This window comes from Homarus americanus, unplaced genomic scaffold (genome assembly GCF_018991925.1).
Source record: "Homarus americanus isolate GMGI-L3 unplaced genomic scaffold, GMGI_Hamer_2.0 scaffold42643, whole genome shotgun sequence".
NCBI classification, from domain to species: Eukaryota; Metazoa; Arthropoda; class Malacostraca; order Decapoda; family Nephropidae; genus Homarus; species Homarus americanus.
Window position 1 is genome coordinate 3003479 of NW_024747582.1, and position 61053 is coordinate 3064531.

Sequence of the window (61053 nt, forward strand, 5' to 3'; positions counted from 1 at the left end):
ACATAGAAACATTCAACATTCATCCATAGACGAATCATTCCATCGACTCATTAACGAATTGTGAGAAGAGCTCGATGGACTCAAGTGACTCATATTTGTACTTAGCGACTAAACTATTGTATTGACTCACCCATTGTTCTTAGTGACTCATATATTGTACTTAATGACTCATATTGTACTCAGTGACTCACCCATTGTACGTAGTGACTCATCTGTTGTACCTAGTGACTCTTCTACTATACGTAATGACTCAACTATTGTACTCAATGACTCATCTACCATACTTAACTGACTCATCTACCGTACTTAAATGACTCACCTATTGTACTCACTGACTCATCTATCGTACTTAACTGACTCACCTATTGTACTCAACTGACTCACCTATCGTACTTAACCGACTCATCTATCGTACTCAACCGACTTACCTATTGTACTCACTGACTCATCTATCGTACTCAAGTGACTCACCTGGTCTCGCCGGCGTTGACTGCGACAACAGCGGCGGCCTCGGGGTGAAGGCCGGGGTATGGTGCGGCGGTAATACCTGTGGACCAACTGGCCGTACACCCATGGCCCCCTGTGGTCCGGCCTGGGGAGTCGCCGATGAGCTCACCACCCGTCTCCGAACATCTTGAAGGAGTTAAGTGTTTACCGTCATCAACAGGGTAAGGGATTGTCACCTCGTAGTTTACCGACACACACACACACGCACGCACACACACAAACACAACAATTGTGAAACCTCCATCTTACGAACTATATAGAGAGGAAAGTTCGTTATATCGAGGGTCCGTCAGATGTGAAACCTCAATTTAACGGACTACATGGAGATGAAAGTCCATTATATCGAGGGTCCGTCAGATGTGAAACCCCAATTTAACGGACTACATGGAGATGAAAGTCCATTATATCGAGGGTCCGTCAGATGTGAAACCTCAATTTAACGGACTACATGGAGATGAAAGTCCATTATATCGAGGGTCCGTTAGATGCTAAACCCCCCATCTAACAGATTATATGGAGAGAGAAGTTCACTATACGGGGGCTTCACAATCACACACCTGTAACAGTACATACAAAGTCACCACAACATTGGGAATAAAATCATTTCAATCAAGAATAACTTCCCGTAGTTAAACAACAGTTGACCAGGTGACAAGAAACGTAAGTGTATGTTGCAGTCTCCAGCCAGGAAGCAAGGGGATATAAATCAGCTCAACATTCCCCAAACAATTGATTCTCACTCACGATTCCTCTCCACCTCAGTCTGTCTATCTCATGTAAAGTATTTCTCTGCTATATACAGGTAGTAGGTAGTAAGCAGCTATCAAACAGGGAGGTACTACCGCCTGGGAAGATACTGGAAGCATAATGTATTGTCTAATGGTAGACCCTGCTGCCATATGTGACCAAGTCCCAGGTTGATGATCTGACTTTCTGCCTCATTTACACACAATTGCAGGGTCTCAATTGTTTCTCTTACTATTGACAACACAACATACATATATTGTTTCTCACTGTTTTTTTTTTCATTTTTGTATTTCTTTATGGTTCTTTTTTATTATTATTATTATTATTATTATTATTATTATTATTACATTTTCGCCCCCCAGGCCCCGATGTGGGTCAGTGAACTGTGTCCGGGTGAGCTAATACCTGTGTAAAAAACTCATTTCCTCTCTCATAACCCAGTCTGTCTATCTCATATATCTCTCTGCTATATACACAACTCTCACTCTCATTTCATCTATCTCATAACCCAGTCTGTCTATCTCATGTATCTCTCTGCTATATACACAACTCTCACTCTCATTTCCTCTATCTCATTATTCATCCTCGTCTCACATCTTATCTCTAGTTATGTCATCTATTGTTCAAGGTGAGGCACATTGTCTCCTCCATGACCTCTCCCTCCTCACTGTCTTCTCTCTCTCTTTCCTCTAACTAATACACTTTTATCATCACCATCCCTTCACCATCTTATAACATTGTTAGTTAAAACATGGAAGGATCTATAGACCATTTTTATTTCACTTGAACTTTCCTTCCTATCAAGAGCATCTGGATTCTGAACACTCCTTGACCTTTACCTCCCACACACACACATAACTAGGCAAGGTTATAGCTAGAACTGCTGTCAGAGGAGTTCCTATACATGTGTTGAAGGTCCACAGCTCAGAACCTCCTTGGGTGAATGTGTGGCCAATAGCAATCATGTTAAGCCAAATTACGGACATTAGAAGGAAAACGCCATGGGGTATTTACAGGAAAGACATATAATTAGGGGGAAATTTTCAGCATGATGAAGTGGAATGGCACATGGCTACACTAATGGCACATGGCTACACTACGAGTACAAGTCCTTCTATCTATCTGTTCTTTTACTGTAATAGTGATAATGCATTTTATTTTTCCCAAGACAGTCACTCTCTAGGGCCTAGGCTGACACCTTCATACTCTCACATTAACTTCCTAAATATAGTTTAATATTTACCTCCCTGTTCTTACTATCTAAATGTTTTTCTACAATAGTTAATAAATCTGGTAACTGCAACCCCCAAATCAAATCAAAACCTTCCACAAACACACTAAACGAGAAATATATTATGGTATACAGTATTCACACAACCACCACCACCAGTCTCACACACACATGCAAACCCGAATAAAATAATAGTCCTGAATCACATCTCATTAGCTCACCTGAGTGCTGGTTGTTGGGAGCTGGAATTCTCTGGGCTACGGAGGGTAAGGGTACTGGCGCTTTGTGCATCTGGAAATAATGTGTCGTTAGGGAGCGTTTGACGTGTATTTATTTGTCATTAGGAAACTGCATTGTGCATTTTGTAAATAATTGGAATATAATCATGACAAAAAAGATTTACAGAAGACACACACATGCCCCCACACACCTGAGTTCTCCGCAGCTGGTCTGGTGCATATACCTCCAGGATCTCTTTGGCCACTTTGTATGTCTCCGTCTCCATCACCTGCTCCAAGATCTTCTCCTTTTCCTCCCGGAGATTCTTCAACTTTTCCTCATTTTTGGAGATCTTTCGGTGATAGTACCATGTGAGAAGTCTCTTGAGAAGGTAAATCCTGGAAGAAAAACTACAAATAAATTTTCTATCTGGATAATTTTGAAACATGAGTCTAAGTAAGATAAAAGTCCTGGAATGTTTAAGAAATTCCTAAAAGAATCTTAATATTAAATACAATCAATATAAAACAAGACATATTTTGGATCACCTGAAGCTGTGACACCCCAGCTTATTACCACTAAAAGATGAGACACCCCAGATTACACACCCAAGCTTATTCCACCAGAAGATTAAACACCAAAGCTTATTTCCCCCAAGGATCAACCACCTTCAAACTAACCAAACCTAACCCTCCCAGGTAGCACGAAGGCAGTTAACCTTCAGGTGAAATAAGCTGGGGTGTCCAAACTTCAGATGATACGTACCAAACACTGTACAAATGTAAATAATGAGGGCCCACTGTACAAACATAAACAAAGACCCACTGTACAAACATAAGGACCCACTGTACAAACATAAGGACCCACTGTACAAACATAAGGACCCACTGTACACGAGGCAGACGATACGTACAGGAAAGGGAAAACGATGAAGGGTGTAGCGTATAACAACTGGTCCTGTAGGGTGAGGGGGAAGTAGTGGAAGTAGAAGATGAGAGCGGCAGCCAGGTAGATAACGATAGAGTATAGCACGAGGCTCCCCACCAGCCTCTTCTGCTTCTGCTCCGTAGTCTCCCGGTACTCCTCGATGGCCTCCACATCCTGCAACGATGCGAATGTTAACGACTATGAACGTGTGATCTCTTTCATGCGCTTGAGTGACCTGATTAACTGCTGCTGTCAGGGTAGTTTGTATCCTAACCTAACCTGACCTTATATACTGTAAACACCTGAGATTTACAAATAATCTTTCAAAATTGCCTAAACTTTACAAAGAAGCTTTAAAAACTACCTAAACTTTACAAATAAGCTTTGAAAATCTCACACACACAGTTGCCTCATTGTCCAAGTTTCCATCATTTACTCTCCTGTAATATATGTGAATAATTAAATCAAAGTAAAATAAGACGGTCCCAAGGTTATGATCAAGTTCCATTCCCGGGGACGTTCCTAAGGCGGAAATGTACACATCCATACCGTATTTACAGAACAATTCTTAAAATCCCACTATATCATAACTTAAGTCCTTATATACATCTAAAATCATCTAATTTAAGACAAAAGATGAAATAAAATAATAAAATACAGTTAATTAAAGTAAAATAGAAGTCATCAGGTAAATTAAATACTGGAAATTTAAAGTTTTCCTCGTTCGTTATCTGTGAATGTTCGTAAGTCAGACGTTCGTAACCCGGGGAATACCTGCGACTCTATCTCCCTAATATAGTATTTAGAATATTCAAATCTTTCATTAAATAGATTATATATTTCCTAGGGTACATTTGGCATTGACGAATAATTTAGTGTAATACGATAATTTATTTATTTGATATAAAGTAATAGCTAATATAAATTTATCTATATATAATCCAAGGTTGTAGACAATACTAATAAATCCAATCCATTTTAAGACTCTCAGCACAGGTTTTAGGGTATTATGTATCTTTACCAGTTTAATAATATCATTTGGCTGTTAACAATTATAAAAATACAAATAAAAAACTGTACTATAAGATGAGAGTTCATTAATAGTTTTTTAGGGTGTCTTTTTCACACTTTGTATTAATTTTTTACTCCTTTTTACAATTTAATTTACTTTTTACCAATTTTTAACACTGGGATATTTTTTTTTTTACAATTTTAACCCTCTTATTACACTTTGTTTCACTTTTTTACAATATTTTACCTCTTTTTTTTACACTCTACACCACACAATCAACAACAGATAACAGCCATTCCACAAACCCCTGATGACAGACGGACACAAATGCTAGCCACTATATTCCTTCATCGCACACGGGGATAATAATATAGTAAAAAACAAATGACAGTCAGTTCTTACCTCCTGAATCTGTTCAAGTAACTCCTTTGTTGATTTTTTTCTCTGCAAAGTGGAAAAATAAAGGAGTTAAGATATTATGGTATAGTATGGTAGACATGATGTAATATAACTAATGGTTGAAAAGTGATAGGAGGGGGGAAGGAGGGGAAGGGGAAAGGAAAGGGAGAGGTGGGAAGGGGGGAGGAAGGAGGAAGGAAGGGGGAGGGAGGAGAAGATGGAAGGGGAACAAGGGGGGAGGGATTAAAACAAAATCTTAACCTAACCATACAATCCTAGTGCAAGTTTCCTGGATCACCTGAAGATTAGGCACCCCAACTCATTTTACCTGTTGATTAAATATCCTATTGCTACCTGGGGGTTAGGTTAGGTTATTTAACATATCATCACCTATCAACTTCCTAGGCACTTGTTCTCAGTTGGGTCATAGGTTAGGTTAGGTTAGGGTTATGTTAAGTTAGGATTAAGTTAAGAGTAGGTTAGGATAAGGTTAGGTTACTTTAAGGTTAGGTTAGGATTAGGTTAGGATAAGGTTAGGTTACGTTAAGGTTAGATTAGGATTAGATTAGGTTACGTTAAGGTTAGGTTAGGATTAGGTTAGGTTACGTTAAGGTTAGGTTAGGATTAGGTTAGGATTAAGTTAGGATTAGGTTAGGATAAGGTTAGGTTACGTTAAGGTTAGGTTAGGATTAGGTTAGGATAAGGTTAGGTTACGTTGAGGTTAGGATTAAATCAGGATTAAGTTTGGGTATTTAATCAGCATATGAAATAAGCTGGGGTGTGTCTAAGCTTCAGCACAGTTCAAACAAAAAAACTGTCATCTTGTGTTTGGTTTGACATTCAGAAAATAAATTAACTGGATGTTATTCTTGGGTGACAGGAACAGTCTCACAAGTAACAGTAAATAACAGAAAATAAATTAACTGGATGTTATTCTTGGGTGACAGGAACAGTCTCACAAGTAACAGTAAATAACAGTAAGTCAACAGGAAATGAGTTAACTGAAGGTTGAAGTCACACAGGTAGCACTAACAGTAACAATGCAACAGTTTTTACAGGTTTTAGTCAGTGAACATCAGGTAAAAGTAACGGTAAACCCCAAATGTAACAAAAATTATCATTAAGTCACAGGTAACTGAATGTAACAGTCACACAGTTAACAGCAAGTAACAATAAGTCCACATAGGTAACACAATAACAGTCTCACTGGTAACACAAAAGACACCAGGTAACACTCGTAACCACAGCAACACCAGGTAACACACGTAACCACAATAACACCCTCAGGCAACCACAGGCAACATAGCAACAAATAAAACATGGTAACAGTGTATTATGTAACATTCTAATAACGCCGGGAGGTATGCCACACCTTGACTAACAACAGGAGACACGGTAACGAGCAGTTAATTAGTAATCGTTAAGAAATTCGATAAATAAACGACTAAATACAATTAGATGTGGTTAACAGATGGGGGCTCCTCCCGGGGATCTTGTCAGCCTATATGGGCCTTTCCACAGCCATAATTACCCTCTTATAGGTGTTTATTCCCTAATGACGTTATTAATTACGGTTAATTATGTTCTACTCACACGAAATCTGGAAATAATAAGCCCCATGGCGTCTTATAAACGTCACTAAACGAGACTCATCCTCATATGTGATGTTCCTCCATGGCTCAGGCTCAACACTCTACCCAAAACAAATTCTCTGATTGGTCTACGTCATCGCTCTATCAATGAGACGGGTGTTGTGATTGGGTAAAGTCTCCATGGAAATTGTAAACTTATTTCTGATTGGTTAATATCATCCGGGACTTACCTGCATGTTTGGGCGGTTACTCTTAAAATAATTTAGGATTTTTTTTTTTAATAAACCATCTGTCACTGATAGTAAGAAAAGTATTGATAAGACAAGAGTAATTAACAGATAACTCCAGTTTATGAATACATATCATTTACTCTAATAGATAATATTAAAGTAACTAAGGTAATACGCATATACTCATTAACACAGGTGCTATTATATAACACTTAAATCCTCCTGCATAAGTCATTAACAAAAATGATTAACAAGTTGATTTAACGAGGATAATAATAGATACTCACCCAATTTACCTATTTATAACGCTTCCTAGCTCATGGATCTATAAACAGAACTTCCGTCATATATTAAGTAAAGGAATATTTTACCATTGGAAGAGGATCAGTATAAACATGTGTAACGATTTCATTGACTATCTATCTATATATCTGGGTATCTCTCTCTCAGTAACACGAATAGCCAGATAATTACTTGAAAGAAAAAAACACAGATAGATCAGTCACAAAAGAGAGAGAGAGAGAGAACGCAAGACAAGGTCAGTGGAATTCTACACCGCTGGGCGATACAGGTTTAGTGTAGCTTTACATAAGGGCCCCACTCCGCCACCTTCCTTGCTATTTATACATTACAAGTGGCTCAGTAACTCAATGGGTCACCTTCACTAACTCCCTAACATACCTATGGCGATTTTAATCTACTAAGAGTAAAGATTATATTAATTATTTACGCCATTGATGGGTTATAGGTCGATTTTTTAATGATAGCCTCTTGCTGTTACCCGGACACAGGTCACTGACGCACATTAGGGCCTGGGTGGTGAAAATATAATAATAATAATAATAATAATAATAATAACAATAATAATAAAAAGATAAATATAATAATAATAATACAAATAATAATAATCACAAATGAAAAAGAATAAATCATGGGTGAGAAACAATATACAGTATGATGTTGTGTTGTCCAAGGAAGAGAAACAATTGAGACCCTGCAATTGTGTGTAAATGAGGCAGAAAGTCACATCAGCAACCTAGGACTTGGTCACAATTTTTGTAGTGTCATATGGCAGCAGGGTCCACCATTAGACAATACATTATGCTTCCAATAGCTTCCCAGGCGGTAGTACCTCCGGGTTTGATTGCCTACCACATATTATTATTGTAATCATTATTATTAATTCTTATTATTATTAAGGTTAAGGTTATGTTAGGTTACCATTACTTTTGGTCACTATTAGGGGAAGGGGACACTTAACCCCCCCTCCTTCTGGATCAAGATTGCGTCAAGGTAAAGCAGTGTTAAGTTGGGTCAGGGGATTAACGCGATCATTTTTCTGAGATCAGAGAAGCAGGTGCGGTTTGTGAAGTCTCTGGGTAGGTTAGGTCACTGGTAGAGTATACAATAAGTCTACAGGCACTGTGTTCCCCAAATGTGCAGTGCTCCGTGTGCCGTGATCCTGATCATCAAGCGCAGTTAAACATTATATTTAAACAATGATAATTAACCTGTACATGAAAATGATTATGCCAGCACTTGCTCAAGACCAGCCACCTAGTACAGTAGTGGCTGTCGTGCACACTAGAAACAACGTCAAGTGCAGTGACAGAAACGTAAGTGGACAGTGTCTCCTTCATGAATCATCACGCGCATGCGTTCCCATACACGTCATGGCCAACCAAGAGCGGTATTTTTGGCTCAATCAAATTCTGTTTTTATTTTGTGTCTCATATTTCGAAATGCAAATTCATTTCCGACCATGGAAGTCTGTGATGGGCGTCACTTCAGTTATATGGAGCTGATTGAGAGTTTGGGGAAAAAACGAAGAAACTATAGCATTTTTTAGATCTCATGGTGTTCTCCCGACCTCAGTAAAGTGTACTAGTGTAAGACTGAAGGTAAATATTGTCAAGACCAACATATGTGGCATTGTGGTAACTCGTCCCTTATACCAAAGACAAGGAAGAGACGGCCAATAAGGTGAGAAATAAGTGATTCCATCATATGGTGAGAGTCAGTCAGGTTAGGTTAGGTTTTTGTTTTTCTAGTGTTTTTGGTGTATTTTTTATTCGCTTAGCCATTTTTTTTTCGGTAAACGTTCCACGAAAAAATTCGATAAAAAAACCCCGCCAATTTCCGACGGAAATGAAGGTCATTCGGTTTAAACATACACACATACACTAGAAAAACACATTTTTTACTTTTTAACAGTGGTGCGCTTATGCAAATTTACCAATATTTCTGCACAGTGCAGAGGTAAATTACACTTAAGCTTCCTCTCACCGGATGGCACTATATAAAGTGTAGATAATGGTACTGTACGTGTGTGCTGGTCCTGCCATGTCCGACTATTCATTGCAGGTGGCCTAAACATGTCCCCCCTGCTGAATGGGATCACTGTGCTCACCCCTTCTGACACCACTGAATGGAAATAAAATAATGGCCCTACCTTCAAGTCTTGGGGGGGCCTCTCCTTTCCAGATACGCCAATGCCTGTAGTTACCTCAAGTAACTGATTTAAAGTTGTTAAGGTTATGTTAGGCCAAGGTTAATATTGTCTAGGGTTAATATTATTTCAGGTTATGTTATTTCTGGTTAATATTATGTTAGGCTAAGGTTGTTTGTTTAAAGTTATCGGTTTATAATTCACGTAGTTCCTCACAACTGTAAACTTTGGACGCTAACTACTTAATGGTAGTTTGGCCATTCAGAAAGAAATCGTTGATCTGTTTTACCATTACCGCTGCTTCAGTATAATTGACATGGTGAATTAAACCTTTTTGATGTGGGAAGTATCAACATGTCACGTCTCAACACTGCTGATTAATGTAAAACTCATGCAGAATTTGGGCCTCAGATTGTAGCGTGTAGCAAAATTTTGTGTTTTTCTCTCTTGGTATGACAGAAGTGATTGTAACTGCTATGAATGAAATGTTACTTTATCTTCACGTCTTGGGAAAGAATATTGGCTCGTTTGGATAAGACGATAAGAGGGAATTCCATCACTCAGACGTGTTTCTAATATTGCCATCAGATGGGCGTTGGAGCTCATGGGAAAATTCATCTGCATTTCTCATTTCTGGATAATGCGAGACTGAGAGAACGATACACTCACCTCGGGAGATAAAGCAGCTGTATTCCACCATGTCTTGCATACTGATGAATCTAGTAAGTGCATAGTTTGGGAGATAATTTGTATTTTTTTTGTGTCAGTTCGTGGCGCATGACCCAGCCATCTCTGTTCCCTCGAGGCGGCCCTGCGGCTCTGCAACCACGGTGCCAGATGGACGATCAAATGTCACCATCCTCGGATTACACAGTGAATTATCCCATAAAGTATTGATAGGTGTTTCAAAATCTTATACATATCTGAATTTATGGTAATAATATATATCTAAGCTTTGGTGCCACAGAAATGTGAATTTTAAGGAGAAATGTACAGGATCTGTGATGATGGTGGTGCCGTAGATCAATGGAGGTGCGCCAAAACACGTGTACGACAATTAGTTTTGTTTGATCAAATATTCCGGTCAGTGTCTCTATTACCACAACAATTACAAAGCATAAACACACAATGCATAATACTAGTAAGTGATAAGTACCAACCAACAAATGAAAAGTCTGAATATAATTACTTTTAGGTGTTATTGTTGCGGTATGATAACTTTTCCATATTCCCAGGCCAAAACACTAGCTAGGACTCAGTTGTACACTAACCATGAGACGTGGTGGATGTTACTCTTCAACCTCATCATTTCGTGACAAAAATTACGTATTCATATAGAAATAGCTACCGAATAAGCGCCCATCTAACAGTTAGTGTTAAAAGAGACCATGTGAAGGGAAAGGAAAGATGATTAATAGAATAACAAACCCATAAGATGAGGAAGAAATAACGTGTTGAGGAAAGATGAATTAACAGTAGTGAGGTGAGTTTTAGGTTTAGTCTCCGTGTGTGTGTGTGTCTTGTCTGTATGTGTGTCAATCATGCAGTAGATTGAGAGTGAGAGTGAAGTAGAGAAAGATAGAGCTGTCTCTCACTCGTGTATATCACTGAGGTGTGTTGACAGGGCGTAGGTAGTGGGCGGCTCCCCCCTCACCTCTCCCCCCGCCCCTCCCTAAAGCTCATGTGTGTTGCTGCTCTCTCTCACACTCTTTATATTTATCTCGATCTTTCTTTTTTACCCTCAAAAAATGTAAAAGATTGAGGTATATATACAGTATATATATATATATTATATTATATTTAAACGAGGAATAGTGTATATTATATCAGCCTACTACTACTTGTGGGGGATGTTATGTTAGGTTAATAAGGATGGTTAATCTTCAGGTGAAATAAGCTGAGGTTAATCTTCAGGTGAAATAAGCTGAGGTTAGTCTTCAGGTGAAATAAGCTGAGGCTAATCTTCAGGTAAAATAAGCTGGGGCTAATCTTCAGGTGAAATAAGCTGGGGCTAATCTTCAGGTGCAATAAGCTGAGGCTAATCTTCAGGTGAAATAAGCTGAGGCTAACCTTTTGTTTTTGCTAGTTATATCAGGTATCAGTTAGCATGTCTCACCAGAAGATTAAGCTCCCTACTGATGATACTTTGAGCAGTTAGTGGAAGGTCAGCTTAGATAAGGTTAAGGTTAGCTTTGGTTAAGTTAGGTTAAGTAAGGGTTAGGTTAGCATTAACAAATTACTAGTATCTATGTACAGTACATTTGAAACAGTGTCTGTACAGTATATAGATAGGGATAATTTATAGTAACGACCAACTGCAGAATTTGTTGATGAAAAATACTCCATCTTATGGTATAGACAATTTTAAGACACCTCTTCTACGACGTTTCTCTCTCAAAGGACTTAAATATACCGGGGGATCCATGGGCGCAGAGCCCCCAGTTAAGAGGTTAGGTTAGGTAATTTTAGGTCGTTTGGGAAGGAAACGTCAAAGAAGAAAAGTGTCTTAAAATTGTCTAAAAAATCGGATGCCATTTTTTTTATAAAATAATAATGTGGTTGGTCGAAACTACAAATTGACCTTAGTTAATGCAGGTATAGTGTAGATATACAAACAATGTACAGTACATAAATTGGGTATACAGACAGTAAGAAAGGTTACACAGTACTAAGATAGGCTCTACCCAGGTCACTAACCATGTGGACAAGCTATTGATTTACAGCTTCTAACTGTGGTGTGTTTATGCAGATGGGGGAGAGTGTTTTGCTGCACCAGCGCTGCTTGGCCATCAAGCTAGTGAGGGAACACCCTCCACCCACACGACCACACCACACCCACCACGCCTGCACTCCCTCACGACCACCCCACACCTGCACTCCCACACGCCCGACCTCGGTTCACGATGTCAGGAACGCGACGGAGCCCAGACCAGGAGGCATTACCACGCCCACTTCATCCTCCACCGGCAGCGACACGCCCACCAACGGCCCGTCACCCGCCTCCTTACCCACCTCGAACCTGGCCACGCCCTCAGCCACCAACCACATCACCAATTACCAAGATGGCTACCTCCTCTTTCTGGTGATTATGAGCACTTAAAGAATAAACACCCTTATGCTACTTGTGGGAGGAAGGAGTTAGGTTAGGTTAGGATTAGCTTAGGTTAGGATTAGGACAGGTTAGAATTAGGACAGTTAATTTTAAGATGAAATAACCTGGGTGTCTAATCTTCATCTAAATAATTCTTATAATTTAGAACATACAATAAACAGAGACCTAAAAGTCAGCAGGAATAAAGTCTGATCCTAACCTGACCTCTAGTATAGTTCAGTATTCATTAGGGCTCTTGAATAAAAATAATGACCCTGTACGTTCATATAGAGTTTTATTAATCAATTCTATTCATCAATCTTAAAGTTTTTGACATTAATCTGGCTCGAAGAATCATTTGAAGTGTAAGTACAAACTTAAGGAACATTTATACTATTGGTAACTTATTGTATTGGTTAAATTATTGTATTGGTAACTTTTTGTGGTGGTAACTCATTGTATTGGTAACTTATTATATTGGTAACTTATTGTATTGGTAACTTGTTGTATTGGTAACTTATTGTATTGGTAACTTATTGACAGATAGGTATAAATTTTTGTGTTAATTTTGGCAGTCAAGGCAGACAGGGTATAACAACTTGTCTCAACATTGGCAGGCATGGCAGACAGCTAACTCCGTGTGTGTGTGGGATAAGGAGTTGTTGATGGCAGTACAGGAGGCAGAATTCGTGGGTCACTTGGTAGGTGACGTATTGCTGGTGGGCGGGAGTTCGAGCGTGTTGGTCACTCTAACACACGCCTGGTCTAGGGCTCTTCTCGCCGCCCCAACGGGTTTCACCATAACTATGCTGGGTGAGTTTTGATCCCATGTAGTTCCAGATCTAATGTGATTTGTTGTTATTATTTGGGTGATATTTTTGATGTGTTTGTATACATGTACTCTCTAGGTATATTGTTTGTATTCCTGCACTGTCTAGGTTTATTGTATACATGCATTGTCTGTGTGCTGTATGTATATGCTGAATCAGTGAAGACTTCTTTAATGGTTTTACTGAATAAATGCCCATGTATGAATCTTGTGATAAAGCTCTTGGTGATGGTGGTGAGGCCGTTGTCATTTTGGGTGAGGTTAGAGACATGAAATAAAGTACTGTATGTGTTGTGTAATGTTTGTGTGTGTTGCAGGTGAGAGGTTAGAGACATGAAATAAAGTACTGTATGTGTTGTGTAATGTTTGTGTGTTGTTTGTGTGTGTTGCAGGTGAGAGGTTAGAGTCATGAAATAAAGTACTGTATGTGTTGTGTGTGTTGCAGGTGAGAGGTTAGAGACATGAAATAAAGTACTGTATGTGTTATGTAATGTTTGTGTGTGTTGCAGGTGAGAGGTTAGAGTCATGAAATAAAGTACTGTATGTGTTGTGTGTGTTGCAGGTGAGAGGTTAGAGACATGAAATAAAGTACTGTATGTGTTATGTAATGTTTGTGTGTGTTGCAGGTGAGAGGTTAGAGTCATGAAATAAAGTACTGTATGTGTTGTGTGTGTTGCAGGTGAGAGGTTAGAGACATGAAATAAAGTACTGTATGTGTTATGTAATGTTTGTGTGTGTTGCAGGTGAGAGGTTAGAGTCATGAAATAAAGTACTGTATGTGTTGTGTGTGTTGCAGGTGAGAGGTTAGAGACATGAAATAAAGTACTGTATGTGTTATGTAATGTTTGTGTGTGTTGCAGGTGAGAGGTTAGAGTCATGAAATAAAGTACTGTATGTGTTGTGTGTGTTGCAGGTGAGAGGTTAGAGACATGAAATAAAGTACTGTATGTGTTATGTAATGTTTGTGTGTGTTGCAGGTGAGAGGTTAGAGTCATGAAATAAAGTACTGTATGTGTTGTGTAATGTTTGTGTGTGTTGCAGAGGTTAGAGACATGAAATATAGCATCATGTGTTGTGTAATGTTTGTGTGTGTTGCAGAGAGGTTAGAGACATGAAATAAAGTACTGTATGTGTTGTGTAATGTTTGTGTGTGTTGCAGAGAGGTTAGAGACATGAAATAAAAGTACTGTATGTGTTGTGTAATGTTTGTGTGTGTTGCAGGTGAGAGGTTAGACATGAAATAAAGTACTGTATGTGTTGTGTAATGTTTGTGTGTGTTGCAGGTGAGAGGTTAGAGACATGAAATAAAGTACTGTATGTGTTGTGTAATGTTTGTGTGTGTTGCAGGTGAGAGGTTAGAGACATGAAATAAAGTACTGTATGTGTTGTGTAATGTTTGTGTGTGTTGCAGGTGAGAGGTTAGAGACATGAAATAAAGTACTGTATGTGTTGTGTAATGTTTGTGTGTGTTGCAGGTGAGAGGTTAGAGACATGAAATAAAGTACTGTATGTGTTGTGTAATGTTTGTGTGTGTTGCAGGTGAGAGGTTAGAGACATGAAATAAAGTACTGTATGTGTTGTGTAATGTTTGTGTGTGTTGCAGGTGAGAGGTTAGAGACATGAAATAAAGTACTGTATGTGTTGTGTAATGTTTGTGTGTGTTGCAGGTGAGAGGTTAGAGACATGAAATAAAGTACTGTATGTGTTGTGTAATGTTTGTGTGTGTTGCAGGTGAGAGGTTAGAGACATGAAATAAAGTACTGTATGTGTTGTGTAATGTTTGTGTGTGTTGCAGGTGAGAGTTAGAGACATGAAATAAAGTACTGTATGTGTTGTGTAATGTTTGTGTGTGTTGCAGGTGAGATGTTAGAGACATGAAATAAAGTACTGTATGTGTTGTGTAATGTTTGTGTGTGTTGCAGGTGAGAGGTTAGAGACATGAAATAAAGTACTGTATGTGTTGTGTAATGTTTGTGTGTGTTGCAGGTGAGAGGTTAGAGTCATGAAATAAAGTACTGTATGTGTTGTGTAATGTTTGTGTGTGTTGCAGGTGAGATATCTGGGTGCAGTGTGGTCAAGGTGCCACAGGGACAGTTTACACCATTAGCTGATGCCCTGTGCTGGGTGATATACCGACTTACAAAGGATGGAGGGCGAGCTGAAGCAGAGACCGTCCAAGCTTCCCTTACCACTACCTTCCCGAGTCTTAACGCTCCAGACCCTGCTCACGTCCACACCGTTCTGTCCAACCTGATCCGTCAGTGTAAGGTGTACTACACGGGCCACAGCTACGGCATAGTTCACCCCGACACGTACCAGCTCACGTCGGTGCCGGAGAAGTCCCCCGATACGTCATTTGCTCTGTCCCTCGCCACGCCGTCCACCCGTCATCCTCTGGCATGTCTTGATAGCGCCAACCACATGTGCATCGGCGGCATGAGTCACTCTGCGGCCCAGACTGACTTGGCTGAACTTATCACTGGTTCTGCACAGCCCAGTGATAAAGTTATTATTCCAACACCAACCCCACCTGGTGAGTTACTACAGCACTTGGCTCTGAGAATCTTGGACCTGCTGGGTTTTGTTGTGTTGTTAGTCTTCCTGCCATGATATATATATATGAAAGGGTCAAGTATAACAACATTTTCAAGACGGGAAAGGAATTGAGACATTAGGATCACCTGAAGATTAGTGCCATGGGTTATAATACCTCATGATCAAACACCCTAACACTACCTGGAGTTAGGTTAGGTTAGCATTAAGGTGGTTAATCTTCAGTTGAAATAACCTGGGGTGGTTAGTCTTCAGATGAGCCTTGGTAACTTTTCAGCAATCTATTTCAATACATTCCTTGTACACACAGGGTCTTGGAGTGGAGGGTCGGCTGTGTTGGAGCGTCAGGCGTCACTACGGGTGTTGTCCAGTCACCGCACTCACAACCGCACGTCGTCCCTCAGGCTTTCCCCAACCAAGGCTGCACTGTTGGCCACTGCCTTTGGTAACTCGTCATCGGGCGTCTCCTCGTACGCCTGCAACACCTACCAGGCACATGATATGTCTGACATCACAGTGAAAGGTGTGTCTTATGTCTTAACCTGTCTATTATACTGTACTGTAATTTTCAGCACAATGGAAACCTCTCCCTTCATAACCAACAGGGAACTGACACCTTGTGAATCTCTATTTGATTTGGTCTTTTTCTATTTTTTATTTACTTCAGTGTGTGTGTGTGTGTGTGTGTGTGTGTGTGTGTGCGTGTGCGTGCGTGCGTGCGTGCGTGCTATTAAATTAAATATACATGTGTTCTCTTATTCTTCATGGTACATTATGAGATATAAAATACTCCTCACTCCCCAGCAGGTGAACGAGGATCAGTACTGAGCAAATTACTGCGTGTGTCCCCTCGCCGGCGCCTGGGATCATTCTCTGCCCAGTTTCCCCCGCCAGAGTGGGGTGACGACACCGCCCCAGCCGTCCACGTGCACTGTGTTGCCGTCCAGACATTATCCCAACGCAGGCAGGTGTGTGTGTGTGTGTGTGTGTGGCTCGTCCTGTGGTTACTGTTGTAGATTAAGTAGTGGGTTAAAACAGGTATAAAAGTATCTTAATAGAACCTATCCCCACAGGTGTTATTAGGGTGCTTAATCATCAGGTGAAATAAGCTTAGAGGGGGGGGGTAAACCTCAGGTGATCATTGGGTCCTGTACCTGGATAATTAGCTAGAACCCTATGATCAGAGGTGGAGAATTAGCTTATATATTTGGTTAAGTACTGTAACCCAATCCAACCTGATATCCAAGTCAAGGCTCAGACTGTTTTGTATACTTTGATGTCACTGTTGTATTTATTGACTCCTGTTACATGAGGGCTGCGAGTGGGCTGTACTTGTGTATGGAGGGACTACTCAGGTGTGATTACTTTAACATATTTGATATCTAAAACACCGTGAGGGTAAAGTTTATATTACTCTCAACAGGAGGACAAGGAGTCGTGGTGGTGCTCTACGTCTCAGTGGACGCCACGGTCTGCTACTCTACCACGGCGACTTAGACGACCCCAATCTGCCACGCCCCCTCCATCACAGAGATCAGACTCGTCTTCTCCGGCTCATCTGCATTCATCGTGTGTTCAGATTCAAGGTTCACTCTCTCCCTATCATTCTTACGTTCATTCTCAGGCATCACCATTGTATTATACCCAGATGTCTGCTAAGGAAGGTTTGGACAGACTTGTGCTTGAGTCCTCACCCCTACATCGTTGTGGGGAACCTGTCATAAGCTGCAGAAATCACAGACATCGATCACCAGTACGCCAAAATTATGAAAATCACAAACACCGATCACCAGTTCACCAAAATTATGAAAATCACAAACACCGATCACCCGTTCACCAAAATATTGAAAATCACAAACACCGATCACCGGTTCACCAAAATTACGAAAAGAAGAAAAATCACAGTGATCAGCTAATAGAATCCTCACCCAGCCGGCAAACCCTAGACAACCGGGAGACGACGAAGAAACAAACCCTGGAACACCCGACTCACCACGCAGAATCCCGGACGAGTGCGAACAAACTCCCAGCGCACGCGACGAGGAAACAGTCGACTCATCCGTGTAGGACGCCGGAAGAGGAACGCGTAGAGTCGTTAGGGGAGACGTACATCAAAACATCGGGGGAAGAACCGACGAAATCAAGAGAGGATTTAGTCAAGGGGTCGGGAGAAAACACGGAGAAGAGGGCGCAGGGTGAACACACTCCCGGGCCCGGAGAGACGCCGCCATCATCCCAACCCCACAGGCACAAGTCGCATCATTGTTTGAAAGGAAAGAATCAGAAGCAACAAGAGAGTAATCATAGAAACCACAAAAGAGATAGAGAGAAGAGGGAGAGCAAAGATGGAAGACATGACAGTAAGGATGTGATGATAGGGAGAGTTAATGTAGAGGAGATAACGCAGAAGAATCAATTGAAATATAATAAATATACTTCATGTGAGAGTAAAGACGAGAAGAATAAGAAAATGCTCGATATGAAAGAGGGAGAGAAAGAAAAACAGTTTGAAATCTCACAAGGAGGTAATAAGCCCGACAACAAGGATGAGAAGTGGAATGAAAATTGTCAACAGCACGAGAAAGATGGGTCGGTGAAGAGTGAGGGTGGTGGACGCTACAACCGGCTATCACTCCAGCTCGACTTAGCCGTCACCAACATGAACAACTCGCGGAAAGTCGTGTCGTCACCTCAGCGTCCGGAAGTCCTCAAGAATAATCTGTTACACGGCGACGGTGAATTGACGCACGTAAAAGGGTCGTGTCAAGACCTCACCTCACGTAACTTGGGCTATCAAGAAGTGGACAAGTGTCATAAACAGATGTGTAGCCAAACACTGGACCAAGTGCAACAGCAGTCGGTGAGTCAAGGGCAGCAGTCACACGTAACGTCCAACACCAAACAGCAGCAACATCCTCGGTCGCCCAAGAAGAAGTCGTCGCCGGGTACTGATGTGCAGAATGTTACCAGTATTATACCTTTAGAAAACGAGAAAACTGTCACGAAAGACGTCGGTGATACGAGTCCAAACAGCAGCGTGAAGGACCCAGACAAACCCGGCAGCAGCCCAGACACGGGGGGCTTGTCGGTAAGTACGTATCCGAGCCTCTCAGAGTTGAATCTTAATTTCAGCTCCTTGGCGGCCCAGAAGATACTGTGTGGGGCGAGTGTGAACAGCATCGACACATTGGTGGAGGTGAACTTGGCGGCTGAGAAGCGCAACTTTGATAATAATAAACACTCGGACTCGGTTACCAGTACTGACTTTGGCTTTCTATAAGTAAGGTATTGTGCTTTGAATTATTGTATTGTAAAGAAGGAACTGGATTTTACTATTTATAGACGATGGCATCGATTTTGATATTCTCAGATTTGGCACTGTAGTAATTTTAAAGATTGACCTTATTTATTATATGCTTCGGGGAAAATATTACATGAGTTATTGAGTTAATTAAAACAACTTCTGAGATTCATAACAAATGCAGAATACCAAATACCTGATGAGCAGACATTTATACAGCCAGCTGGGCGTTCCATCATGAGGATCTGATAATGGAAATGAACTCTAGCATTTAGTTTATATATATATATATGTGTGTGTGTGTGTGTATGTGATTTCTCTGGTACAGTGAGGATGACAAGGTACCACTGGTTTAGGCAGAGTGGTGTGTATAGTACAGTGAGGGTGACAAGGTACCACTGGTTTAGGCAGAGTGGTGTGTATAGTACAGTGAGGGTGACAAGGTACCACTGGTTTAGGTAGAGTGGTGTGTATAGTACAGTGACAAGGTACCACTGGTTTAAGACAGGGAGGTCTTGAACACTTGAGGCTCACATAGACTCACTTGATGGAGTATTTATTATCATATATTTTGAACGTTTTGATAAATTCCCCGTTTCTGATATTTTGCTCTTGAATTTGGTCATGGTTTTGCATCTACTCGTGTAAGTCACTCAGGGCAAAAACAAAAAGCGAAAATCATTTAAAAGTGCAATTAAAGTTTCACGTTTGAATTATAGTTCAGCAAGTTCTCTCATCTGTCGTCTTTATTGCCAGCTGTTTACCGGCTTATAATGGCAACCAAGGTATTTGTTTGCCCGTAATTGAGGTATGGCATCTTTGTGTAAACTCAGGGACATTTTATCTCGGTGAATTCATTTAGGTTCGTCGTACTGTTGTGTCTATTTTGTGATGGTGCGAGTTAGTTTAGGTTGGAGGTGTTTAGGTGATGTCCGATTGCTTGTGTGTGTGTTCATGCAAGTGTGAATGTGTGAGTGCGTGTGTTTTGAGCATGTTTGGGTGTATGTGTCCAAGCATATGTGAAAAAGTGTGTGTGAGCGTGTGTGAATATGTGTCTGTGTGTGTGTGTCAACCCAAGCTGAACGTGACTTATGGTGCGAGACATCAAAAACAACACTCCGTCACGTCAATAACTCGAGATTGCAATGACCAATTGGGTTCGGATATGTAGGAGGCAATTAAAGCTTGGTAATATTGAAGAGTGTCCGAAAGTGCTTATGATGTTTGGATAGTTCCAGGCTCACTGTGACCTAGGGATTGAGGGGATGGGGGACAATGTAAGGTATGCGATTACCTGTAAGAACAGTCTTGGTTTACATTAATACCAAATTCATGTTATTGAAATCGCACGTCTCATCTTGAAACTCACTATTGCTACGAGATTTTCAGTTAAATTATTATACAAATGTAATTTTAAATTTTATATATTATTTAGAAATATAGCTTATAGGTCTGCCACTGTGGAGGTTTGTGCCAAAGTACTTAAAATTGTTTCTGTTCATATAGCACTTTGAGGTGTACTTTTAGTTGGTGGTAACACTGTACTGTAGTGGTAAAAATTGTGGACTTTGTAATGTAAAATTTGTTAATGTATTTTGCACCTGAATTATATTTGCATTAAAACTAACACTATTTTTTTGTTATGAGTTGTAGATTATTTACAATGTTATGAAGATTTGTTGTGTATCTTGAGTTGTAGAAGATGTATTGTAACTAACATTGTTGGTATTTAGAGAGTTTCTGTAATGTTAAAACAGATGTAATTTGCACCATGAGTTGTAGTCTCAGTGAACTAACAATGTTTATAAAAATATATAGATAACTATTATGTAAAAAGGACCACATGAAGATTAGCCACCCTAGCCTATTTCACCTGATGATTAAACACCTTTAATACTCACCTAACACGACCCATCAGGTGATATAAACTGGGGTGCCTAATTTTCATGTGATCGTGTAAGAATTATGTACTGTACTGGATGGATTCTCCTGACAGATCAAAGTTATGTTGCACAGTTTGAGTAAGTTGTGCCATACATTGTCACATTGGTATTAATACTTAACCCCTTGTGTATCGGGGTCCCCTGTCTGCAATATGTTATCAGTGCAGTGGGGATTTTGTTTTTAAGATTTGTACAAGTTTTAAGCAGATAATTAATCATTCATTTTTGTGTTCTGTCAAAATATCTATGGACTCTTGTTGCCTGGATTCTGTTTCAGGTGATGGACTCAAACTAGTTGGGTTAGGTTAGGTTTGTGACGGTTACACCTCAAGTTGATGAACGTGGGGGAGAAAAAACACTTGATATTTATCGAATCTCATTAATGTTTCAACAGTTGTTTAATTAGACCATATAAAAATTCCACACCCTAGTTTATTTCACCTGAAGATTAATCACCCTTACATTGACCTAATCTAACCCACAGATAGCATTATGGGTGATTAATCCCCTAGTGAAATAGACTGGGGTGGCTAATCTTCAGGTGATCTACAGTATTTACATTTCAAAACAATAGTAAATGGAGACTGAGGTCAAGAAAGTCACTCAGGTTTATCTTTGCTCTCTCGTGCTACACCGTGACGCTTATTTTGGTCGTAATTTAGTGCCGTATCGCTCAATATACATTCATGACAACTGCATTTATGTTAGGATCCTCTCAGGTGGGGGAACTATGTCACCCCATGCTGTTGGGGGTGGTGCGAGGTCCATGGATTTATTGCACTTGTTACTTTCGCACACTTTGCCATGGGGTCTTATTGTGTGTGTGTGTTTGGGATGTGGGGTTTGTGTGTTTGTAGGGAGTGTGTATGGAGGGATGTGGAGTTTGTGTGGGGTTGGGGGTGTGTAGGGATGTGTATGTATGTGCGTGTAAGGATGTGTGTCTGTGTGTAACGCCACTAGATCAAACTAAGCTATAGTCTCGAGCTTTGCCACAATGCTGCCTTATACGGGAGCCTCAAGTGTGTTCAATCGTCAGTATTTTTCCCTCCATGACTTTGCCAAATCACGGCCACTTTAGTTCTCCGTGTGTTTATGACTTTCCTCCATTGCGGTGATTCTGGGTACGGTACACCTTGCTTCATAACAGTGTGGGTTATGTGATGTTGAGTTCACTTAACCCTATGTGTATTGGGTCCTCTCTCTACTGAATAAAATCGTCCGGTGTTAGCCAAAGAAAACATTAAAAGTAGCGTCTCGATAGTGAAGTGGTTAAAATATAAATGATTTTCCGCTTAAATGACGTATTTCTTGAAGTCATTATGGCATTATGTGACTTAAGCCGTTGTGAATGTCAGATGTATATGACACCTCTGTATAGTATGTCCAATATCATCGCCATGAGGGAAAGTTATCCACATCTCCAGTACAGAACCTGGATCTACTGGGGCTCTTGATATATTATGGATAAATCAGTGCATTTACTACGATCATATATTGCTCAGTAATCCTGCATTTGTTAATTTTTGTTTCATAACTCACTTGTTAATTATGCTAGATAGTTCACTTGTTTATTTTATTAGTGCACCTGTTAATTTATCTCCACTTAAAACAATATTTATTTTACTATGCCGACTGTGTTTTGTGACTGCTGTTTGACCCGACTGTCTAAATTGTCACTCAGTCTGCCAGTCACTCTCCTTAGGACTGAGGAATCACAGCATATATCATGGTACACACCTTTCTTGATTACTCACTACGTCGACCCAATGTAGATTTTTTCTTCCTGTCTGTGTGTGAGTAGCCCTTACTTCTATTACATGAATGAGAATCCTATACAGTATTTGATCTGGTTAATATCTCTCCTGTTGTTCTTTTGTGAGGTTTATCTATTATTAATATTCCTCATCGCTTATCTGAGAGTGGAGGAAAGACGTCTACATTCAATGCAACGTTTATGTCATTCCTCTCGTCATGTTCTCACCTGGAGTGCCTCATTCTCCAGGTGTGAGAGACTCTTGGTTTGACTCGACCAATCGCAACACCTGATGTAAGACTCGACCAATCTCAACGCCTGATGTAAGACTCGACCAATCTCAGCACCTGATGTAAACATTATTCATGTATCACTTCACCTTGATATGATTGATGTATAAGCCAACATGAGGAGTACACTACACATGGTATCTGTATTCAAGAGAAGATATTCCAATTGATATTTTAGTATTAGACAAGAAAACATTCCATAACTATTTGATGTGGAGTAATATTCTGTCTGGGGTTTTAGGAAGATTATGAGAATATTTGTTAGATTCGAGGTGAGTGAATATAAGGTTAAAATAAACACAGGTTATGAAAATGTCTTTGAAGTGACTAGATGATATTAATGTTAAATTTAAAGAGGAAAGTAATTTATATATTGATAATTACTTACATTTTAGGAACATTTAATGGCAAATTACTTAAGGATTTTGATTGTTTGATGGAGGTAATTAGTCCTAGTTAACTATATCACAGCTTTGTGTAATGGTATTAATTGGTGTCATCTGGGAAACACAGGAAACAGTATATACAGTATTGGGTTCAGTAGAAAAAATTGTGCCAAATTTGTACTTACCATTGTTAAGAAAATATTATATTTATTATATATGTGTTGTCTTGTGCAGTACTATAACAGGAAAAAAGAGCTAATTTATATTAGACGTAAGTAATTTAAACACAGGCGTCGGAACAGAGGAAGATGTACAGCCACCTAGGAAGCATCTGTCACCTCTCCTCCTGAACCACGAACCCCCAAGATTCAGACTCGTGAATCCGAAGCATTTATGGGTAGAATAATGCATGGACGTCTACTGCTTCGTATGAATCTGAATCTCGGGGTTTGTGGTTCAAGAGTAGAGATGACAGGACTTGTGGGTGACTGATTGACTGACTGTACTATAGGTCCACTCTCCGGACTGACTGTACTATAGGTCCACTCCCCTGATTGACTGTACTAAAGGTCCACTCTCTTATGACTGTAATTCTCAGCAGTTATTTCCTCCAACAGGGCTAGGCATCTTGACCCCTTCAGTGCTATGATTTAACCCTGTGGTGTAATCTAACCCTTGCGGAAGATCAGTTAATACTTGAGAGATATGATATTGTACTCGAGGGGTTAAGTCATCATACTCAAGGGACTCAAGAGGTTAATTCGTCACACTCAAGGGGTTAAATCGTCACACTCAAGAGGTTAATTCATCACACTCAAGGGGTTAAATCATCACACTAAAGGGTTTAAATCATCACACTCAAGGGGTTAAGTCATCACACTCAAGGGTTAAATCATCACACTAAAGGGGTTAAGTCATCACACTCAAGGGTTTAAATCATCACACTCAAGAGGTTAAGCATTCTCCCCCCCCCCATCACACGTTCTTGCTCCTCTGTTCACATTAATAGTTGTGGCGGCAAGAATCTGTAATATCCACTGACTTAGGCCTGTTGCTCTGTGTATATATAATAACTAACTATTAATCCACCAGTATTTTAAGTCAAGTTGGCAGAAATTGTAGTTAATACCAACTTAAACCTGTTATTGTGTATATAATTATCCTCCTTATAACTAACTACTGTAGATGTATTTGAAGTCATCATGTATGGCAGAAGCTGTAGTTATTTTGTAGACTAATACCTGTTGATATGTATGATGTGTATAATGACTAATTTATATACCGATGATTAATATAGCTCGTATGATGTGTTTTACTGTAGTTAGTTAATTAGTTCTTCTCTCAACAGGGTAGCAGATTAGCTGTACCATAGTAGCATTTGTAAGTACACATTTTTCCAAAGTGTTATAATGAATTGACAAATACAGGTACAAATAATACCCTTTAATGTTTTATTTTTATTTTTATTTAATAGTTGGCAAAATAAAACCAAGATAAAAGATTTATTATTGTTTTATATATTCAAATTATTGTTAGTGTTTGGGTCCCAGAGATGGTCATTTGGGTGAACTATAGACGTTGATTCTGTAACTCTATCTAGTATTTGGAATCATTACCAAGGAAACAAAAGAGCAGAGGTCAAAACAATATTAGATTAATCATTTGGGTGTTGGAATGTGTTTGGGTTATTGTTATAAGGGTAAGAAAAGAGTGATTGAAAAGGGTTGGTTGTCCTGGTCTTGTGGTTAATAGTATATTATATTAGTTATTAGTATCTATTTATTAAACTATTAACATACCCCAGTGTACAGTCAACCCTCACTTTACGCAGTTAATTCAATCCACAGGGTACCGCGGAAAGTGAACAACATAACATATGGGATTAATTGAAATAGAGACCGGGCCGACCCCCAAACTCCACTTTTTGACGACACACAACTATGTTGTAGTAAAAATTTTATCTTAACTTTATGATGGTATGCACACACAATTAATAATTAAGAGAAATATCAATAATATTAGGTTTTTTAACACTTACATTAGTAGAAAAGATGGCTGGGCACACGGGGATGGGGGGTTGGTTCCGAGGCAGAGGGCAGATTATTGGCCCTCACCTGTATCAATTGTATCACTATCCACCACAGAGGCTTGCAGGGCCTCTTTGTCAAACCCCTCAAAGTCCATATCCTCACTATCACTGACTTGGGCCGGCTGTGGTGGGTGGCGGGTGAGGAACTCGGTAATGTTTTGATGACTGGGCGACCTTGTGCGCACCCTGCTCGCGCCGCTTACACAACATGGCAGATGGCGGGAGGTTTGGATCCAAAAATGGCGCGGCTCGCCAGCAGCTCTCCGCGTAAAGGGGTACACGCACCGCGGAATGTGAGCATTCCGGTTTCGGCAGGGTACAGTGTAAACGTGGAAACGCGGAATGTGGGACCGCGTAAAGCGAGAGTTGACTGTATAGTATTAGTGAGGAGAGGAATAAGTAATACTCAAAATATTTACATAGAATTTTATTATAGAAATTGTCTTGGGGAAATCAGAGAATATTTTCCCTTAAGTACATGAGAGAAATTTATGTGGAGGGGAATTTTCTTAATACATTTTTGGATATTTTCCCCACCCAGCCCTTACTTTCTACCCCACACGGCCCTCCTCCCTCACTACCAAGAGGAAATATCAATACTTTGGCTCTTGAAAATATCATCAGTGTAGATCCATTTATTCCCTTTTAAAATATGTAAGACAAAATATTCTAAAACAATATGCAGTTGGGCTTACTTTACCTGACCTAATTTTTGGTCTGGTCTTGAGGCTTTTGTCCCCTTCTGAGACAATCCATTAAAATCGATTTTAAATTATGTTTTTTTGATTGGACGAGAAAATACATGGTGTTTTTTAGTTGGGTTAAGTGGTGTTATTATGGGTATGGCAGGAACGTTCATGAGGGTGTTTATCCACTTAGTGATATCTGGAAGCCTTGTTAGATTCTCAAAAAGTGCCAGTTAGTTAGTGAAATTTACTACTGTTATATTGAAGTGATTGATTAAGACACCTTGTTAATATTATAAACTTATTTTCTTCATAAAATATATTATTACATATTTACATACGTTGATATTTACATTATTTAATAATGGTTGCCCCTCGTGTAACAAGGATGGCCGGCCCTAGGGCCACCTAGGCATGAACTTGTTTAAGGTGTAGAAGCTGTTGCCAAGACAACAACCACACCCTAAGTTAAGGAGTTGCATGACTCACTGTCCGAAATGACCGGACAACTCGCCAACTGCACTGGTTAACCATTACCCCGGAACACGATCCGCAAATCGATTAACATCCAGGTCCCCAATTACTGCTGGGTAGACAGAGGCAAATGACATAAAGAAACCTGCCCATAGTTTAACCCTGCCTGGGGATCGAACCTGGGCCCGCTCACTTGTGAGGCGAGCATGCTGACCATTACACCACAGGTTGCACATCTATATTTACATTATATATAGATTAAAACAAAGGACAAGGACTGCAAGGTCCATTTATCATTAAAATAAACAGTCATGCTTAACCATAGTCATTCATAGTACAGTTACCTTAGTTTACACTTCCTTAATACAGTATTGAATTAGTATCTGGGAACATTGAATATTGATACAGGGTTATTTATGTATTCAAGAACCTTAAATAATGACTGTATATTTTAGGACATGCAATAAACAGGAACTTAAAGTCTTGGTAGAAATAAAGTTTGATCATAACCTAAGAGTTCTCGAATAAAAAACTGACCTGTATTTTTTGTATCCAGTTTATCATTTGCTGGATATTAGAGCTTCCAGTCTATACAAAATAATGAAAGTGGGTTAAAAATACACACAAGGATAGATTATGTATACATTATGAGTATTTTATCCGCTCCAACCAACATTGAAATACGTTTTATCCGTCAGCCATCTACTCGCTCACGGAGACACTACAGGTAAAATAAAACGCGTCTCCCTAGCAAATATAGCATCAGTTACCTTATATTTTATCCCCATCACAGAGTAAACAAAAATTTCTGTCAGTGAGTCAGTCAGTCAGTCAGTTAGTAAAAAGGTCATCAATAGAACTGCTAGCACAATAAAATAATTGATCGGTAACTATTTAAAGCTATTATAAAAGAGTGATAAAAGAAAATGGTACTAGATAAAAAAAGAGGAATTCTATATACAAATTAATATTGAATAAACTCGACAATATTCCAGTAAAATGATAATGAAATGTATAGACAAACATAATTAAAACCGAGAACAGAATAATGTTTGTGTCTTCGTAATCACAGCATTAAATATATACAGTATATCACATACACCTAAATTTTTCCGAGGACTGAGTGGCACATATTTTTGTCAATACCGTAGTGAGTTGCTGGGTTTTGTATTTTTCATATTTACAAGCCAGTGAGTCGTTAGGTAAGGTTAATAAGTGGTCAGCTATTATTATCAGGATTAACAAGTTTGTTTAAGGTTTCTAAAGTTGGTCGGAGGATGAGTGAAGGTTAGATTAGGTTCAAGGGGAAATTGTCTTTCTGAAACAGTGTTATCAAATTTGTCACTAAGGATTTACAGAGCCACAAACTTCAATCTTTTTTTGTATCATATTGGCCACTTATCACCTTAGTAGCCATTAGGGCGGTCCACCCAGTGTTAGTACAGGAGGATACTGGTAAACCTGTGGTGTTTGGTAGTGGTCACAACACCCTTCTCACGTGTGTCCGGGCCGAGGCTCGAACCCTTGACATATTGGTGAGAGTTACCGCTGTACCACCAGTGAGTTGCCATAGTAAGGTTAGGTTCAAGGGTAGTGGCATAAACTTCAATCATTTTGTCGAAAGTTGCCACAGTAAGGTTAAGTTAGGTTCAAGGGTAGTGACATAAACTTCAATCATTTTATAGTGAGGCCATGATTACTGTCTTCCTCAACCAAGCTTACAAAACCTAATCAGGAGTTGAATGAAACGAGAGGCAGTGCAGCGATGCCGTAGTGAGTCGCCATCTGTGCCGTTCGTATCTCTTGGTGTAAGAGTGATTAAGATGCTTGTATGTGTGTGTGTGTGTGTTGCCTCTACCCGAGGGCTTCAAATGGTACTGAAAAGAATAAAAACATCAATAGGTGACAGAAATCTCAAAGGTACAGATACTAAATTAAACTGATCACGTAAGGATTAACTACCCCAGTTTATATTTCACCTGAACATTACCAGGGGAGGGGTTAGGTTAGGTTAGTATTAGGGTTTTCAATCAGCAGGTGAATCAAACTGGGGTGTCTAATCGTCACGTGATATAAATATGTTATTTACGATGGCTGTAAATATTTTAAAATGAAAATAATAAATTGATATGTTAACTTTTATATCGAACCAATGAACATTTTGCCCTTGTCATCATATCAAACAAACATTAAATATTATATAAAAAAAACTGATTCATCAAATTAAACTTTTCTGGTAATTTAACACATTTTAACGTTAAATATAAAATAAAACCAACAATATTTTTGCCCCACAGTCACTACTTCGTCAAAATTGAGTCATTAAATTGAACCCTAAATATGGTATATGACTCTTATTTCACAGCTGTTCTGGGGGTGTGGACTGATACAGCTGTGGACGTACGATTTATCCTGAGGTTAACTTTATACAAGGGGGGAAGAGGTGACGTTGATGGAGGTGGTGAGAAGGTAAGAGTGTGTGTGTTTAAGGCACAGTCTCAGCTATGGGGATTAATGTTTTTCAAGTACAATGTAGTAGTAGTACCTGTTGTAGTACCTGTAGTAGTAGAAGTAGTAGGTCCATTACGACAGAACGACAGCTCTGCCAAAATGATAAGCTGCAGGTACCAGAAAATTTGAAAAAAAAAGCAGCTATAGCACAGGAGGTGGGTGCCTCGAACTGGTTAACTTAGTTACCAATAAGGGCAAATGGTTTCAGTCTCAATAAACAAGAATTTACAGATGCCATTGCTCTAAGGTACGGTCGGCCAGTAGAAGGTTTGCTCTCCCAATGCGATTGTGGCTCTTCCTATGACGTCGATCACGCCATGGTGTGCAAGAAAGAGGGCTTCATATGCATGAGGCATGACGAAGTAAGGGATCTCACAGCAAATATATTGAAGGAAATCTGCCGGGATGTCATGGTAGAACCGACCCTCCTTCCTTTGGATGGTGAGATCTTCCAACATAGGACTTCAAACACATCTAACGAAGCCCGTGTTGACGTCAGTGCTCGAGGATTTTGGACGCGGGGACAGCGAGCTTTCTTCGACATCAGGATTTTTGATCCCATGATCGCATGTCACCGTAACTTAGCTCTCGATGCTGCACACAGGAGGAACGTTGATCAAGGCAGCTTCACTCCTCTAGTGTTCACAACCTCTGGTGAGATGGGACCAAGTGCAAGATGTTTCTACTCCAGACTCGCGGAGGTGATCTCCGAACAGAAGCAGCACCCCAGAAGTTATGTTACAGCCTGGATGAGATGTCGACTGTCTTTCTCTCTCCTTCGGTCAGCTTTGCTCTGCCTCAGGGGAACGAGAGCTTCTGCCCCAATGCCGACAACTGCTGCTGATATTGACTATGAGGCTACTGTCACTGAATGCCGCATAGATCTGTGGCTCAACTAATTCAACACAGATAGGATAGCTACTTATGTATTAGGATAATTAATATTAAGGTAAAAAATGGCGCCGAAGGTGTGGCTATTGGGGGAGGCTGGAGGCCACGTTAAAAAAAAAAGTAGAAGAGGTTCATTTACACTAGATAAGGTTCAATTTGACTAGATTAGGTTCAGTTAAGGTTAAATTAGGTTACATTGTTAGGTAAACTGTATGAAGGAGGAAGAGGGAAAAAGAGGAGGGAGGAAAAGTAAAGAGGGAAGAAGAGGAGGAGGGAGGAAGAAGAGGAAGAGGGAAAAAGTGGAGCAGTGAGGAAGAGTAAACAGGGAAGAAGGAGGAAGAGGGAAAAAGAGGAGGGAGGAAGAGTAAAGAGGGAAGAAGAGGAGGAGGGAGGAAGAGGGAAGAAGAGGAAGGGGGAAAAAGTGGAGCAGGGAGGAAGAGTAAAGAGGGAAGAACAGGAAGCGAGGAAAATGGGGAGGGAAGGAGACGAAGGAAGTAATTAATCTGCTTTGTGTGTGTGTGTGTGTGTGCGTGCGTGTGTGTGTGTGCGCTATAATACAGGTACAGTGAAACCCCTATATAGCGAACTTCTCTCACCATATAAACCATAAGATGTGGGTTTAACATCTAACGGACCCTCGATATAATGGACTTTCATCTCTATATAGTTCATTAGATGGAGGTTTAACATCTAACAGACCCTCGATATAATGGACTTTCATCTCTTTATAGTTCATTAGATGGAGGTTTAACATCTAACAGACCCTCGATATAATGGACTTTCATCTCTATATAGTTCATTAGATGGAGGTTTAACATTAACCGACCCTCGATATAATGGACTTTCATCTCTATATAGTTCATTAGATGGAGGTTTAACATCTAACAGACCCTCGATATAATGTACTTTCATCTCTATATAGTTCATTAGATGGAGGTCTAACATCTAACGGACCCTCGATATAATGGACTTTCATCTCTATATAGTTCATTTGATGGAGGTTTAACATCTAACAGACCCTCGATATAATGGACTTTCATCTCTATATAGTTCATTAGATGGAGGTCTAACATCTAACAGACCCTCGATATAATGGACTTTCATCTCTATATAGTTCATTAGATGGGGGTTTAACATTAACGGACCCTCGATATAATGGACTTTCATCTCTATATAGTTCATTAGATGGAGGTTTAACATCTAACAGACCCTCGATATAATGGACTTTCATCTCTATATAGTTCATTAGATGGAGGTCTAACATCTAACAGACCCTCGATGTAATGGACTTTCATCTCTATATAGTTCATTAGATGGGGGTTTAACATCTAACAGACCCTCGATATAATGGACTTTCATCTCTATATAGTTCATTAGATGGAGGTTTAACATCTAACGGACCCTTGATATAATGGACTTTCATCTCTATATAGTTCATTAGATGGAGGTTTAACATTAACGGACCCTCGATATAATGGACTTTCATCTCTATATAGTTCATTAGATGGAGGTTTAACATCTAACAGACCCTCGATATAATGGACTTTCATTCTATATAGTTCTAGATGGGGTTTAACATTAACGACCCTCAGATATAATGGACTTTCATCTCTATATAGTCATTAGATGAGTGTGTACATCTAACAGACCCTCGATATAATGGACTTTCATCTCTATATAGTTCATTAGATGGAGGTCTAACATCTAACAGACCCTCGATATAATGGACTTTCATCTCTATATAGTTCATTAGATGGGGGTTTAACATCTAACAGACCCTCGATATAATGGACTTTCATCTCTATATAGTTCATTAGATGGAGGTTTAACATCTAACGGACCCTTGATATAATGGACTTTCATCTCTATATAGTTCATTAGATGGAGGTTTAACATCTAACGGACCCTCGATATAATGGACTTTCATCTCTATGTGGTTTATCAGATGGAGGTTTAATACTGAATATTCTTTACTTACGACTGTTTACTTGCCAGCGTTGTGGGTTCTTCTTAAATTCCTCGAAACACTTGTATATAGAGATGTACTGCTCCTGAAAGATGAACAAATACTTTATGTTTATAGAGAACTAAAACATAATGGTAAAGTCAAATATTTAGTTATTAATACTACTTTAAACTACATATTGTACTGTACAGGTAATGAGAATATAGAAGTCGTTATTGTGTATATTTTGTTGATTTTTTATTGGCTGAAAGACTTTGTATGAATCAATAGCATCGTTTTGAAATAATTTAAACAAATACCTGGATATGGTGGAAGTTCTGGAGATAATCTAAGAATCATAGAGAATCTGGTGGTGGTTTAATGAATCTGGTGGTGGTTTAATGTAACAGATCAAACTATTTAAACCCAAAGGAGGGATCCCAAACGGGTGCTGACACACACACACACAACTCACTATGGGAGATTAGAACCTTTATAAATGCTTTGGTTATGTTATAGAAGAGCAAGGGATAATTTAGTTGATGTTTATAATGTATTTTAAAGGCCAGTACTGCACCCAGCTAGTGTAGATATTTGGAATTAGCAGTCAGCTATCCGAGTAGGAGTCACAGCTTCAAGTTAAAGAAGCTATCAGTACAGAAACTCTCACAGCTAATTGACTGGCCAGCTGGCAAAGAGGATAGAATACAGAAATTACAATTGATAAACTCACCACTGATTTCACCATTGACATACGACACCTGCGCATGCTTTCAACAGTCCTGACAATGTTGACCATCCGATCTGCAAGGAACTCGTCAATCATATGCCACAGTGCAATGATGGTGCCCGTTCTGCCACAGCCCGCACTGTCGACAAGACCAACAGATATTGTGGAGCAACTATAACATTAGTGACCAATAATGTGGTATAAACGTGACCTATCCCACTATGGCAAAAGAATATGGTTACAGTATATAATCTACACTAACAGCTGTATTCTCTGTGCTAATCCATTATAACTTCAGTACAATATGTGTCTTATGTTCTGAGATGCCACAAAATAGCCAAACTTAACTGCAATCTATAACATGAGGTTGGTGGCCCTTTTAGTGTATACTGTAGGACCTGTAACCCTTCACTGAGAGATACCTACAATAGCTCCACGATACCTGGATTTACAATACCTTTTGATGTACAATATGGGTTTATTTCTGTAAACCATAATGTAAACCAAATACTGTACAGTTATCGTAAATTGAGGTAAACCTATAGTATTATTGTTTTAATTATTTTTGTTAGTTTTTTTGGTATTGTTTTTATTATTATTATTTTCGTTACAAAAGCGGGGGGAAATACCAATGTAAATCAACCTACCCGCAGTGTATAAGGGTTGGACTCTCTGATCCATACTTTATGCTGGCACTACGAGCTGACACTATCAGGTTGAGGGTGTCGTCTCGCTGTGGCACTCTCCCCTCTGGCCAGTTGGTCATGTGGAAGTGCTCAATGAACCTGACGTCATTATCCTGGAGGGCAGTAGTGGCAGGTCAACGGTTATCATTATTAACACGAGAGGAAAATTATTAACGGGAATTTTATTTTTTCAGAGGGTTGAGGGTTCGTTTGGGATGAGGGTTCATTACGGGTGAGGGTTCATTACGGGTGAGGGTTCATTACGGGTGAGGGTTCATTAGTGCTGAGGGTTCATTACGGGTGAGGGTTCATTAGTGCTGAGGATTCATTAGGGGTGAAGGTTCATTAAGGGCGAGGGTTCATTAGTGCTGAGGATTCATTAGTGGTGAGGGTTCATTAGAGGTGTTATAGTCCCCATTAACAACAGAGCCCACCCACCTTGCTAACTTTAAACGTCCTCTTGTAGAACACTCCGTTGTTGTGTGTAGTGAGGACCGAGACATTCAACTCATCGTGGCCCATTACCCAGGTGTTGTCGCCGCGGTCGTCAATATACCGCGCGACCTGGATATATGAATATTTTACTTGGGTTAAGGTAGTGGTTATGGAGTCGAGATTTGGTTAGGTTATTGTGAAGTAAGAATTATATGATTAGTATTTATTTTTATTTTTTGTAGTTAGATGAATTTATTATTATTTACATATACTGTATATATATATTCACACTGTATAGGTACTGATAAATGATAGAGAAGGGAAAAAAGAGAGTAAGAAAGAAAGCAGAAAGAGATAAAATAGAGAGGAGAGAGAACACACCCACACAGACTTACAGTTTGGCTAGAATTGTCAGTAGAAAGTCGGACAATAATTTGAACCCTTTGCTCCCATATCAACTGCCAGAAATCATCATCTTGGTCTGGTAGAGGATCCTGGGTGGCTATAAACTTCTTCCCCTGTGTGATATTGAACCAATGTCTCTTATCAACATATCACAATTCAAGTAATCAATACACTTAAAACTGAGAGAGACATTATAGAAACTGTGGATTATTTGAAGGTTTTTGATATATTTTCTTGACACCTGATTGATTAAACACCTTAATGTTCCTTACTTAATCTAATCTATCTTAATCTAATCTAAAGCTTTCTCTCTTTTATTTTATCTATCCATTGAAGCATATGTCTCTATCTCAATGTCTTACAAATATTACTTTCATCAAGATTCTCCTGACACACCCACCCACCCACTAATCCCCCCGCCTAGATTACCTTTTCAATACTGTACTCTTTTCGTCACTTATCAGATGCCTTGCCAGTCGTGTTGTTGGTAAGGTATACACTGTTGATGAGTACTGGGCTACTATGTATACCCTACTATATATACCTTTCTATGTATACCCCACTATATACCTTTCTATGTATACCCTACTATGTATAACCTATGTATGCAGGGCCGGATTAAGCTTAATAGGGGCCTGAGGCATAGGGCCCCCTACCCTCAATGTCTATATAAATAACAAGAACAAAATATACCCAAATTTATCAATGATTTCATCAATATTAAACTTCTGCAAAATAACACACGTAATGTTCATAAGAGACAGAAAATAGAGACGTTGCTAGGACATTGTTGAAAGAAGTTCATGTTTTATACGCTTCAACTTGGAGAATGTTTGGATTTGGGGGCCCCCTTAGAGTCGGGAGGCCTGAGGGTTGTGGTTAATGGTTAATCCGGCACTGTATGTATGAGAAACAAACACACTCTCCTATCTATACTCACAAAGATATAAGAAGCATTGATGTAGTCCACTTTGTTTAATCTCACTAGTGTAACATCAACTGCAATGTGAGAATTATTTATGTTAGGTCTTAAACTTAAAATGCAGAATAATCAACCACGTGAAATTTAACAGTAGTCTTTAAGTTAGGTTAAGTTAAATTATGTTAGGTTAAATTGTCTATGTGGAAAATAATCGCCTATTTTTTTTGTGTCATATTAAGTGGCTTGTAAGTTTACCATAGCAAAGCATATTTGTCTATATGTCTGCCTGGGTGTGTACATTATCTATCTATCTACAGCAGTGACTGAACAATGAAAGGAGATTCTGTTTGTGTTTGTGTTTCTGTTTGCTTTTCATCCCAACAACATGACAACATAATAAAAACAGTGTGACGGTAAAATCATCATGAAGGTCAAACTCACATGGCAAAATATCCTCATATCTGTTCCTGTCTCGGTGCTGCAGGGCGATTGATGTTGATTTGCTATAAACTTGTTCTTCAAAATTCTTTTCAAATTCCATCTTCAGTATTTCTTCCTGTTAGGTAAAACAAACACCATTATCCATCATCTATGTCTTTTCGTTTAATCTATTTATTTAGTTATGTTATCATGTGTGTCTCTTAGTTTATCTCTCTATTTATTTATGTAATTAGGACTCTATTTACCAAACAACAGTACAGCGGTTCACAGTTTACACCGTTCTCTGTTAATAGATCCAGTGTACTGTTCTTTGCGACTTACTTGGGGAGTACTGTCGGCGATGAAGCTCACGTTGTTAGTCCCAGTCCCATATGTCACCACCACCTGTAAATAACAATGGTAACAGGCATCATTATATAACGTTAACATATACAGTATTGTTAATAGTAATAATAATAAACGGTTTATTAATAGAGTTGCAGCCGGTGGCTGAAAATATACAGACTTACATTTGATTTAGACATAATGATATAATATGCGTTGAATACATTTACAGGACTGTACAGTACATAAATCAGGAGTTGTTTATTATTTTAACAATAGATGGGATGGTGCTATTCTTATATCTATCAGTGCGGGCTCTTATGGGCTGAATTTTGTTGTAGTGGCAGACTGCGCGAGGTGGGTGGGGGACTGCTGGTGGCAGGAGGTGGTGATGATGAGGGTGGTGCAGTAGTCCACTGCCAAACCCTGCTAGTGCTTGGTGGTGGAGGTCACTGAGGGATGGCATTTCCAGGGTGGAGAGAGCGTTGGTGTAGCCGGAGTAGTCTGCGCCGAGCATGATTCTGCAGGCCCTTCTCTAGCCGACGTTGTTGGGTCGAGTTGAGAGAAGATGACCAGGCTGGTGTTGTAGATAGTCCTCAGCTCTGGCGTGGGTGTCCCAAGTGACCTAAGTCGTTGTAGCACGTAGAGTCGGTATGAGGCTGCCTTGGTTGTGTTATTTACATGGGCCTTCCAGTCCAGTTTGTGGTCTATGGTAACACCCAGGAGTTTGGCAGACTGTACCAGCTGGAGAGGATGGGCACCCACTGTGACTGTTGGGGCTTGCACTGGAGTGGTGGCGGTATTGATGTGCATGACTACGGTTTTGGTGTGGTTGATGGTGACCTTCTTCTCCGTGGTTCATGCCTGTAGCCTGTCCAGGGTGCCTGTCCTGGTGCGGTGTTGTCCACTGTAATCCCCACAGTGCAGTCATCCACATACTTCCACCTGTGAGGAGTGTCCTATAGAGCGTCGTTGATCAGGATGAGGAAGCACAGTGGTCCCATATTGGTCCCCTGGGGAACACTGCAGGTGAGGTGTTGGAATGTGGAGACAGAACCCTGATACCTCACTGCCTGACGACGTCCACTCAGGAAATCAATGAGCCATGAGACCAAGTTGGTGGGCAGCCCTACTGCAATGGCCTTGTTGATAACAGTGCAGTGATCAACAAGGTCAAACGCCTTCCTGAAGTCAACAAGGGCAACGGCCAGTGATGTCTTACGTTTCTGCAGGTTTTTGTGCAGGAAATCCAGAAAACTAACTAAGCAGTGTGATGTAGAGGAGGTCCTCATAGTGCCAAATTGCTGTAGATCAATTAACTGATAGATTCTAGCAAATGCCCACTCAAAAACAAAGTCTTCACAGAGTAGACTGGGTATGGGGGTAATGGCAACTGGCCTGAGGTCGTTAGGGGACTATGGGGTGGTGACCTTGGGGATAGGGGTGACAAATGCGGTTTTCCATTCATTAGGGCATTTGCTTTGTCTGAGGGATGCATTAATAATAGAACAGAGGGGGGTGGCAAGTTCGACTGCAAACTCCTTGTATATTTTGATTGGGAGGTCAATTGGGGTCGTGGAGCGTTTGGATTTAAATTTCAGGAGTTTGTTGGCGATTTCATATGGTTGGACACTGGGAGGGGGGGAGGGGGAAGGTAAGTAAGCTGGGAGGAGAGTGAGGTCAAGACTGGGTAAGGTATGACATATGGTAGCAAAATGGTTATTAATTATCTCAGCTGCCTCCTCACTAGGTAAATGTGAGATGAAAGGAAGTGTGGGAGACTGACGGTTGAGACCACAGAGATCTTTTACCTTGGAGTACCACTGACCGATGCCGACTTCCTTGAGGCCGTGCACTTTCCTGGGATAATAAGTCTTCTTGGCAGACTTGATTTCCCTGATGACCTGGTTACGTAGACTTTTGTACAGGCGGTTGTTGGTGTAGTATGCCTTGTTGCGCTGCTCAATAAGTCTTTTTATGCGGGGCGTAATCCACGGGACATCATCGGGGTGGATCCTCAGTGTTTTGGCTGGAAAGAAGTGGTGGTAGGCTTTGGTGATAGTGTCCAGGTAATTATCCCACTTGTTCTGCACATCGTCTACCGTGATCACTTCAGTCCAGGGATACCGGGTTATCCATTGTCCGAAACGCCGCATAGCAGAGTCGGGGGTGGGTCGGTAAGTCCTGGTGGCAACTGGTGGTGGTGAGAAGGTGGGGGTAGGTGACCACAGTAGGGACAGGGGTGGGGTAGTGACCACAGTAGAGACAGGTGGGGTAGGTAATCACAGTAGAGACAGGGGTAGGTGACCACAGTAGGGACAGGTGGGGGCTGCGTCCCATGGGAGGCAGCGGCTGGGGGGGAAGGTATTGGTTACCGAAATCAGTCATGATGAGGTCAAGGGTGGCATTGCCATGTGTGGGAAAGTCAACTATTTGTGTAAGGTGGAGGTGTTGGGTGATGTCACTGATGTCTAACTCATTGAAGTCACCGCATATCACTAGTTTAGCACATGGAAATCTGGATCTCAGGGAGTCGGCAGTGTCTATAATATGAGTAATCAGTACATTGGCGGTTGGTGCCCGGGTGGGATGATAGCAAACACAAACAATGAGGGAGGCAAGCTGGCGGGGGTGGGAGTGACCTGAACCCACAAGGCTTCTACATCTTCAGGTACATTAACACCTAGGGGTGACGGTTTGAGGTCGCTGCGACAGTACAGAATTACACCACCACCTCTCCTGTCCTTTCTAAGGTGGTGAAATAACTCATAGTTAGTGTGTGTGTGTGTGTGTGTGTGTGTGTGTGTGTGTGACAATCCTCGAGAGTTAATTAGACCAATACGACTAACTTAATCAGCTTCTTGGTCAGATTACGTTAGATGGGCTCATACATGATCCCCCCCCCCCTCAATAGTCACGGTTAGGTTAGGTTAGGGGATGATTGGTCTGGACCCCAAGATATACGATTGGGTAGGATTCGATTATGTTACAGGAGATTGGATTGAAGGGTGTTTGGAACGAGGCCGATTTGGTAGTTGATATTGTGCTCACTCGTTAACTAACTCACTCACTCGTTAACTAACTCACTCACTCGCTCACTCATTCACTCCCTTCCCTCACTTCTTCCATCTCACTCACCCACCCACTCCCACCCACCCGCCCACTCCCACCCACCCGCCCACTCACCTCTGGTATTACTTTCTTCCGACGGCAGCTGAAGTAAACGATAACAGAAATGATGATTAGGAGAGCCACAACCCCCAGAGGTATTCCAATGGCCAATTCGAGGGTCATGTCATTATCTGAAACAAGTTGTGTAATTGGATTTATTTGAAATGGGGTTGGGGTCACTGGATCAAACTAACCAAACCAAACTTGACCTGACCTGACATATTGTTACTTAATCTAACTTGACCTGACCTCACCTGACCTATTGTTACTTAACCTAACTTGACCTGATCTAGTAAAACCAAACCTAGCCAAACCAAACCTGATCTGACCTATTGTTACTTAATCTAACTTGACCTGACCTCACCTGACCTATTGTTACTTAACCTAACTTGACCTCATCTACTAAAACCAAACCTAGCCAAACCAAACTTGACCTGACCTAACTTAAATTGACCTGACCTGACCTGACCTACTGTAACCTAATATAAATTTTATTTGTTAACACATCATAAAGTTAACATAGGTCTATTATTAACACAGTAAAGTTAACATAGGTCTATTATTAACACAGTAAAGTTAACATAGGTCTATTATTAACACTAAAGTTAGCATAAGTATCGTTAACCCATCATCAAGTGGTTAACAATACATCACCGGGTTAAATTACACTAGAATTGTTTTGGTCTATGTTAAATTCGTTTAGGTTATGTTAGTATTAGGGTGGTCAATCATCTGGGGGGTGCGGTGGGGTGGGTTAGGTTAGGTTAGGTTAGGTTAGGTTAGGTTAGGTTAGGTTAGGTTAGGTTAGGTTAGGTTAGGTTAGTATTAGGGTGGTCAATCATCTGGGGGGTGCGGTGGGGTGGGGTGTATTTAATCTGCAGGTGTTCTAAGAAATATAAATTTATCTTACGTGCCGGTGGGGTGGTGGTGGTGGTGGTGGATGGGAAACTCGTCCAGTCTGTACCTGAGGAGAAATGAACCAAGATTAATATTATGCCTTTGATTTTTATCACCTTTAGGATCAGGGGCTCAAAAGGGTCAATATATTCTCTTTACTGTATCACCTGAGGAATAGCCACCCACCTCCTCCCTTCTTTCCCCTTCAGCTTATTTCAACTAATGGTTAGGTTAGGTTAGATTAGATTAGATTTAGGTTAGGTTGGATTTCAAGTTAGGTCAGGGTAGGTTACATTACATTAGTGTTTGGTTAAATTATCAAAAGGCTCGGCTTATCACATCAGATTCTTTATCCTACAACCAATGAGTCAAAGTAAAAGGGGTTGGAATCCACTATTTTTAGGATCGAATTAAGAGAGTTGGAATGTGTCTTTCATCGAGGTTAAATATTTTTTGTAAGTAATCTGGCTGCCAATGAGAGCCTTTAGAATACACTTATATTATAAAGTTTACTTATAATGTTCTGTTTTTGGTGTTACTGTGACTTTACTTGGTGATCAAATTGTTCCAGGTTTTTAATATATTTAGATTTTAATTCACTATTAATGTATGCCCCAAAAAAGAAGTTTAGCCAAGAATTTAGTCAACACACACACACACACAAGAAAATGGAAAAGAGAGTTGGTGCCAGTACACATCCTTGTTTTACCCCCGTTTGGATGGGGAAGAACTCAGACTGGGTGCCATTGTGTAGGACCCTGCTGTTCATGCCATCGTTGAGTTGTCTCACAATGGCGACGAATTTTGGTGGGTATCCAAAACAGCTGAAGGTCTGCCAGAGGGCTTCCCTGTTGACCGAGTCGAAGGCCTTGGTTAAGTCGATGAAAGCCGTGTACAGGTCACGACGCTGTTCTATGCACTTTTCCTGTATGTGGTGGGCAGCAAAGATCATGTCAGTGGTGCCACGTGATGGTCTAAAGCTACATTGAGATTCTGGGAGGAAGTTTTCTGCTGCAGGAAGAAGTCTGTTTAGGAGGACTTGGGCAATAATCTTGCCAGTTACAGACAGCAGCAAGATCCTGCAGTAGTTGCCACAGTCTGACCGGTCTCCAGTGTTCTTATAAATATTGACGATGGAGGCGTCTTTAAGAGCTTGGGGGATTTCCTCCTTTTCCCATATATTCTCCAGGAGAGAGTGGAGACGGCTGGTAAGCAGAGGTCCTCCTGCTTTATACACCTCGGCTGGGATTCTATCAGGCCCTGAGGCTTTGTTATTTTCATTTGTTTGATGGCAGTAGCTACCTCATCCAGGGATGGAGGATAGCTGAGGCGGATCAGCTGTGGATGCTGAGGGACCTGCTGGGTAGTCAGGATATCCACATCAGTGTTTAGATTAAGCAGCGAATGGTAGTGCTCTTTCCAGCTCTGACGGATGCCTTCCTCGTCTTTAATTATGGGGTTACCGTGGGATGAGTGGAGGGGCCGCGCCATGAGTAATTGGCCCATAAAATGTTTTAGTGAACTTGAAAAATTTGCTCATCTTGTGTTGATCTGCAAGTTTTTGCATTTCACATGGTTTATTTTTAAACCAGTCATTCTTTAGATTCCGAATTTCACTCTGGGCTGCCGCTTCCTTCTCGTGGAAGGTATCAGCTTTGGTCATTTTCATCAAACCATTCCTGGTGTATTCTTTCGATCTGGCCGAGGGTCTCCCTGCAGGTTTTTGTCATGACAGTGTTGACAATACCCTATTTGGCACTGGTATTTGGGTTATTCGTTGTGGGGTTGTTTATCAGCCCATGTTCCAGCTGCTCTCTGAAAGCATGTGCTGCCGCTGGATCCTTCAGATGGTTAGTGTTAAAGTCTCTTCTGGAGGCTTGTTGCCTTTGCCATTTTGGGGTAACGTGGAGTGATAGCTTGGCTCTGACGATCTGATGATCAGTGTCACGGTGGTCTGAGCCACGCATGGCTCGGGTGATGAGGGCATCTCGGCGATCTCTTTCTCTGACAATGATGTAGTCAATGAGATGCCAGTGTTTGGATCGTGGGTGTTGCCACGAACCCTTAAACTTGTCGGCCTGCCTAAACAAGGTATTGGTGATAGTGAGGTTGTGTGCAGCACACTTGCTGAGGAGGAGTAGGCCGTTGGGATTACTCTTGCCTAAACATTTCTCCCTATGGTTCCCTGCCAAATGTCAGCATCTCTACCAACTCTGGCATTAAAGTTACCGAAGAGCACAACCTTATCTTATCTGGGGATAGAGGTTAGCACTCTGTCGAGGTCGGTTTAAAAGGCCTCCTTGATGTCATCCTCTGCATCCAGTGTTGGGGTGTATGCACTGATGAAGGCATGATGTGAGTATTCAGTGGGACTCGGAGCATCATGAGACGCTCGTTGACCCCAGCAGACATTCAGTTAGCGTGTGTAGGTTGCATCAGCAAATGGCAAAGCCAACTCTATAAATGCTGTTTCTCTCTGCAGCAGGCTTACCCTTCCAGAAGAAGGTGTAGCCAGACCCCCGTTCTGTGAGTCTACCCTCGTCTGGGAGCCGGGACTCACTGATGGCTGCTTTGGCTAGTGGATAGCTCTTTTGCCACAAGGGCGGTACTTCTTTCAGGACACTCATTTGTACCAGTATCCAGAAAGATCCTGACACAGGGCCGTTGCTAGACCTGAACCCTTAGGCCCCGGGTGACGTAACAGAACGCGCGCCTCTTCCCGCCACTGTTTAACTGCCCAGCGTGCAGAGTTGTGACTGGAGAGTCCCGGCAGTCATCTCTGCCTGGCCCCGTCGCCATAGGTCTTTTGGGGGGTATAAGGGGTTGATGATGATGAGCTGGGTGATGGCTGCCCGTGAGTTGACTCGTGTGGTGAGGCAGGAACACAGGCTGCAACCACACATCTTGGCTCTCCCTTTTCCTGGTCCAGTGGTGCAAGTGTTGCAACGACTGGGGAGAGGGAGAGTTGCAATGGACTGCCGATAGCCCCGTTTGTTGGGTTTCGCTTTAGTAGTCTGTTCATCATTCATTGCCTTCGTCTGCCGGTGTAGTTGTTGTGTCTCCATGGTGGTCACGTCTTCCGCCTACACCGCCGTTGGGGTCTTGTTGGAGCTCTGTAAGCATGGCTGTCTGATGCTGGGCACCACCGCAGATTTTTTGTTCAAGGTTTTCTCCCGTTGTCTTATACTTACCAAGGTTAGTCTGCAAGGCAGCGGGGCGGTGGTTGTTAGGCGCCAGGACGTGTCCACATCACAGTGAGCCTATGCGCCGTCCCTCTGGGGCCCACTGCTACTCCAAGATCCCCTGTTGGTCTAGCCTGGGCCCACGAGGCACCCAGTTACCATGTGTTGCTGCGAGGAGGCACAGCAGGAGTCTTGATGGTGAAGAGGCTGTGTACTGGCAGGGGAAGACTTATGCAAGTTGCTTCCCTGAAAGCGGTGGTAGACGAAAGCAAAAGGAAGCAAGCAATGCCTGCACTTTAACACTAACATAATGCTGCCACACTAGATGCATTACACCACCCTGTGCACACACACACACACACACTCACCTGTGTTTTGGTCATGGCTCCTGACCAAGCCATTCTGTAAAGTGAAATGTTGATCATTAATAATAATAAGAACAAATAGTTACCATTAACAAGTGTAATTGCATTATTAATGACTAATAATACTAATATTGACCATAATTGTTAATAATAATAGTACTAATCACATAATGATAACATTACTACCGCAAATAATAATAATAGTAATATTTCCTTCTCTAGTTTTTATTGAACAGTGTTATGAAAGACAAACACAGCAACAACATAACAATGACATAATGTGGTTGACAGACAAACACACAAACAAATACAGTAATAACAATCTAGCCATCATAACCTAACCTAACCAAGCATAACAATCAAACATAAACTAACCTAACATGACGTCTTGGGTAGCATTGGGGTGTTTCATCATTGAGTGGAATAAGCTGGGAGTGCTAGTAATAAAGTGAAATAAGCTGGGGGGCTCTAATCAGGTGAAATAAGCTGGAGAGGGCTCTAATCAGGTGAAATAAGCTGGGAAGGGCTCTAATCAGGTGAAATAAGCTGGAGAGGGCTCTAATCAGGTGAAATAAGCTGGGAAGGGCTCTAATCAGGTGAAATTAGCTGGGAAGGGCTCTAATCAGGTGAAATAAGCTGGAGAGGGCTCTAGTCAGGTGAAATAAGCTGGGAAGGGCTCTAGTCAGGTGAAATAAGCTGGGAAGGGCTCTAGTCAGGTGAAATAAGCTGGGAAGGGCTCTAATCAGGTGAAATAAGCTGGAGAGGGCTCTAATCAGGTGAAATAAGCTGGAGAGGGCTCTAATCAGGTGAAATAAGCTGGAGAGGGCTCTAATCAGGTGAAATAAGCTGGAGAGGGCTCTAATCAGGTGAAATAAGCTGGGAAGGGCTCTAATCAGGTGAAATAAGCTGGAGAGGGCTCTAATCAGGTGAAATAAGCTGGGAAGGGCTCTAATCACGATAAATAAGATGAGAGGGGAGGACTAACCTAGAAGTGCTCTGAGACAATTAGGAAGAAGTGTTGACCATACAGACATGAAGAGTTGACCATACAGACATGAAGAGTTGACCATACAGACATGCACTGACTGTAACCTGCAATTGTAGATTATATGAGAGATAAGTTAAGGAGACTCTGATAACATGAGTCTATGAAGTGTTCTGAGTCATCTTTCACAGCACCAGGTTGATAGCACAATGGAGAGCCTAACATATATTTGGTGGTTAACAGCGGTGGTCAAGGTGATGGTTGGATATTAACAGCAGTGGTCAAGGTGATGGTTGGATATTAACAGCAGTGGTCAAGGTGATGGTTGGATATTAACAGCAGTGGTCAAGGAGATGGTTGGATATTAACAGCAGTGGTCAAGGTGATGGTTGGATATTAACAGCAGTGGTCAAGGTGATGGTTGGATATTAACAGCAGTGGTCAAGGAGATAGTTGGATATTAACAGCGGCAGGAATTGCTGTAAACATGGAGGTCCTTTACTAGCACAGCAGCTAAGGAAATCAAGGTAGTAAGACAGCAATTCAAGGCACAAGGTCACAATTAACAGCGACAGGAACTGCAGTAAACATCCATAGCATACTAGCACAGCAGCTAAGGAAATAAGGGCACAATTAACAGCATTAAGAACAGCTGTAAACATACAAGAAGCACTCGGATAGCATACAAAGTTACGGCTTCCAGTTATTAACAAGATGAACTGCTGTAAAGATGCAGACACGTCTGAACAGCAGCCCAGCACAGCAACACTTACACCAGGGAGACACATGAAAAGTAATAAGAAAACAGCAGCTGTAAACTTACTAATAACAGCAGTAAGACGAGCAAAGGTCTGACAGTAAGAGCCATGCTGCCTCACCCAACAGCACAAACAGTTCAACTGATACCCACTTCCCTTATCAATACACTTATTTATTGATAAACAAACCTTATCTCGCCTTATCATAGATGCCATTGCAAAGGTTGAGAATTAATGCCATCATAGTTAAAAAAAATAACCTTTCCTCTTATTGGATTTGAGTAACCTTGTAACATTTGTCTTCTTTGTATTGTCAGTGAAGTCCCAGTGTAGTGTAAAGTGGAGAGCCTTGTTGAGTTTAGTCAGAATCATGTACTGTAATCTTTAATTTTTACTTTATCTTCTACAACAATTACTGGACATGTAAAGGCTCTTGAATATACAGTACTACTTGAACATGTTGCTCGACAGTGTTGGTCAAGTGTGATCATAAATCAGCTCATACTTGGTGCTGTTACAACATTCTCTGACAGGTTATTACAACAGCTCACAATTCTTACCTCCAAACAAGTTAGCTGGGAAATTTTTTTTGTACTGATAGCTTCTTGAGGCTGTGACCTCTAGTGGGGCTAACTCTAGGTAGTAAATCCTTATATTACATCAATAGTTTCTGGTCTACACAATGATATACAAACAGTTTAATTATCAAGATGACCCTGGCATAGCATTTGGGGTCATGACCTTCCTGCCCACCTTCCACTGGTTAAGGCTGTTGACCTAATCATTATTACTGTACACTGTTATTACACTAAGTGATAACAAAGGGAGCGGGTTAATGGCTTCACAACAGGTACAGGTATTTACAGTATAAATCCATAATCATCAATCAGAGTCATATAGATACATTATTAACTTGATTAGTCCGGATTTTGTCCAGCCATCACTTGAAGTTCAACACATTTTGAGATGCGATCCCTTAATAAGAGATATAATCCCCTGATAAGAGATCTAATTCCCTAAAAATAGATATAATCCCCTAATATGAGATATAAGCCCCTAATAATAGATATAATCCCCTAATAAGAGATATAATTCCCTAATAATAGATATAATCCCCTAATAAGAGATATAATCCCCTAATAAGAGATATAATCCCCTAATAAGAGATATAATCCCCTTGGCTCATGTGTACATATGGCCATGTCTTAACACCACCAGCACTACCCATCATCAACTATACGTCACACACTGTTTATAACTTACCCTCTCCACCTCACACACCAGTAAAGTAACTATTGGTGATCTTCTGAGAGCTTTGGAGTGAGTGGATGTCCTTCTCTATACCACAATGCTATACTGGGGTAGCAGGAACCCCAGTCAAATATGGCTTCTCCCCCGTGTGTATTCTCATGTGTTTAATGAGATTGTATTTTTGTGAGAAGTTTCTGAGACATTCACAACACTGGAATGGCTTCTATCCCGTGTGGACTCTCATATGGGTAATGATGTCTGATTTTTGTGAGAAGCTTTTGGGACATTGTGCATACTGGAATGGTCTCCCACCTGTATGAACTCTCATATGTTTTACCAAGTGAGTTTTAGTGGAGAAGTTTTTCTGACACACGACACAATGAAACGACTTCTCTCCCGTGTGTAATATCTTATGTTTCTCAAGATGGTATTTCTGTGTGAAGTTTTTGAGACACTGAGAACACTGGTAAGGTTTCTCTCCTGTACGAACCCTGATATGTCTCACCAGATGACACTTATAGAAAAACTCTCTCTCTCTCTCTCTCTCTCTCTCTCTCTCTCTATACACACACACACAGTATATATATATATATATATACACACACACACACACATATACACACCGTGGTCCCTCGGTTAACGAACACAATTCGTTCCAGAAGGTCATTCGTTAACCGGAAATTTCGTTAACCAAACCCATTGTTTCAATGGGATATTGGGTAATTGGTTCCAGCTCACCGAAAAGTACATACAGATGATGGGAATTAGAAGTGGGGGTGGAGGAGAAGGGAGAAGAGAAGGAAGTGGGCATGGAGGAGAAATCACCTTTCAGGGGACCCATACTTGATGCAGTAATTTCGCCAATAAAATTTTAAGTTCAATTGGTGTAATTCAAGATTATTTTATTTAAATCAACACTGCACTGCACTATATATTATCAATGTTAAATAAATTTCAGAATGTCCAATAATTGTACTGTACTGTAAAACGTAAAAATACTGTGTGTTCAAGAGACCCACAAGCAAGAGGTTTCCTCCACTGAACAGAGAAACAAATTGACGCATTGGTGGTTGAGTGAAGTGACTGATGGGCGCACCAAAAACTAGTTCCCTGTACTGCAATTATGTTAAATAAATGTTAAAATGACTAATAATTTTAATATAAAACTTGGAAAAATATTGAATAGCACAACGTTCATGATATTTACTCCAATGGAAACAATGTAAGCTGAGAACAGATTACTGTATTGATGGCTGACCTACCAGCCGATGAGCAAGCCAAAACATGTTGACATGTTTTGGTAAGAATTTTGTTAATTGAATCTTTGTTCGTTAACCGAATTGAAGATTCTTATGGAAAGTAATTCGTTAACCGAAATTTCGTTAACCGATGGACCACTGTACAGGTTTCATAAAACACCTCTTTTGCGGAACACATAAAGTCTGTATCTAATATTAGTTTCCTTTACAGGATGAGACACGTACATGTCCACGACACACCAGGAGAGGGTTAAGGTAAGTGCAAGTTTACCGGTTTAGAAGCTTAACGTAACATTGTAGTTTTAAAATCTACACAATCAAATTTAAAGATAATTTAAGGTTTAGTTTGATATATTATGATATTCTAATTTCTATAAAGTATTGCAGGTCCATAAACCACAGATTTGTGATTTGTTGATCCGTGAGCCTCGGTGTGTCAGGGGAGGATATTAGATGTTCTCTGCCATACTGTAGTGTACTAACACCTGCCCCGCCAGTGCTGGAAACGTATAACGGTGCCAACTTCAGGTAGTGAGACACACCGAGGCTTGTATAATGTTCAGCTCTAGGGATCAGTTCTACTAACACACATGTTTACAGGGTAGGTCCTAGTGTTGTGTTGTAGTTAACACAGAAGAGTAGTATTTTTATGTCACTTCACCTCAACATGTGAAGAAGACAAAGTGAAGAAAGTGTGATGGTGGAAGAAAAGGACTGATGGTGACGCGAACACTACCACCGCCTAACACACACAAGGTAAACTGTTGTTTCTTGTTTACATAACAGAAGATTGGTTGAGGCATGTAGGGGTATCGATATATTAATGTTGTCTAGCACTCAAGATGGAAGGAAACTCTAATGTGGTTTTCTTGTATAATATATAAGTTATATGAAGACAGTCTGGTGCTGGAGATGCCGTGTGGTGGGGAGCTGCTCAGTAGAAGACGTTCGGTGAGTAGCGTGTTGTAGGAGGTAGATGTGCAGGAGCTTTGTTAGGGAAGATGTTGCCTGTTGCTGGCCTCCTGGTTGAATAAATGTAACAGCTAGGAGCTTGCTGGAGGAGGTGTTGCTTGTTCAGGAAAATGGGCAGAATGAGAGTTGGTTGGTGAGGAAGCTCAGAGGACAGCTGGTGGGTCGCCATGCTCGCTGGCGGGAGCGAGGACCGCCAGGCAGGCGAGGAGAAGCGATCAGCAGCCAGGCAGCGGCGGAGGAGGACGTGTTGCTTGTTCAAGAAGAATGGTCAGAATGAATCTCAATGGAGAGACAGAGCTTATATACCCAGCAGCCGCTATGAGTCATGTTGGGAAAACCCGAGAAGTCGCCGGTCTTTTGGCTCGGTTGCTAGGATACGGCGGCATTGGAATGCGGATACGCTTGGTTGCTAGGGAAGACGGTAGCAGGTGGTGTGCAGCTACGCAGTTTGTAGGGGAGACGTCCACTACAATACTCCCCCTTCCCTCCAGGCGGTGTAGGAGACTTGTTGATTGTAGAGTTGCTTAGCACATGTGAGGCAGACCGGGCGGTGCATGCCTCATGTGAGACAACGGCGATGGCGTGATGAACCGATCGCTGAAATACAACTGTCTAGATACACACTATCTGTGGGAGAAGGGAGAAAAAGGGTGTGTGGAGGCGATGAATGTTGTGCTTCCCTCACGACAGGTACAGGGTAGTCAGATGCGCCTGCTGGGGTGTGTGGGCCTGGGTCAGGAGCAGGGGCTGCTTCAGCAGAAGCGGATTAGGGCTCGTGACAGCAGCTGGGTCCACGACAGCAGCAGGGTGCAGGACATTAGCAGGGAGTACCTGAGGGAGAAAAGAGGGGGTGTGGAGGCGATGGATGTTGTGTGCTTCCCTCACGGCAGGTACTGCCGAGCCGGGGTCGGCGTCTGAGGCAGGACGGGTGTGCTGGGGTCGTCAGAATGTGGTGCGTGGGGCAGGAAGAGGAGCCGGTGTCTACTTGAAGACTGGGAGCGTGATCAGTGTCTCCTCCATCCTGTGTGAGTGCTAATCTCCGGGGTCACCATTGTAGGGGTATCGAGATATTAATGTTGTCTAGCACTCAGGATGGAAGGAAACTCTAATGTGGTTTTCTTGTATAATATAAGATATATGATAGACAGTCTGGTGCTGGAGGTGCCGTGTGGTGGGGAGCAGCTCAGTAGAAGACGTTCGGTGAGTAGCTTGTTGAAGGAGGTAGATGTGCAGGAGCTTCGTTAGGGAAGATGTTGCCTGTTGCTGGCCTCCTGGTTGAAATAAATGTTAACAGTGTGGAGCTTGCTGGAGGAGGTGATGCTTGTTGTAGAAGAGAGACCAGAATGAGAAAGCTGGTGGGTGAGGAAGCTCAGAGAAGGACAGCTGGTGCGTCGCCATGCTCGCTGGCGGGAGCGAGGTCCGCCAGGCAGGCGGAGGAGAGGCGAGGGTCGCCAGGCAGCGGCAGATGAGGAGGTGCTGCTTGTTCAAGAAGAATGGTCAGAATGAATCTCAATGGAGAGACAGAGCTTATATACCCAGCAGCCGCTATGAGTCATGTTGGGAAAACCCGAGAAGTCGCCGGTCTTTTGGCTCGGTTGCTAGGATACGGCGGCATTGGAATGCGGATACGCTTGGTTGCTAGGGAAGACGGTAGCAGGTGGTGTGCAGCTACGCAGTTTGTAGGGGAGACGTCCACTACAGGCATTTGTTCACTTAATAACTTGAGCTGAACAGTTAAACGTGTCAACCACCTTCATAGTTTTCACATTTAAGTCTTATATAAATTCACAGTCCATCAAAATATCAAGATGATAACTGTTGCCAAGATTTTATTAAGTAGAACAATGTTACCAATCTCCCTGTGGAAAATTTATAAGTATTGTAGCTACATGTAATTTTTTATATATAAGTAAAAGTTATCGGAACTTTTAAGAATTTTTTTTTTAGAAAATATTATTTCATTAGGTTTTATTTTATATACAGTATCCAAAAATAATATTAACTACATGTACTACATATTGGCCATGTGTAGTACGGGGCACTGTGTGTTAAGTTGTATCTCCAAGTGTAAAGTCTAAGAGTGACTACCTTTCATAACCATTTTAATCCTATATGTATTTTATCAATAGTTTTGTTACATTATTTCGTAAAAAGACAATTCTTAAGTGAATACGGCATCGCATAACTGTCTGTACTTGACAGTATACAAATCAGTCAATGAATCGTCTCTAGAAAGACAAACAACTAATAAAGCTTAAAACAGAGGTAATGTTGGGTACGTTTCCCACCACTCTTGAAGCCTGAGTTTTTTAATAGACTTTAACAGTTATCATCATTTAACAGTTATCATCATTTAACAGTTATCATCATTTAACAGTTAGTATCATTTAACAGTTATTATCATTTAACAGTTATTATCATTTAACAGTTATTATCATTTAACAGTTATCATTGTTTTACAGTTATCATTTAACAGTTATCATCATTTAACTTCAAAAATAATTTGATCATTGTATTAATCAAGAAGAGAGTAATACAACTACCACCATTTCCCTCAATAAAACACATCGTACTAATACTTGTGTGTGTGAAGGGGGTTATTTTAGGACCCCGTACCTCCCGCTCCTTCAGAACATCCTAAGGACCCCCCCCCCTCCTTCAGACCATCCTATAGAGCAAGTCATAGTTATCCATACATTTATACATAATTAAGGTGTTGTGACTATAAGTAGCACACAACATTTAACATTATTACTGTACCACAAAAACATTTGAAACTTAACTGCATTGTTTCAAAACATAATGAACTTATTCACAGATATCTAAAAAATGATTTTCTATATAATGACGGTTTGACCTGAGACGGCCAGCTGGAGGGGGGCTGATATGCATATATGCCACTGTGGCCTTGAATGAGCTGAAGCTGCCTGCAGACGTGTTATGATACAAATCCTTATAATTTCGTTTATACGTAGTTGTGTGTTGGTGGGTGTGTACGTAGGTGGGTGTGTAGGTGGGTGTGTTGGTGGGTGTGTACGTAGGTGGGTGTGTAGGTGGGTGTGTTATCTTGTACACTTGTGTGTTGCGGTACCTGATAAGTCATTTATTATATAGTTGATATAGCTTACACCTCTCAAAGCTGTATGGTCAGGGTTAAGTGGTGCAGACCGACCAGTGACCAGCGTCTGTACTTGACAGATGTGAACACAAGTTTTCAGAATGAAATGTGTTTGTTTATATCTCTTGTGTTTCTATACAAGTTATTTTTGCATAGTGTTGTAAACGTTTATTAATGATTGGCATAAATGAAAAAATCTGGTTAATTACCTGAAAATTATTTTAAAAAATTCTACAAATAATTATCATCTCACAATAATAACAACATTAAACTGGAAATTCACAAAATTCTACAAATATGAAATTTTTAGTTCCATCCCATGACACCTCTCTGAGCAATGGTTATTATGGCAATCACAGTGTTGCCCATTCTTCTCACTTGTTTTCCCACCTGATTTTCTCATAATAGGCGCTAGTTTCCCGCTACATTTGTACAGTTTAAGTAATATTGGACGAGTAACTACATTGTCCAATTTTATTAATACAGTACTATACAGTAGTGTACTACTGTTAGTGGTGTTTCTCGGCAAAGAAATCTATCATTGCTTCTATATACAGTAGCTAAAACAACTATCTTTGCAGGTGGGGGTCGATATGCTTACAAATTTTACGTGTGACAGCCCTCAATGTGACTGGTGACAGCTCTCATGTACCAAAATTTATCGTCAATGGTCTTGTATTGTTTCCCACAAAGTATGCACATATACAGTAGTTGTTTTAGTTACTGTACAACATTGCTGGGAGGGTACAATGTTGCTGGGTTACATAAACTGTATCAATAATGGTCAGGGTGGTGTACAGCCATACTAAAAGGATTATGGCAATTAAGGGGTTATCCTATGGTGCCATACCTAAGGTGTGCCTTTATGTGGCGGATATGAGAATACATTAAGTAGACGGCAGGCGGCCAAGATGTGCTGGCGTGAATCTGGCGTCTTTCTACAAATTATGTCTAGTATTACACTGGTACCTTGTACTGTACAGTATTTCTCAAGAGCTAGGGTCAAATTATACAAGAGGTATATGAAAAGCTCAGTATTCTTTACCAACATCATCAGTGGTCTAACTACGTAAGAGATGGGTTTATGCAGGACTAATATGGTAATATCGTAATAACTTGTGTTACATACATAAAGTTTGCTCAAGTGGTTTTAAGCTGATGCAAGACACTGTATTCAAGTGTCACATTACTCTTCTGCTAAAGTGATTCAAAAATTTATTTTATTTTATTTTTTTCATGCACAAGTATATGATGCTTCAGATTGACCTTCTGGGAAAAATATTTCCCACATTCATCACATTTAAAGTTTTTAACACCACAGTGAAGGACAAGAATATGTCTCTTGAGAGAACCCTTCTCTGAAAAATGTTTCCCACATTCATCACATTTAAAGTTTTTTATATCACAGTGAACAGTAAGAATATGTTTCCTGAGAGCACTCTTTTCAAAAAAATGTTTTCCACATATATCACATTTAAAGTTTTTAATACCACAGTGAACAGCAAGAACATGGTTCCTGAGATAACTGTTTTGTGAAAAATATTTCCCACATTTATCACATTTAAAGTTTTTAACACCACTGTGCACAAAAAAAATATGGTTCTTGAGATGCCTATTTTCTGAAAAATATTTCCCACATTCATCACATTTAAAGTTTTTAACACCACTGTGTACAATTATGTGTCTTTCAAGAGAACTCTTCCAGCCAAATGACTTGCCACATTCCTCACAGGAGTATGTTGTTTTCCCACTGGACATTGTGTACACAGCATCACATTTGGTCCCGAGATGTGGCGTCACAATGTCTGAAACATGAAGTTTAACCTTAGATAATATTCCCACCACAAGTACACTACTGTACATTTGTTACTTTTAACAAACAAAGAGAGAGATGAGACAAGTATCACTGTCAAATCTATTCACCAAGGCATCCTCTTCCTGAAGGCTGAAGTGATTGAGGTTATACCACAGAAGAAAAACACTGAGGTAGGGAGTTGCACAGAGTGCTAGTACACAATACATGGTCCTCACAGGGTGCTTGGTGGTGGCACTATTGAGTCAGCACAATGACTGTGGACAAAAAATTCTGTACAGATGACTCAGCCCTTCACTCTCACTTCCTCAGTCTCATGTGATACAAATTTTAATGGCAGACAACAGACCTCCTCAACTCTACAGGAAGACTTAACTTACTGGGGTGGATCCAACCTGGTTTCCTTCATGTCATACTAAATTATGTTTAACAACTGGTATAATACTACACAAATCTTGACACCACCATTATAAATTATCACACAGCAGTGAGACTTTGGCATCACCCTAGCTTCAAGTTTTACCACGAAAAACTTCTTAATATATTTAGCTAAACCTTTACCGCTGAACAGCTGTCAAACATTTATGTATGCTATCTGTGCTCCCAGATGGTGTACAGTACTGTCATCAACTGAGGGCTGGGTGTAGTGTTGGGGCAATTCACTTCTGTAATTCAATGTAGAAAGAAACACCATAACAATCAACAACAATGGACTTGGCAGAAAATTTCCAGCATTGCACAATTGTGGGGATATCTCATTTGTTTCCCTATTCTAAAGTCAGTGTTTACTCAATAGTGCCACCACCACTCACTCTCACTAGACCAACAGGGCCATCTTGCCTACCACAACTCACTTATACCCTGGACTAGAACTGTGTATAACTCCTGCCTCACAGTGTTATTCCTCTCAAATAACCTTCATCATCACTCACAAATCACACTGTTTAAAGTATCATCAGTGCTTGGCAAGGGGACACTTCAGTGCAAAGACTTAACACTATTTGTCTGATTACAAATAGTCAAGGCATTAGGTCATCAATCATACTCAAGGAGATGAAAAGGTAGTCATGACACTTAAAAGGCTAAGTCATCATATTCTGGTTATCTTATTCAATGGACCAATTTATCTTACTCAATAATTTAAGTCATCATGCTAAAGCTATACTTATTCAATGGGATATTGTTGTCCTCATACTAAACTCAATTGGTTAATTCATCATACTGTACTCCACAGGTTAAGGAAGTGTTGTAAAGTTCTTGTTATGGAATATATACTTGAATGATATTTTAAAGTCTCCCTAAACTCCATAATTAAACAGATAACAAACCTCTTACCTTCTACTGTACAAGAGAGACGATGGACATTAGTGACTTGTCTCAGCCTGGGGCAGCTACCGACACGTTTATTTGTTGCCGAGATAAACGACAATGTAGTTTGACTCAATCCTCGTGACTGTCTGGAGTGTAGAGGAAGGACAGAGCATTAGTTAACTATTATGACATGGATGTTCTGGCAGTGATGTACAGTATATAAAATATATGGGGTAAATCACTCCAAACAAATTACTGTAATTTAAGTGCCATGCTATGTTCTCATAAGCCAAATATAATAATGATGTAGTGATCACTGTTACTTGTAAGGAACCTTTACATATACAGCACCACTTTATACTGTACTTCCAGTCATACAGTATAAATCATTACATTTAATCCATCAAAGTATTTTTGGCGGAAAACTTGATTTTTTTTTCTCGATTTATCCCCGCGAGGGGGGGGGGGGTACTGCCAGTAGCACCCTAACCCCAGGCTTAAGGGTTAACCACAAACCGTCACCTCCACTATTAACTTCATCCGGTAATATTGCAGCTTACAGCAACCACAGAATAACGTTAATTCACTACTGTTCTCTTAATTGATAGAACTATTTTTTCTATGATCATTTTCTTATATTACATTTCTGTCACAAATTTATAATAAGTGCCACTGGGGTTCTGGGGGGCAGCTAGGGGGTTAGGTAACGTTTCTTCAGATACTGTAATCTGCAATTTTACCTTTTCTCCTTACTGCACCATGTGAGCTTATGGTATTTGTTAACTTTAGTCCTATAATTCTTTCTGATAAATCTGGCAACATTTGTGAAATCTACAGAAAATTCTATCACAATTTTCTAATATGATATTTCCGTCAAGTGCATAATAAAAAAGATATGGCGCTTGAAAGTTTTGGTTAGGTAATTAACCTTGACATAACACCATTATTGGGTGACCCCCCCGACATCTTCAGAAATCCAGTTGTGCATGTGCCGGACAGCTCCGCCCTCGACCAATCACAATTAGCCATTTCAGAATTTATACCACCCGCTTCATTTCCAGCCAATCAAATTCGTTTTTTTTAATCACCCATCATTCACTATCGAAGATTTTCAGTTGCAGTATGGCTGCTTCGTGTAACGGGTGTGATTTCTGTTATTTTGACTTGCTGGCCAGTTTTAACAGGAAAGAGGATGTAGCTTTAGAATTTTGGGTATTACTTGTACAGGGGCTGGATACTCAAAACACCTCATAAGTTACGTTTTTTTAGCATGATACAGTACCATATATTGTGGAAGCCTTACACTACCATAAATTTAGCAAACTCAAAATTTAATTATGGTTCCGTAAGCCTTCCGTAAGTTCTCGTAACTCTAGTGTTTACCCTGTAAATTAAGTTCTCTTGTCGGACGGTAGATGTCAGTGCAGATGCTAGTTGGCCAATCAACGCTCAGTTAACAAAATCATCAACCAATCACAAGAGAAGGAGAAATCAGCTGACAGCGACGCACGTAATATTATTTTGTAAACATGGAAGGACCACCAGCCAAGAAGAGACGACCTAATTTTAGTGAGATGGGGGATATATTTCTGGGTTCGAGAGATGATGTAATGGGCAATTGCAGGAACTACCGAGAAAATTTTTCCATTACCATAAACATTCTGGGGATGAGGGATATTTTCTTGATTTGTGATAATTGTCTCGTTAACGGGAAAACACTCATTCATTCACGGTAGTGCTCTTCACCAATTGTTCTGGCTAACAGAGATCTCACAGTATTTGGTGTTTTACCCCACTAGAATTTAGGTAAATAATCCCTTGCATAATGTTGGCCTGTGACAAGACACATAAGCTATACTAAGATAGCCTTATTCTGGGCAAATTCAAATTAATTGGTTAATGATAGTATAGCCTTGCCTAACCTAAATGACAAATCACTTCTCTTAAATTACTCATTTAGCCTAGACCCTAGTGTTTTCCTTTCAATGTTGGGAACATTTGGTCTGAATTGTCTTCAAGTTCATACAAAAAACAACAATTTAAAACCTGAAAATATATCGTATTAGCCGTAAATTTTCTTAAATTAATACTCTACCTATGATAATGTTCAAGGAAAGTCTGGAACTAGGCCTAAGGTAGCTGCTAGACTAAGTGTCTCACTGACAGCCAGACACTCACCAAAAAAACCATGTACACATTCTCTAACCTAACATACATAACATAACCAAACCAAACCTATCTAACCTATACCCTATTAGTATAATTTCTTATTTAAATAATCCTCATGTTCTAACTAAATTAAGTAGGCCCCATGTTTAAACATTTATTTGCCTAAGACTGAAAAAGCAGTTATATAGGCACATATTAATCAAGTTAATTGCAATCCATATTTTACACCTAATATCATTTAATTTTGGCTAGCCTATGGAAATTTATAGCCTTTCATGTTATCATAAGCCATATACATAAGAAAATAGGCTAAGGCTATTGGTTGAATATTAGAAAAACAAGGCGAAGTCTTGGCAGGAATGTTCACTTGACCTCATATTTGGCTTTCATTACTGAGGGATATTTACGGCTACACAACATTAATAAGTTCTATCTGCAAGTTTACTCAGTCATAAAACATATTTTTACCCTAAGTGTGAACAATACAAACCTTCTGTTTTGGTAAGAAATAGTTTATAATGTGTAAGAAGACAAAAGATGCGTCTCTTCCACACTGAGACAAACACAAACACTCAAGCCTCTTATTCAGGGTTGCCAACGCGGGTCTTCAAATGTCGCTAGGCTGGTACCTAAAAGTAGCAAAATGTCGCTAAATCTTCCATGGAAAGTCGCTAGCTATTATTCTCCCCTTCAGTAATTTGATGCAAATAATATTTTCATAATGCCGACTATAATGGACGGAGTATAAATAAAATGCATTATGTAAAAATAAAACTATTATTTTTTTAAAGTTTAATGTGCACACTTACCTATTATTCAATAGTAATTGCATCCCAGTCCTCTTGGTAGTGTGAACAACTGTAGAGCTGGAAGCATGTGAAGTGCTTGGTTCAGGTTCTCTTGTAACTGTATGCCTCCACAGTTCCTATCTTTCTTAAAATATCACTAGGAAGTTCATAACTTGCACAACAGGTGTTCTGTCTTTTTAACCCATACTTTATTGTAAGAATTGCCTTTAATGTCGATAGTTTCATTTTGTTGCGCAATTTTGATTTCACAAAGTTCATACTACTAAATGTGCGATCTACATCTGCGTTTCAATGAGGAAGAGATAAGGCAGCGAGTGCAATTTCAGCCAGATCATGGTAAGGGTTTTCACCGGTCGCATCTCTGTAATTTGCCACTTCTGACCACAATTTTAGGGTGTTAGATGCATGGACGGACTGACATCAAGTGATCAGGAAATAGACGTGTCCCTCCTTCTGTACCACAACCCGTTCAAATGTATTAAACTTTTCTTATTATTTATTGTCCCTGTAACCCCGTTGCTATATATTATGGCTCGAAATTAGGAAAACTGAGTTTTCATGGACAGTCCAAAAGTATCCAGAAAGTCGCTAGATTTCTGTGGATATCTCTAGATTTGAGACAAGTCGCAAACCGCTCTAAAATGTCGCTAGAAAAAACAAAAAGCTCTAGATCTAGCTACAAAGTCGCTAAGTTGGCAACTCTGCGCTTATTATACAACAAAAAAGTTACGAAAAAGACAAAGTGAAATATTATATTTCAGTATGTTGATGTACAAAACATTTTCTTCATTATTCTATGATAAAACAAGACTAACAAGCATTATTACAACATATATTATTATTATTTTCTATACAATCTGGAATTAGTCACTACTACATCCGGGTTGAGTGTTACACAACCTCGGGAGCTGGTGTAAGTTACTTGTGGTAACTTACGGAGTTCGATGTTTGAGTATACCATCTGTGTCTTGAGTATGCCAATCTGAGACTGTGAGTCCAGTTACGGGTACGCAACGACATACAGTCCCATAAATTTTTTTGAGTATCCGGCCCCAGTACTTTACTTTAGGAAATAGCGCACCCGAAAGTTATAAGCTACTGAAACATTTAGATCTCCCTATTCTGAGCATTTTGAACCCCATATATATATCAGGCGGAAATGGATAATAGCGACACAGTTGAATTTAATTGATTTTACGTAGTTTTCAGTCTTTGTCTCTGAGATGTTAACGGCACATCAAGCATGCGCAATATTGACTGACATCACCCAGTATTGACCAATGAAGTATTGATATTATCAAGCAATTTTTTTTCGACTAATCACATTTGATTTTTTTTGAAGGAAACAGCCTGGGTACGATTTTAATTTAATTGCCCAGTCTCACAATGGCCGTGGTGGAGGTTGGTTGTCATTTGTGTTCTTACGATTATTTTAAGTTTGTTACCGAGTTTTACGAGAAAGATGATCATCCTATCCAATTCTTACGTAATCCTGGTTCTTCCACTTCTATCTAAGGTATTGTACTTTGGACATGGCACGCCCTAAAGTTTTAAATTACTGAAACTTTTAGGTCAGTTTGAGCTGGGCCTACTGTGGGTCCAGGGGCAGAGCCTCCGGCTAGGGGTTAGGGTAGGTTTTGTTCGGTTAGATGACTCCAGCCGCCACTTTTGTTGTTTACCTCGCTGAATCCCTCTTCAAGAGACGTTTCCTATAAATGATGGTGAACGCTTCCACGTATTCCTCCTCGACATTGCTGATGTATATCAACTTCAATATTAAGATCAGTTGTTTAACATAAATTAACAAGATAATGCATAAAGCCTAATAGAACCTGACCAAAAATACCCATAGGTTGGGTATGTTAAGTCAGGTTCTATGCATTGTCGTTTCCATTTTTGTGTAATATCATGATATTAGTGAGTAGAAAAAATTTAAACCATTTCAGACAATTCCTTCTGGTGGTCACCCTCTTCTACACCTTTACCAAAAAACATATTAAACATTAATCACATATAAGGCAATTGTTGCCATTTTTTGTTTTTGCCCCACTGCTGCCATTAATCACATATAAGGCAATTGTTGCCATTTTGTATTGTCGCCCCTCTGCTGCCATTAATCACGCAAAAACCCATTTGTTGCCATTTTGTTTCGCCCTCTTCTGCCATTAATCACATATAAAGGCCAGTTGTTGCCATTTTTTATTGTCGCCCTCTGCTGCCATTAATCACATGTAAGGCAATTGTTGCCATTTTTTGTTTTCGTCCCTCTGCTTCCGTTAATCGCATATAAGGCAATTGTTGCCATTTTTTGTTTTCGTCCCTCTGCTGCCATTATTCACATATAAGGCAATTGTTGCCATTTTTTGTTTTCGCCTCACTGCTGCCATTAATCACATATAAGGCAATTGTTGCCATTTTTTGTTTTCGCCCCACTGCTGCCATTAATCACATATAAGGCAATTGTTGCCATTTTTTGTTTTCGTCCCACTGCTGCCATTAATCACATATAAGGCAATTGTTGCCATTTTTTGTTTTCGTCCCACTGCTGCCATTAATCACATATAAGGCAATTGTTGCCATTTTTTGTTTTCGTCCCACTGCTGCCATTAATCACATATAAGGCAATTGTTGCCATTTTTTGTTTTCGCCCCACTGCTGCCATTATTCACATATAAGGCAATTGTTGCCATTTTTTGTTTTCGCCCCACTGCTGCCATTAATCACATATAAGGCAATTGTTGCCATTTTTTGTTTTCGCCCCACTGCTGCCATTAATCACATATAAGGCAATTGTTGCCATTTTTTGTTTTCGTCCCACTGCTGCCATTAATCACATATAAGGCAAGTGTTGCCATTTTTTGTTTTCGTCCCACTGCTGCCATTAATCACATATAAGGCAATTGTTGCCATTTTTTGTTTTCGTCCCACTGCTGCCATTATTCACATATAAGGCAATTGTTGCCATTTTTTGTTTTCGCCCCACTGCTGCCATTAA

General features: G+C 40.4%; 4 protein-coding genes across 8 annotated transcripts in view; 1 reads left to right on the forward strand and 3 right to left on the reverse strand.

Annotated features, from left to right (window-relative positions):
• Positions 1-6741, reverse strand: part of LOC121879762 (endoplasmic reticulum junction formation protein lunapark-A-like) — a 13367-nt gene extending 6626 nt beyond the window's left edge. Inside the window, exons 1-6 of one of the 2 annotated variants that reach the window (XM_042386531.1) lie at positions 6636-6741; positions 5046-5087; positions 3618-3805; positions 2916-3102; positions 2707-2776; positions 472-633 (exon numbers count right to left, since the gene is read on the reverse strand). In XM_042386531.1, coding sequence (XP_042242465.1) covers positions 472-633; positions 2707-2776; positions 2916-3102; positions 3618-3805; positions 5046-5087; positions 6636-6662 — 676 coding nt within the window. In that variant the 5' untranslated portion in view covers positions 6663-6741. The remainder of the gene's footprint in view (positions 1-471; positions 634-2706; positions 2777-2915; positions 3103-3617; positions 3806-5045; positions 5088-6635) is intronic. The other variant, XM_042386532.1, reaches the window with a different exon arrangement.
• A 3843-nt stretch (positions 6742-10584) lies between these two features.
• On the forward strand, positions 10585-24250 carry LOC121879763. Of its 3 annotated transcripts, XR_006091413.1 has the most exons (8): positions 10585-10796; positions 12063-12395; positions 13022-13217; positions 15284-15766; positions 16097-16309; positions 16591-16754; positions 17210-19428; positions 19480-24250. XR_006091413.1 is itself a non-coding variant. In XM_042386533.1 (7 exons), exons 2-7 carry the CDS (start codon positions 12063-12065, stop codon positions 19064-19066), a joined length of 3246 nt encoding a protein of 1081 aa, XP_042242467.1. In that variant the 5' UTR covers positions 10585-10796; the 3' UTR covers positions 19067-24250. The 3 variants fall into 3 exon arrangements, 2 of the variants coding, with proteins under 2 accessions (XP_042242467.1, XP_042242468.1); XM_042386533.1 differs by having other exon boundaries at positions 17210-24250; XM_042386534.1 differs by having other exon boundaries at positions 16594-16754; positions 17210-24250.
• A 4132-nt stretch (positions 24251-28382) lies between these two features.
• Positions 28383-45500, reverse strand: LOC121879764 (receptor-type tyrosine-protein phosphatase O-like). Of its 2 annotated transcripts, none has more exons than XM_042386535.1 (13): positions 45422-45500; positions 43617-43650; positions 40080-40133; positions 39185-39300; positions 35996-36058; positions 35675-35789; positions 35252-35310; positions 34302-34424; positions 33910-34035; positions 33433-33584; positions 32789-32924; positions 32089-32161; positions 28383-28585 (listed from the first exon to the last, which is right to left on the reverse strand). In XM_042386535.1, the coding sequence occupies exons 1-13, from the start codon at positions 45464-45466 to the stop codon at positions 28563-28565; spliced, it is 1119 nt and encodes a 372-aa protein (XP_042242469.1). In that variant the 5' UTR covers positions 45467-45500; the 3' UTR covers positions 28383-28562. The 2 variants fall into 2 exon arrangements, with proteins under 2 accessions (XP_042242469.1, XP_042242470.1); XM_042386536.1 differs by lacking the exon at positions 45422-45500 and adding an exon at positions 44599-44614.
• A 6657-nt stretch (positions 45501-52157) lies between these two features.
• LOC121879754 (zinc finger protein 708-like) lies at positions 52158-55226 on the reverse strand (the record flags this gene model as incomplete). The annotated part of the gene is given in 2 exon segments (XM_042386524.1): positions 52158-53761; positions 55105-55226. Coding segments are annotated over 2 exon segments (712 nt in total), but the record flags the coding sequence as incomplete, so codon positions are not given.
• Between the last annotated feature and the right edge of the window lie 5827 nt (positions 55227-61053).

Coding starts and splice junctions, on each gene's coding strand:
- LOC121879763 (XM_042386533.1), top strand. CDS start 12,063: ATGGGGGAGAGTGTTTTGCTGCACCAGCGCTGCTTGGCCATCAAGCTA. Junction 12,396..13,021: donor ATGGCTACCTCCTCTTTCTG/GTGATTATGAGC, acceptor CAACATTGGCAG/GCATGGCAGACAGCTAACTC. Junction 13,218..15,283: donor TTTCACCATAACTATGCTGG/GTGAGTTTTGAT, acceptor TGTGTGTTGCAG/GTGAGATATCTGGGTGCAGT.
- LOC121879764 (XM_042386535.1), bottom strand. CDS start 45,466: ATGGCTCTTACTGTCAGACCTTTGCTCGTCTTACTGCTGTTATTA. Junction 33,585..33,909: donor GGACGTTTAAAGTTAGCAAG/GTGGGTGGGCTC, acceptor ACTGCCCTCCAG/GATAATGACGTCAGGTTCAT. Junction 32,162..32,788: donor TGTCAATGGTGAAATCAGTG/GTGAGTTTATCA, acceptor TTCATCTTTCAG/GAGCAGTACATCTCTATATA.